Source organism: Miscanthus floridulus, chromosome 13 (assembly GCF_019320115.1).
Source record: "Miscanthus floridulus cultivar M001 chromosome 13, ASM1932011v1, whole genome shotgun sequence".
Lineage (NCBI taxonomy): Eukaryota > Viridiplantae > Streptophyta > Magnoliopsida > Poales > Poaceae > Miscanthus > Miscanthus floridulus.
In genome coordinates this window covers 25,838,209-25,910,297 of record NC_089592.1, presented here as the reverse complement: position 1 = coordinate 25,910,297, position 72,089 = coordinate 25,838,209, and the positions used below count along the sequence as shown (strand labels likewise).

At 44.8% G+C, this 72,089-nt stretch overlaps 3 protein-coding genes across 4 annotated transcripts; 2 read left to right on the top strand and 1 right to left on the bottom strand.

Annotated features, from left to right (window-relative positions):
• Positions 1–21,263: 21,263 nt before the first annotated feature.
• Positions 21,264–23,381, top strand: LOC136501370 (uncharacterized). The gene is made up of 4 exons (XM_066496882.1): positions 21,264–21,390; positions 21,544–21,661; positions 22,940–23,031; positions 23,184–23,381. The coding sequence occupies exons 1-4, from the start codon at positions 21,375–21,377 to the stop codon at positions 23,246–23,248; spliced, it is 291 nt and encodes a 96-aa protein (XP_066352979.1). The 5' UTR covers positions 21,264–21,374; the 3' UTR covers positions 23,249–23,381.
• Positions 23,382–23,606: 225 nt separating this feature from the next.
• Positions 23,607–27,191, bottom strand: LOC136501369 (uncharacterized). 2 transcript variants are annotated; one of them, XM_066496880.1, is made up of 3 exons: positions 26,732–27,191; positions 25,532–25,657; positions 23,607–25,444 (listed from the first exon to the last, which is right to left on the bottom strand). In XM_066496880.1, the coding sequence occupies exons 1-3, from the start codon at positions 27,065–27,067 to the stop codon at positions 23,909–23,911; spliced, it is 1,998 nt and encodes a 665-aa protein (XP_066352977.1). In that variant the 5' UTR covers positions 27,068–27,191; the 3' UTR covers positions 23,607–23,908. The 2 variants fall into 2 exon arrangements, with proteins under 2 accessions (XP_066352977.1, XP_066352978.1); XM_066496881.1 differs by lacking the exon at positions 26,732–27,191 and adding an exon at positions 25,996–26,213.
• A 21,484-nt stretch (positions 27,192–48,675) lies between these two features.
• Positions 48,676–57,770, top strand: LOC136501737 (RNA-binding protein L-like). The gene is made up of 7 exons (XM_066497263.1): positions 48,676–49,216; positions 51,251–51,710; positions 56,182–56,231; positions 56,315–56,445; positions 56,537–56,639; positions 56,721–56,906; positions 57,411–57,770. The coding sequence occupies exons 1-7, from the start codon at positions 48,782–48,784 to the stop codon at positions 57,411–57,413; spliced, it is 1,368 nt and encodes a 455-aa protein (XP_066353360.1). The 5' UTR covers positions 48,676–48,781; the 3' UTR covers positions 57,414–57,770.
• The last annotated feature ends 14,319 nt before the right edge of the window (positions 57,771–72,089 follow it).

The following is a 72,089-nucleotide window of genomic DNA, read 5'->3' as shown; positions in this document are numbered from 1 at the left end:
TGGGTGTGGGTGTGGTGTGTGGTGTGGGGGGGGGGGGGGGGGGGGGGGGGGGGGGGGGGGGGTTCTGTAAAGATGTTGGCATTTATGAGGAGCATGTGTCGTAGTACCTGGTATTTTCTGATTATGATCCTAATATTTTTTTATAACACGCATATAATTATATACTCACTTGTATGGATTGTAGGTTGTTTTAACTTTTTATATTCATTGCTTTTATTACTATGATATCAAGATAAAATATATATATATCTATATATAATATAGTAAAAACTATTTATTTAGAAAAATTAAAATAATTATAATTTGAAGCGGAGGAAGTAATAATCTCTCTCTATTATAAAGCTAAACCCTTACAAGTTCAATCTCTAAATGCAAGTTCTATCCCATAGCGACTCTTTTGTAAAGACGGAGGAAGTGTGTCCCACTGTGTTCACATATATCCTTGGCGATAGATTTAAAAAATGGTATTACAAGAAATAGAAAATATTGTATTATCTAAGGTGGCTTAGGGATGAATTTAGGGCTGTTTATCAGGGTCCATCGAACCTGATAAAATTTATATATTCTCTAATAAAACACTGTTGAAATAAAAAATCTATGTGATATAATAAAGTTGACTCTGACGATATTGACGGCCACCTAGTTTGCTTATGTTGCTCTAGGTGACACTCTCCTGCCTAGCTAGCAAAGTAGCAATCTAGCCATAACGGCCTGGTCAACAAATTAGTGATAGATGCACATTTACCATGAGGAGGTGGCTCACATGTCACAAGTAGGGGAGCATGAAAACATATTTGATGAGAGGCAATAAGGCAGCAAATCATTAATTATCTTTATGGAATCGGACAGCTAGGTAACATAGCAAGTAGCACGCACTCTTACCCTAACCCTTGAGGTGTCTGGGTTAAAACCTGGGTCATGAATATTTAAGTACTTGTACGCATGCATCTATCACCGTCTCCATGAAAGATTTTTTGACACTTTGGCATTTCACCCATCATCGAAAACTAGTTTCGCACTTTTAACATCCCGCAAAATAGTTTTGCTAGTTTGCCATTATAAAACATGTGCAATCCGCCGGAATGCCATTTGGTGACTTTAGATCTCAAAAAAAATGAAAAACGAAGTTTTCTTCCACATTTACCCCCTTGCCCTTTTCCTTCTTCTTTCATGTGAGAGCACACAGACTGGACAGAACCGAGGGAGGAGAAACGGATCGAGCGAGGCACAGGCCTGCCACCACGCCGCTAGCTAAGGCCTGCCACCTCTTCAGTTTCCTTCTGTCGAACCGCGTCGTCTCCTTTCTCCGTATGCGAGCCGCTCCTCTACTTTTCTGCCCGAACAGAGGAGGGCGCGCTGCTTCCGTCCGCCGGTGTGAAGGCCACCGGTGCACCTCGCCAGGAACCTTAGCCGCCGGCCTCGCCCTCTCGCCGTCTCCTTCGCCCGCCGCCACGAGCATGCTCCACTCTGCCTCCCCTGTTCCCTCGCCGCGACGTGTCCGAGCGCGGCCTCGGCGGACGCACCCCCACGGCAGTGCCGCGAGCCTCCAGCGACGCCCGCCCGCCCCCCATGGCAGCACTGCCCGCTCGCCTTCGCCATGCAGAGTCGTGTTCCCACCAGCGAGGCATGGTGGCTGCAGTAGAGACCTCGGGGCCGCCGGGCTCGTAGGCCGCTTCTTCGGCGCCGGCGAGCACATCAACAAGAGTCGCGAGGTGGACGACCTAGCCCCGGCGAGGCTATTCGTGGGCCTGCCCATCGACTCGGCCACGAACGGGCACGGTGAGACCGAGGGCCATCAGCGAGGGCCGGCCTCGGCGAGCCATGTGCCGACGACGCCACGGCACATCGGGAACGTGATGGCCACACCGTCGCGACTGGAGTTGGAGCAGTGCCCGCAGAGGCAGATGTGCTCCCACGGCACGAGTAGCACCGTCGTCGGCCTGACCCGGCAAGCCCCGCACCTGAGGTTCAGGTGTGCCGACGTCGCGGCTTCCCCCGCCGAAAGGCGAGCCGAGCGCGATGGCCACGGAGCACAGAGGGGGAGCAGGTCCATCTTCGTCACGCATCCGCGTCGGCCAGCATGGGAGCAGCCGGTGGTGCACGAGCTCGACGAGCGAGTTGGCCGTGAGCGCGTGGAACTCGGCCAAGTGGAACTCGAGGCTGGCCGCCTTGCGCTGCCTCCTCCACACCTTGGCGTCGGCGCCGAAGATGCCATCGCCGAGGAGGTACCGCACGGTGTCACCTGCTGCGTCGATCCGTTTTGACCACGAACGCGGAACGGTGACGTATAAGGAGAAACCAGGGCAGGGGTAGGAGTGGAAGAAAACTTCGTTTTTTTTTTAATCTAAAGTCACCAAATGGCATTCCGGCGGGTTGCACATGTTTCATAATGGCAAACTAGCGAAACCATTTTACGTGATGGTAAAATTACGAAACCAGTTTTCGATGATGGGTGAAATGCCAAAGTCTCAAGTTTTTTCAGTAAGAAAAGTTGGGAGACAACTTGTAACAATGACTGCGACGTTAGCTCAGGTTCAGCACATGGCCTTTGAGTTGGAAGCTAACCAACCCCCCTTTCTCTTTTGCGGCAAGTATTTCATCCAAACACTTGCTTGTGTTACTTGAATTCGTTGTTCACGTGCACAAAGTTAACATAGTACTTACCTGATATAAATTTGCGCCACACATAATTAATTGCTTTATTCCCCTTTGCTTGTTTGTTACTACACATGAAGAGAGAGATTGATATTGACAAACCTCTGTCAAATTTGAACTTGGAGAATCTGAGCTCGGCTGATCTGTTCGTATGCAATCACGCCTCTTGTTGCTAAACATGCCTTTTCCTTGCCATGCATGTGACTGGCTTTAACTGAGCAATTGGAACTGGAAACATCCAAGAATACTGAAAGAGGCCAGTGCCTCAGGTAGTTGTTCATACATCACTGGCACCTACAGTCTATCTAGTGAGGCAGAGGGACATCCCATGTTGCAAGAATGAACGCAATCTGAAATTGCAAATAAATATGAGGCTTAAGATAATGAGAAGGAGTTCAAGTCTTTATTCGAAAGGACTAATCGCCACAGGCGAACAAGATCAAGAACTGGGGCCCTGGTTCACAGCAAGCAGCCTTACGGCACAGTTGCAGCAAAACGATGTCTGTTTCACGAGAAAAAAGAACTAAATAGAACCCAAACCCTAAGGAGAGCGACGGCTGCTATTTATAGAGTCTTGGGCGTCACCCCCCTGGATGCGCCCCCTAATGGGCCCAAACACGATACACGGTCTAACGGACCAAAAGACGGTGTTGCAGCACCCTGGCAGATTCTGGATGCTGACTTGTTCGATGATTTTTGTTGATTACGAAGATTTTGATGTGAAACCAATTGGGTTGGATTCCTTATCCAATTAGCTTTCCATCCATATGTGGATCATCAAAACGGAGTCCGGATGCGTCCTGGGTGACCATTTTAAGACAGGACTGCTCCTGGAACCCGAGACAGACTCGAACTTGAGTTGCTTTGGGCCTCCACCTCAGGGACTCGAACTGAATTAGCCTCGGACCCTCCTTCTTGCTTAGGACACCCTCGCTGATCTCCTTGGTCTCCATATGGTTCTCCAAGCATGGTCATATATATAGAGATCATGTCCTCATCACCAAGGCTCATCATCTCCAAGTCGATGTTATCTGTGTAATGTGAATGAGCAATCGCAAAGGCTTGGGTGACCCCGGCACGAAGAGCGCCCCTCTTGAGCTAGCGCACCCGTGCCATGATATCGATAGCACAGGCTATGAGTGAACTGGTCCCCTTCAACCACACCACCTCTAGGTCGTCGCATACCACTCTGAGGGCGGCGCTCAGGATACCAAGCTCGTCGCTCTCCGCCTGAAGGTTCCTCCTCACCTCGGCGAGCTCCATGGCTAGCCTGGTAGAGATGCCCTCGGCCTTTAGCCTCTGGGTTGTAGCGGCTCTGAGCTTGGCCCGGAGGGAGCCGATCCTCTGTTGTGCCTCATCGTGCTCTCAAACAGCCTGGTCGTGCTCCTCATGGGTTGTGCCATGCTCCGAGCGGAGTCTCCCCATGGTTTGGAGCAGCTCGTCTTGCTCCTTGCACAGCCGGGCAACCACCTCGGCATCCTGACTCACCCTTCGCTCCAAGGCTATGAACTTCTCCTCGGCAACTAGCTTCAGGTCCCGCTCCTTCTCGGCCTTGGCCATGAGGTCAAGGATCCACTGGTGGGTCTCAGCGTCCCTCTAGAGCATCTGGTCCCACTCCCTCCTGACTCTAGCGGCCTCCTCCTCATCTTGCCGCACCCTCACTGATAGGGCCTCAAATGCCCTCTCGGTCTCCTCCTCATGCCGATGGGCCTCAGCCTCCTGTAGTCAGAGACTGTCTACCTCCTCGGCCAGGGGAGTCAGCTCAGTCACCCTCTGTTGGGCGGTATTAAGCTGGGCAGCCACATCCCCGTGCAACCAGGCCTTTTTGACGAGGCAGTCCTAGTTCTCCATCTGCTCGCGAAGGAACCAGGATTTCTCCCGGCTACGAGCGATAAGGGACTAAAAAAGATGATGGTCAGAACACAAAAATACATGAAGAAAAAGGAGGGCGAGAGGCAAGCTCAAGTGAATACCCTTCTAGTGGGAATGATGACTTCACGCAGGGCACCCCTAGCATGGTCCAAGGCTTTTAGCGTGGCCACAATCCCTGTGTCAAGACTCTCTGGCTCCATGCTCTCAGTAGCATCATTGAGGGCGAAGAATGTCAACATCGGGTCTTGCGGGTTCATGCACCTGAGCAGGGCCTCGCCCCGCTTAGGCGAATGGCTACCCCCGATGTCAAGGCTAGGGATGATTCCCCGCTGGCCCACTCTGCCACTGACATAATGTCTGGGGACCCCTCGGCCGTGCCCCCCTCCATCTAGCCCACATCGGGCACCGTCACTTGGGCTACCGGAGGCACGGATCGCACCGCTTCCTCTGGCTACATTAGGCTACGCCTGCCTTGTCACAATCGCTGCCACCTCTGCTTGTGTTGGTGGGGCCTCGACCAGTGGTGTCGCGCCCACCATGGACGATGCCACAATTGCAGTTAGCAGCTCTGCTCGCCCTGTCGTTGGCAGCAGAATCACCTCCATCGCCGGCTGCTCGATGACCTCTGAGGGCGTTCCTTCAGCCCTAGCACCCACTTGTCCTTCCCAGGGCATAGACGCCATCGTGAGCGGTGCCTCACCGGCCGGCGACGCAATAGCACCAGCGTCGCTCCCGCCCAAAATGGGTGCAACGCTAGCCAATGGTTGTCGCCTCGCTTGAAGGGCGACACTCTTCTTGGGTGCTAGCATCAAAAGGTTGCACCACCTCAAGATGCTGCAAGAAATAAAGGCAAAAGTCACACTGAAAACAGAGAAAAACAGAGAAAATAGGGGAGTTGGTGACCTACATTAACACTATTGGGTGGTGGATACGTTTGGGGGATGAACCCCTAGGTCCCTGCTCCACTTCATCGGGGTGGGGCTATTTCAAGCCTACCCCTGCTCCTAGGCAGAGGGGCTCACCTCCCTTACGTCTTGGGGCACGACATCAGAGCCACCCTCCTCCGTTGGCACCTCGGACATGGCGATAGGCCTGTGCGCCCCTGTTGGCTCTTGGGGCATGGCGGCGGATCCACCCCCCTCCATCGGCACCTCAGGCACAGTGGTGGATCCACCCGCCCCTGCTGGCTCTTGAGGTGCAGCGGTGGGGCCACCCCCTCCACTGGCACCTCGGGCGCGGTGGTAGATCCACCCACCCCTGCTAGTTCTTATGGCGGGCAGATGGTCTAGCCCGTCTCCGCTGGCCACACGGACGCGCTTTCCCCTCCATGAAATAGGAAAGGTCCCGACCCCTGCAACGATGAGCGGGTATCTATTAGCATGTCCTTGCACTCCAAGCCATCACGCTCGATGACATCAACTACCTCATCATCATCTTCCTCGTCGTTGTCGTCATCACTATTAGTTTCCTCCCCTCACTCCCACGCACGCAATTTCTGCTACCTCTTCCTTCTCTTGTCCTCCTTCGCCTTCCTCTGTCGCTCAGCCTCGGCGTGGTTCATCGCCCTCATAGATGGATCCCTCAGCAACAGAGCTGGGAGATCCATGAGGATGAGGTCCCTTGGCTAGTCCCCCAATCTCAATGTCAATATCAGGGGGTCAGAAGTTCAATTGAAGAAGAAGGCATGAGGAAAAGAAAACTTACAAGGACAATGTACCCTGGTTTTGGCCGCATCAGGGAGTGCCCTAAAATCGGGTCCATAAAATCAAGGGGGCACCCGTGATGTCCTGAGAAGGTTCCATTGCCTCCTTGATGTGTTGTGCGACTTTGGAAGGGGAGAGCACCTCCTCAGCATGCATTGTCCCATTGAATGATGCCCCGGGCGCCATCGCGTATAGGGGAAGCACGCGTCTCATCATTGGCGCCACCCTCCTCACATGGTAGGCTCTGATGATTCTCGACCCCTTCAGCCCCTTCTCCTTTAGGAAGTGGATGGTGGTGAGATGGTCCAGGATCCTCTTCTTATCCTTCTTCGGGACACCCCACTTCCTCCATGAATCTACGGCCTCTTTGATTAAGCACCCGGTAAACTCCGGCAAGGGGGCAAGGGCATCGTTCTTGAGAAAAAACCAATGCGAATGCCACCCCTTATTGGAGGTCGACAGCCGCATTGTGGGGTAGTCATCGACCCGATTATTCTAAAGCTAGATGCTGGCGCATCCCATCGGCGTACTCAGCTCCTACCTCTTCTCCCTCTTCTTCTGGAGGGTGACGGTGAAGAAGTGCCGCCACAGATCGAAGTGGGGGATGATCCCTAGGAATCCCTCACATAGGGCGATGAACATCGCCATGTGTTTGATCCCATTGGGGTTGAGGTGCTGTAGCTCTATCTTGTAATAGTGCAATAGTCCTCGAAGGAATCTGTGGGCAGGGGTGGGAAACCCATGCTCATGGAAGCATGTGAATGAGATGACATAGACATCGGGTAGCGACGGCACATCCTCCTCGCTGGGCAGCCACCACTCCTCAGCGGTGGTCCACGCATAGAGAAGACCATGGCAAACAAGGCCCTCCAGGCGCTAGAGGGTGATTTTAGAGTGCCACCACGGCTCCATTGGAAGAAGGGGGTGGGTGGATGCAAACTTGACGATAGCTAAGATGCGAAGATGGGGAGCTTAGGCGATTGGCGGCGGAGGTGGCAGATGCAAAGGCAAGGAGGCAAAGTATGAAACCCTGAGGGCAAACCTTTTGGTTTTATAGGGACGACGGATGTGAGGAACCCAACCGTCTGACTAGATCTCTGCACCTCCTATGATCTGCCACAATGTCATGCAATGGGATATACGCACGCAATCCTTATCCTTTCCTTTGGGAAACTCGCCGGACATTTTGCCTCCCCAGACGGACTAGGACTCGTTTCGAGTAAGAGGAAGACAGATAAAAACACATCTACAACCCGTCTAGGCCTAGGAGTCCAACGGTTAGCCCATCAATGGGTCCAACAGCCACTCCAAGCACCCCTACAATAAAGGGATGAAAAGAGCTAGGCCCCATAAGCAACCAGCGCCTAGGCGCATGAGTGCCACGGACATCTCAGCCCATGATTGAGTCTCAACCAGGCATACCACTGGTCAGATCCCCACGAATGAGATACCGGGACCCCAATCAAATATCCAGCTAAACAAACACCAAATCTCACGACCATACCCGTGAAAGGTCTAACCTCGGCAAAAAGGAATCATCATCTTCAAGACACGTCGTGGGCAACAAGAGAAAGACAGGGCCTACAGAATCGTCCCTTTTGAAAAAACCTCCGAAGGAGTATTCTACTCCTCCGTAGGCTCAGGGGCTACACCCACCGGGTGCGCTTGCGCGCACCCACTGGCAAGTTGAAAAAACCTTTGAAGGAGTATTATACTCCTCCGTAGGCTCGGGGGCTACACCCACCGGGTGCGCTTGCGCACACCCACTGGCAAGTCAAAAGATCCCCCAGACGATTCTACTTGAATCGCCCGGGGGCTCAGGGGCTACTGTCGGTGACCAATACTAGGGTGCTCGAAGAGGAGTTGATACCCATCAACGCTAATTCATCAGAGTGATCAAGAATGTGACTACATTTCTCAGTGGGCCTCACCTCATCGAAACCACCAAGGCCGCAAGCTCCGTCTCATCCAATCATTCGACCCCCGAGGGTTGGGAATGCCTCAGGCTGACTCCTAAGGGATGGCTTTGCCTCGCCCAATGTCTAAGAGCTAGCTCCGCCTCGCTCAACCCCTGAGGGTTGGCTCCACCTCGCTCGATGTCTAAAGGATGGCTCCGCCTTGCCCAACATCTGAAGGATGGCTCCGCCTCGCTCAACCCCTGAGGGTTGGCTCCACCTCGCCCGATGTCTGAAGGATGGCTCCACCTAACTTGATGTCTGAGGGCTAGCTCCACCTTGCCTGATCCCTATGGGTTAGCTCTACCTCGCCTGATGTCTGAGGGTTGTCTCCACCTCGCTCGACATCTGAGGGTTGTCTCCGCCTCATTCAACGTCTGCATGTGACTCCTTCATAACAACACACGTAGATAAGGCAGGGCACTCGAGTCAACCACAATACCAAGGACATACCCTACACGCTTGTAGGAAAGTACCATCAGGATGTGACAAGTATGTCAGAGCCCAAACAGTGTTGTAGGCATCAACATTTGTCTTACAGTGTTGTGGACGCTGCCATTTTCCCTCGAGCACAGATCCTGACGGAAGCTCATGACAACCACTATGGTCTAGGAGGAAACTCACATCACCTATAGTAATGGACGTGCAGTCATTGCATTGTCTGCTCCCTGTATGGCCATAGATCAGCACCCTGGTCCGCCGTGCCGCCCGATGGGTCAAGATGTGACTTGACAACTCGCTGACAATGGTAGGACATGGCATTGTCAATGGACAGACACTCAACATGGCCCTGCTAGGGTCGGCGGACATACGCCCGATGTAGGGCTATCCCTGCCACTGCCTACCATGTCAATGGGGCCCGCACAGAGGGAAAGGAAGACCCGGTAACCTTGAAGGACCTCCTTTGCCTCTGGTTTTCTTCTTTTTTCTCCCATTTTAATCCCTGCTCTCCCTTGTCCTATAAATGGGAAAGTAGGGCACCCCACTAAGGGGATGGATTTTGACCACATCACAACACATCATGCATCACATCACATATAACTGAGCAACAACCAATCTCTCAGTACCTATTCGACCTTTCCATCAGAGACTTGGGACCTCTCCCTCTCTCGCCCGTTTGTAACCCCAACTATGAACTTTTCAGTGCTAATAACATGAGCAGCAGCCATGAACTGGACGTAGGGATATTCTGCCCGAACTAGTATAAACCTTGTGTCTTTTTAGCGCACCATCCGGGTCAGATGCGCAATAACACAAATTTACTCATTGGTGTTTACTCAAAACACCGACAGGACTCAAGTCAACCTCAATACCGAGGACCGTATCCTGCCATGCCCTATGCACCTATAGGACGGTGCCATCAGGCTAGGTCAGACGGACACTGTACAGCTTGCCAGACATGTTAGAGCATAAATAGTATTGTGGGCACCATCATTTGCCGTACCAGGCGAACACAGTACAGCCTGCCAGACGCATCAGAGCATAAACAATATTGTGGACGTCATCGTTTGCTGTACCAGGCAAACACTGTGCAGCCTACAAGATACAATAGAGCAAGAATAGTATGGTGGGCGATGGCAGCCTAAACAGTATGGCGGGCTACGGCGGTGAAAGGTCCTAATGGCTAGAGGGGGTGAATAGCCTATTAAAAATTTCTACAACAACACTTAACAAACCGGTTAGACAATTATGAGGCGAAGCGAGTGTTGCGCTGCCTACTAAAAATACAAGCCACCTACCACAATTCTAGTTTATGTAGTTTCTATCCACACAATAACTATGTCACTACACTAAGTTAGTATGCTCTCAAAGGCTAACTAAAGAGCCACACTAACCAAACTAACAAGCTCTCACAACTAGCTACACTAAAGAGCTTGACAACTAGTTTGTGGTAATGTACAGAGTGAGCAAGATGGTTATACCACCATGTTGAGGAAGGAGCCAATCAATCACAAGAATGAAAACCAATAAAGACCAATCACCTCGGAATTAACTGATGACACAATAATTATTTATCGAGGTTCACTTGCTTGCCGGCAAGCTAATCCTCGTTGTGGCAATTCACTCACTTGGAGGTTCACACGCTAATTGACATCACACGCCAAACCCTCAATAGGGTGCCCCACAACCAACACAAGATAAGGATCACATAAGCCATGAGCAATTTACTAGAGTACCTTTTGGCTCTCCACCGAGGATAGGTCAAGAACCCATCACAATCACCACGATCAGAGCCAGAGACAATCACCAACCTCCGCTCGATGATCCTTGCTACTCCAAGCCATCTAGGTGCCGGCAACCACCAAGAGTAACAAGCGAATCCCACAGCTAAACATGAACACCAAGTGCCTCTAGATGCAAACACTCAAGCAATGCACTTGGATTCTCTCCCAATCTCACAAAGATGATGAATCAATGATGGAGATGAGTGGGAGGGCTTTGGCTAAGCTCACAAGGTTTCTATGTTAATGCAAATAGCCAAGAGAGTGAGCTTGAGATGGTCATAGGGCTTAAATAGAAGCCCCCACAAAATAGAGCCATTGTACCCCTTCACTGGGCACTGCTCGAGGTGACCGAATGCTCCGGTCAGATCGACCAGAAGCAGGACCTCAACGTCCGCTCGTGCGATGCATGCCATGTGTCATTGGCTTCAAATGCTATTCACCCAATCTCAATGGTCAAGTGATGACCGAACGCACTGCTGCAAAGTGACCGGATGCTAGACCTTAGCGTCCGGTCATTTCCAGTAAGCATCCTGAAATGAGAAATCACAACCAGATGCGTCCGGTCATGCTGTACCGGACTCACCTAGCGTCCGGCCACTCGGCGTCTCCTCTGTGCACTGCCACATCAATAGGACCAGATGTACCCCTCTAGCGTCAGGTCACTAAGTGACCCAGCATCCGGTCAGAGACCGACACCAGCGTCTTCGCTGCTTCTACTGACCGAACACATCGGTCCTTCCGAGACCAGCATCCGATCACTTATAGTGACCTCCATGTTTTCTATATAGGGCGTCAGTGGCACCATCGGACTGTCCGCACTCTATGGGCGGACACTTCGCCGGTGAAGTTCTGAACCCTTGCTCAAATGTGCCAACCACTAAGTGTATCACCTTTTGCACATGTGTTAGCATGTTTTCGTAAACATTTTCAAGGGTGTCAGCACTCCACTAGATCCTAAATGCATATGCAATGAGTTAGAGCATCTAGTGGCACTTTGATAACTGCATTTCGATACGAGTTTCACCCCTCTTAATAGTACGGATATTGATCCTAAATGTGATCACACTCACTAAGTGTCTCGATCACTAAAACAAAATGGCTCCTATAATTTATACCTTTGCCTTGAGCCTTTTGCTTTTCTCTTTCTTCTTTTCAAGTCCAGGCGCTTGATCATCACCATGGCATCACCATCATCATGTCATGATCTTCATTTGATTCACCACTTGGAATGTGCTACCTATCTCATAATCACTTTGATAAACTAGGTTAGCACTTAGGGTTTCATCAATTCACTAAAACCAAACTAGAGCTTTCAATCTCCCCCTTTTTGGTAATTGATGACAACCCTTTAACAAAGATATAAATTAAAATTCAATTGAATCCATGTTGCTTGTCCAAGCATATTTACTATGTGTAAAAGGATATGGACAAGTTTCATGAACCCCAAATGGTAGCAATTGCTCCCCCTACAAATGTGCTAAGAGTTTGGATAGTAGCTTGCACATATGCTTAGATAGGAAATATAGGAGACAATGTCTACCAAATGATGCTAAGGTATAAAAGATGGACCTTTGAAGCGTGATACCAATTAGAGTGCACCATTATACCATCCTTAGCACCATGGTTAGCTAGATACCACTTGAAAACACTTGGAAATGAAATCACTAGATAACCTTTGCATGCTAGATTTTCATTTCATCATTCAAACCTATAACAAGCATACACCACACAAGCATGGATATTGAAATTTAAAACTTATGCCATGCAAGCAAACATATGAAATTCACATTCAAATGCACCATACAAGTTCATGAGCTTGCTCCCCCTACTTGTGTGCTCAAAATTTTAATTGATCCCTTTCCTTTGTCATATCTCTCCCCCTATTTCAAATTCTTCCCCTTTGTTGTCTTTTCACCATCTTAGTACACTAATATATCTTTTGTTTTTCTCCCCATGTACTAATATTACTAATATCACTAATATCTTTGTTTTTCTCCCCCTTTGTCATCAATGACCACAAAGGTTCAAAATATAGATAGGTTGAGATTATCAATGTCAATCAATGGGGTGAGGATCATTTTCCCAAATTTGGTTTAATCTAGATCATTTGCCAAAGATATTTAACTTGGTTTGATCCAAAGACAAGCTTCTTCACACCTCCAAATAAGGGTTATCTTGTACCATGTTGAGTTAAACACTTAGAGCTCATTTTCTAGATCAAACACTAGGTTTGTAAGCCCACAAACATGTCATAAGCTATCACTAGATAAAAAAATAAGCATAGAAGCAATAGTGGTACCATATAATCATCAAATTCATTTGATTTTCATGAATGAGCCTATTAAATGTGAAAGATGTCTAGATGCACTAAACATGTCCTTAGCAAGGATGTATGCCATGCCAATTAACTTTTACCTTGGATTGCTCGAAGGAGAGGCATGTCATATAAGTGGAGGGGGGGTGCATCAACACATATTTGAGAAATCCAATATGTTCAACTCATTCCTTAGCTTGCAAAACCTTTTCTCATCCAATGGCTTGGTGAACATATCGGCAAGTTGATCTTCGGTGCCTACACTCTCAATGCAAATATCCCCTTTTTGTTGGTGATCTCTTATGAAATGATGGCGCACATCAATGTGCTTTGTTCTTGCATGTTGAACCGGATTGTTGGTCAACTTGATTGCGCTCTCATTGTCACATAGCAATGGCACTTTCTTGAACTTGATTCCAAAGTCACTCAAACTGGCCTTCATCCAAAGTATTTGACCACAACAACTACCGACGGATATGTATTCGGCTTCGACGGTTGATAATGCAACACTATTTTGCTTCTTCGATGACCATAAAACAAGTGATCTTACCAACAATTGACATGTGTCCGAGGTGCTCTTCCTTTCAACCTTGCATCCCGCATAATCCGAGTCGGAGTAACCAACTAGCTCAAACTTTGCTCCTTTGGGATACCACAAACCAATATTTTGTGTATGCTTCAAGTACCTCAATATTCTTTTGGTAGCCTTCAAATGACTTTCTCTTGGTGAGGCTTAAAATCTTACACACATGCATACACTAAACATGACATTCGGCCTTGATGCGGTTACATAGAGTAGGCTTCCAATCATAGACCGATACAACTTTTGATCCACCATATTTCCACTTGTATCACTATCCAAGTTGCTATTTGTTCCCATTGGTGTGCTAATGGTTTTGCTATCACTCATGTTGAACTTCTTGATCATGTCCTTGATATACTTGCCTTGACTCACAAATATACCATTCTTCAATTGCTTGATTTGAAGACCAAGGAAGTAACCCAACTCTCCAATCATGGACATCTCAAACTCACTAGCCATCATCTTTCCAAACTCATCATAAAAATCTTGATTGGTTGATCCAAATATGATATCATCAACATAGATTTGCAATACAAATAAATCTTTTCCAATCTTCTTGATGAAAAGAGTGGTGTCAACCTTGCCCATTATGAACCCTTTAGAGAGTAGGAAGTCCCTCAATCTCTCATACCATGCTCTAGGTGCTTGCTTCAAGCCATACAATGCCTTCCTCAACTTATATACATGGTCGGGCTTCTTGTCATCTTCAAATCCGGGGGGTTGCTCAACATGCACTTCTTCATTGATATAACCATTGAGAAAAGCACTCTTGACATCCATTTGATAGAGCTTGATGTTGTGGGCACAAGCATAGGCTATCAAGATTCTAATTGCTTCCAATCTAGCAACCGGGGCATATGTTTCTCCAAAGTCAAGACCTTCAATTTGTGTATAGCCTTGTGCTACCAATCTTGCTTTGTTCCTTACTACTATCCCATCTTGATCTTGCTTGTTTCTAAAGACCCATTTGGTTCCAATCACATTGTGTCCCTTTGGTCTCTCTACTAACTCCCATACTTGATTTCTTGTGAAGTTATTGAACTCTTCATGCATAGCATCTACCCAATCAACATCCTTCAATGCTTCATCTATCTTCTTTGGTTCAATGGATGACACAAATGAGAAGTGCTCACAAAATGAAGTTAATCTTGACCTAGTTTGCACACCTCTTAAATATCACCAATGATAGTGTTCAACAGATGATCCCTTGCAACATTGGTTGGTTGAAGGATTATAACTTGATTGCTTGCACTTGCTTGATCATTAGGTTGAGATGATGTACTAGCCACTTGATCTTGTTTATTATCATGAGAGACACTTGTACTAGCTTGATTTATATCATCTTGCACTTTTGAGTTGGAGAGCACTTGCACTTGATCATCTTCATCATCATTCACTTGCCTAGGCCTCAATTCACCAACATCCATGTTCTTCATGGCATTTGAAAGTTGAATGCCTCTAACATCTTTCAAGTTATCATTCTCTACTTGTGAACCCTTGGTTTCATCAAATTCAACATCATGAACTTCCACAAGAGTACCACTATTCAAATTCCAAACTCTATATGCTTTGCTTGTAGTGGAGTATCCAAGTAGAAATCATTCATCACATTTCTTGTCAAACTTGCCCAATCTAGTGCCTTTCTTCAAGATATAGCATTTGCAGCCAAAGACCCAAAAATATGCAATATTGGGATTTCTACCATTCAAAAGCTCATATGGTGTCTTCTCTTTTAATGGGTGCAATAGAGACGGTTGCTACAATAGCAAGCCATGTTGATAGCTTTGGCCCAAAAGGATTGACTCACATTGTATTCACTAATCATAGGCCTTGCCATATCAATGACTGTTCTATTCTTCCTCCCAACAAGGCCATTTGATTGTGGAGTGTATTTGGCCGAGAATTGATGTCTAATTCCAAATTCATCACACAACTCATCAATTCTAATATTCTTGAACTCACTCCCATTGTCACTTCTCACTCTTTTGATGGTTGTTTCAAACTCATTGTGAATGCTCTTGACAAATGATTTAAATGTTGCAAACACATCACTTTTATCCTCTAGAAAGAATACCTTATGTGTATCTAGTGTAATCATCCACTATCACAAAGCCATATTTGTTACCACCAATGCTAGTGTATTGTGTTGGCCCAAACAAATCCATGTGCAATAACTCAAATGCTTTACTAGTGCTCATCATGCTTTTCTTAGGATGGGTGTTTCCAACTTGTTTGCTGGCTTGACAAGAGCTACAAAGCTTATCCTTTTCAAACACAACATCTTTCAAGCCTCTAACTAAGTCATGCTTAACCAATCTATTCAATTGTTTCATTCCAACATGACCAAGCCTTCTATGCCATAACCAACCCATGCTAGACTTAGTGAACAAGTATATAGACAATTTAGCTTCACTAGCATTGAAATCAACCAAGTATAGATTCTCATATCTAAAGCCTTTGAAGATCGAATTAGAGCCATCTACACTTATGATCTCTACATCATCTACCCCAAATATGCATTTGAATCCAAGATCATACAATTGAGCCACGGATAACAAATTAAAGTTTAAGCTCTCTACTAGCAATACATTGGAAATGCTCATGTCATTGGATATTACAATTTTACCAAGCCCCTTGACCTTGCCTTTGCCATTGTCACCAAATGTGATACTATCATAACTATCATTGCCATTGGTGTTGATTGAGTTGAACATTCTTGCATCACCGGTCATGTGTTGAGTGCACCCACTATCAAGAACCCAATGCCTTCTTCCGGCTTTGTAATTGACCTACAAAAGAAGATCAATTCTTTTTAGGTACCCAAACTTGCTTGGGTCCTTGAAGGTTAGTGACCAAGCTCTTTGGCACCCAAATGCTTTCTTCTTTGAGCCCATCCATGGTTTACCAATGAACTTAGCATTTACACCATTTACACCCTTGGTAAAAATATAGAAAGACTCATGCTTAATGAATGATACATTAGCATTTTTGCTCTTGTTGATGCATTCATGCTCTTTATGACCAACTTGCTTGCAACTAGTGCAAAATCAACCATTATTCTTCATAAAACTAGTCTTGTGAGGAGCAAAGGCCGCCTTGCCTTTCTTAGGGGTATAGCCCAATCCCTTTTTGTAGAGAGAAGCTCTTTGGCTACCCAAGCATATAAGCAAGCGGTCCTCACCACCATAGGCCTTAGCCAAGGTGTGAGTGAGCTTATTGACCTTCTTCTTGAGGTTCTCATTCTCAACCATTAGTGAGGCATCACAAGTGAAACCATCACTACTAGATGAGGTGGAAGTAGAAGTACTACAAGAAGGGTTAGTGGGAGCGACAATGATAGGCATAGATAATGATTCATCAATTATATCACAAGTTAAGCCTACATCACAAGTCTCAACAAGCTTCTTTTTATTTTGCTCATCAAGCAAAGAGGAATGAGCCTTTTCAAGATTCTTTTAAGACTTGCCAAGCTTCTCATGGGCTTTCTCTAGCCTCTCATGAGATGCATTGAGCTCATCAAAGGCTTGCTTAAGGGTTTTTAGTTCCTTACGCAAGCTTTTGCATTCCCTTCTCTTAATGCCAAAGTGTTCTTTAGCATCTTCTAGCATGTCAAATAGTTCATCCTTAGTAGGTTCATCATCATCACTATCACTATCATTTTTATTTTCATTTTTATTAACATGTTCCTCATCACTTCCATCATCACAAGTTTGTACCTTAGTGGCCTTAGCCATGAAGCAGGATGGAGTGTCGAAGAGAGAAGGCTTCTCATTGATAGCAATGCTTGCAAGTGCCTTCTTCTTGATGGTCTTGTCATCATCACTATCATCATCATCACTTGAGAAAGCATCACTATCCCAAGTGACCACATATGAACCACCCTTCTTCTTCTTGAAGGTCATCTTATCCTTCTTCTCTTTCTTTTCCTTCTTGTCCTTCTTCTTGTTCTTCTTGTCATCATCTTTGTCGCTATTGTATGGGCATTGAGCAACAAGATAATCTTTGCTTCCACAATTGAAGCACCTTATTGACTCTTCTTTGTTCTTGGATGAAGACTTATTTCTTCTAGCATGGTAGCCCTTCTTCATCATGAACTTGCTAAATCTCTTGACAAAGAGAGCCATCTTCTCATCATCATCATCCCATGAGCCATCATCTTCACTTGATGTTTCTTGCTTTGCCTTGCCCTTGGATGATGTGACCTTGAATGCCACGCTCTTCTTCTTCTCATTCTTCTTCTCATCTTTCTTCTCCTTATTTTCTTTCTTCTCATCATCATCTCTATATGTATCATCGGTCATTATATCTCCAAACACTTGGTTTGGTGTCATGGTGTCCAAACCACTCCTCACTAGAATAGTGACCAATGTGCCAAATCTTAAAGGCAAACATCTCAAGAACTTGTGGGAGAAGTCCTTGTCCTTTACCTCTTCTCTAAGTGCTTTGAGATTATTGACAAGCACTTGAAGCCTATGGAACATCTCCGGCACACTCTCATCCTCCTTTATTTTAAAGATTGCAAACTTCTCTTTGAGAATGTATGCCTTTGTGCCCTTCACGGCTTGAGTGCCCTCAAATGATTCTTCCAACTTCTTCCATGCCTCATGAGTTCTCTCAATATTCTTGATTTGCTCAAAAGTTCTCTCATCTAAAGCATCATGGATGGCACTAAGAGCAATGTCATTATTTTGGAGTAGCATTTCTTCGGCGGCGGTGGGAGTATCTTCATCTTCAATCTCAATCTTTGTCTCTACCACCCTCCAAACTTTCCTATTGATTGACTTGATATAAGTTGTCATCTTAGCTTTCCAATAAGGATAATTTGAGCCATCAAATTGGGGTAGCTTCTTGGTGTTATTGATTTGAGCTATTTTTACACCGAAGGTTGTTAAGCCTTAAATCACGGTGACCTCGGCTCTGATACCACTTGAAAGGTCCTAATGGCTAGAGGGGGTGAATAGCCTATTAAAAATTTCTACAACAACACTTAACAAACCGGTTAGACAATTATGAGGCGAAGCGAGTGTTGCGCTGGCCTACTAAAAATGCAAGCCATCTACCACAATTCTAGTTTATGTAGTTTCTATCCACACAATAACTATGTCACTACACTAAGTTAGTGTGCTCTCAAAGGCAAACTAAAGAGCCAAACTAACCAAACTAACAAGCTCTCACAACTAGCTACACTAAAGAGCTTGACAACTAGTTTGCGGTAATGTAGAGAGTGAGCAAGATGGTTATACCACCGTATCGAGTAAGGAGCCAAACAATCACAAGAATGAATACCAATGAAGACCAATCACCTCGGAATCAAATGATGACAAAATGATTTTTTACCAAGGTTCACTTGCTTGTCGACAAGCTAGTCCTCGTTGTGGCGATTCATTCACTTGGAGGTTCACGCGCTAATTGGCATCACACGCCAAACCATCAATAGGGTGCCGCACAACCAATACAAGATGAGGATCACACAAGCCACGAGCAATTTACTAGAGTACCTTTTGGCTCTCCATCGGGGATAGGTCAAGAACCCATCACAATCACCATGATCGGAGCCAGAGACAATCACCAACCTCCGCTTGACGATCCTCGCTGCTCCAAGCCATCTAGGTGACGGCAACCACTAAGAGTAACAAGCGAATCCCGCAGCGAAACACGAACACCAAGTGCCTCTAGATGCAATCACTTAAGCAATACACTTGGATTCTCTCCCAATCTCACAAAGATGATGAATCAATGATGGAGATGAGTGGGAGGGCTTTGGCTAAGTTCATAAGGTTGCTATGTCAATGCAAATGGCCAAGAGAGTGATCTTGAGCGGGTCATGGGGCTTAAATAGAAGCCCCTACAAAATAGAGTCGTTGTACCCCTTCACTGGGCACTACTCGGGGTGACCGGACGCTCCAGTCAGATTGACCGGACGTAGGACCCCAGCGTTTGCTCGTGCGATGCATGCCACGTGTCATCGGCTTCAAATGCTATTCACCCAATCTCAATGGTCAAGTGATGACCGGACGCACTGCTGCAAAGTGACCGGATGTTGGACCTCAGCGATCGGTCGTTTCCAGTAAGCATCCAGAAAGGAGAAATCACAACCGGACGCGTCCGGTCATGCTATATCGGACTCACCCAGCATCCGGCCACTCGGTGTCTCCTCTGTGTACTGCCACGTCAGCGAGACTGGACGTAGCCCTCTAGCATCCAGTCACTAAGTGACCCAGCATCCGATCAGAGACCGACACCAGCGTCTTTGCTGCTTCTACTGACCGGACGCGCCGGTCCTTCCAAGACCAGCGTCCGGTCACTTACAGTGACCTCTGTCTTTTCTGTATAGGGCGTCGGTGTTACCATCGGACTATCCGCACTCTACGGGTGGACACTTCACCGGTGAAGTTCTGAACCCTTGCTCAAATGTGCCAACCACCAAGTGTATCACCTTGTGCACATGTGTTAGCATATTTTCGTAAACATTTTCATGGGTGTCAGCACTCCACTAGATCCTAAATACATATGCAATGAGTTAGAGCATCTAGTGGCACTTTGATAACTGCATTTTGATACGAGTTTCACCCCTCTTAATAGTACGGCTATCGATCCTAAATATGATCACACTCACTAAGTGTCTCGATCACCAAAACAAAATGGCTCATATAATTTATACCTTTGTCTTGAGCCTTTTGCTTTTCTCTTTCTTCTTTTCAAGTCCAGGCGCTTGATCATCACCATGGCATCACCATCATCATGTCATGATCTTCATTTGCTTCACCACTTGGAATGTGCTACCTATCTCATAATCACTTTGATAAACTAGGTTAGCACTTAGGATTTCATCAATTCACCAAAACCAAACTAGAGCTTTCAGGCGGCCATCCCGTACTCGATGGCGTGGGCAACAAGACTAGGCAGCGCCCGTACACACACACACACTCTCTCTCTCTCTTTCTCTCTGACTTGTAAGGCCATCCCCTTCAACTATAAAAGGGGATGCGCTCTCTCCTAAACGACCCGATGACTCGAGGACTCGACGGATACACAGGCTACCGAACATGGTCTCAACAGCTTGCAAGCTTGGGCACACAGAGACGCACACAGAGCACACGCTCCGACACTTAGCATACGTTTGAACCCCCATCACTCTCTTCCACTCGGACTAGAGTCTGACCGGCCTTTTACACCCCCACTTCATTCCTCACTTGTTTGTAACCCCACAACAAACTTCGAGCACCTGAGCTCAGGAATAAAGTCACCAACCGACCTCAACTGGACATAGGACCCGTTGCCTGAACCAGTATAAATCATGTGTCATTGAGTCCTAGGCCACATCCGATTACAACATACGACAAAACTATAAATATTTACTTGTTGGCCACATTTCGCACCGACAGGAAGAGATGCTACTCACTTTGTCGCTTGTGCCACATTTGTACCAACCGTTTTAACTTTTAGCAAGTCATATAATAGCCCTGTTCGCTTGTCTTATAATCTGTACTTTTCAGCTTGTTTTTTCAGCCAGAACATTATTTTTCTCTCACAACAAATTAGCCAGAATAGTGTTTTGGCTTATTTTTTCAGCGAAGCGAACGGGACCAATGACTTTTATAATACATGTTGCGATTTGTGTTTGTATTTCATCCGTTGGATGTACATACATGTACATGAGTATCAAAGTATGTACTATAAGTTTATTTTTTTAAAATCGATGTATGAGAGTAAAACAAGCTGTACGGCATATACTAATATAAGTTTATACTATTACTATCACGAAATTATTCTCCACTCTAACTGCAGAACTCCAACCCAATTTAAACAAATTTTGCCCAAAACCACATTCGCCCAATTTTCAAGTTGAGCCCGGATTCGGTCTAAATTGGGCCTAGAGCTATCCGGGCTTTGAGCCTGGCCCATCAAACAGGCTTGGTTCGGGTAAACAGATCTGGTGCGCTTAACCGACCCGAACCCCGGCGCATCTCTCAGCCAGCCACCGCTTCCTTCTCTGTTTCCCCTTCCTCTCGGCTCCATCCAGCCTCGGATCCCCAACCGCAAGAACAGCAAGAATCGGCGGCGGCGATGGTGTGCGCTAAGTGTAAGATTATCCCTCCCTTCCTCCCGGTAGTTGATGGTGTGCATCCCCGATTCCTTTTTGCCCTAGAGGACTCGTGCTGGGATCTGTACCCTTTTTTCTTCTTCTTCCTGTTTTTCCTTATATCAGAAAGTGCTGGTGGAATTTGGGATGCAGGCGAGAAGAAGCTCGGGAAGGTGATCGTGCCTGACAAGTGGAAGGAGGGCGCCAGCAACACCAACGAGAGCGGCGGCCGCAAGATCAACGAAAACAAGCTCCTCTCCAAGAAGAACAGGTCAGCTCTCCCTTCATCCTCCCTTCCCCTGCCCCTGTCGAGCCTTCTCCCCTACTACTAGTAGTTCTTTGCGGTCAGGGTTGGGCTGACATCACGCGCGAATAGCTGATGCCTGTTGCTTGGGCTCCCAATTTCGTTTTCTGGGATACCTTCAACAGATCAGGGTAGAAGCTTTGGTTTTCATTAATAAAGAGGCAAATCACCAGAGTTAATGGCTCTACTAGTCATGAAGATAGTATACAGTAAGTCAGTAACCAATCAATCAAACAAATTGTTTGCTGGTCCAACTCAATGGACAGGCTGGTAGACTTGATTTCTTGAATTTTGAGCCACCTAAATCATTTAATTTTAGAATATTGTGTTAGCCCTCATTTTTCCCCCTTAAAGCCTTCAACTGAATCAGACTGATAGTATGTCGGTTGTACAAGAGTACAAGCTCTTGTTCTTGACAGTTTGGTACCACGATGGTGGTAGCATGGTAACCTAATGCCCCCTCAAAGTTTCCCCCCAAAAAAAAGTTCCAAAAAAAGCCCCCTCAAAGTTTCTCTCTTCAATGCAGGGCCGTAGTAAGGATGGCCTCCTTAGTTCTTAACTGAATAGATAGTGAATTATTTGTTGCAAGTGTCACAGATCTGGAAGACAACAAGGCACATGTTCCACAAGGATTTCTTTCTATAAATGATAAACTTTGGTCTTATCGGAGAAACTGTCATGCTAACTGTTGTCTCGGTTAACATAGGAATATGAAGAAACCACCTTCCAAATTAATGAATGTTTCATTACTAGTTGTGGGAATACACAGGGGAGATAGAAAAGGTGAGAAGGAATATGAGTTCTGATGTTGTAAGGTACGGAAACAGGTGCTAGCTAGGGTTTCATATGGATATGGGGTGGTAGGGGATAAGGATTTCCAGTTTTTATTTAGGAATCTTTAATCAAAATTCATATTTATTTGATCCTTATGTTCAAGCAAGGTGCTCTTGAATTTCCATGGAAATATCATGTGTCACCAGTGTGTGGCTGATATCCTGTTTGTTTGGCCAGGAGTCAAGATCTGTTCCTTCTAAATATGTTGCTTAAAATTTTAACTGAGTTTTCTGTATCTACGGATTCTTTAGCCTCATTGGATATTTTCCAGAACAAGCTATATGTTTTTGTTCTCTATTGAAATCACAGTATGTTCTTTTTTGTAACTTAATATTCAAATCACATCTGTTGTCCATTGAAGGTAATATTTGTGATTGTGGTCTAATTCTACACACTTCTGCTTAATCACAGGTGGACTCCATATGGAAACACCAAATGTATAATCTGCAAGCAACAGGTGCACCAGGACGCAAAATATTGCCACACCTGTGCTTACTCGAAAGGTAAGAAACACACTAGAAAGGGAACATGGTAAATGAATTTATAAGTGCATTGACACATTCGAAGTATCACTATCATATAGTTCATGACTTAACAAAATGCTTCTGAAATTAGTTAATTCCTTATTCTGATCATAATATTGATTTTTTTCCAGGAGTGTGCGCAATGTGTGGGAAGCAAGTGTTGGACACGAAGCTCTACAAGCAAAGCAACGTGTGATCATATAGCTGTACTATATTGCTAATACAATCGAGCTGTCAACAATTGTTGTGTGTTAACAAAGTATGTACTTGACTAACAATTCTGGAACATTAAATGTCTCCAAAATCAAAGCTCCAGTGACTTTATGCGAGTTTGTGTGTTGCATCACAGAGAATCTGTTGTGGCTATTGCAACTAAAAGTGGCACATTTTGTGTTTTGACAACTGTATCTAGCATAAATTTCATTTTAGAATCAGAATTCCTATGGCCTCCATGACAGCAGTTTCTGAAGAGGTTTCCATTTCTGAGTATTCTGTTCGCTTCAAATGAAGACACATTCTCAGAGGTTTTACAATTCTTCACTGCCAATGGTTCATTTTGTCTGAACAATGCTTCTTGTTTGCTGCTACATTACTGGTACAGTTAGTCTGAACGATGCTTCTTGTTTACTGCTACATTACACATAAAGACGGACACTATAACCTGTCAAATGGACTGCCACAATTGTGAGATGCATCAACCATGGCCGGGTCAGCCTACAAGGCTACAGCTAGCTATATAGTTCTATGATATGAAGCAGAAGCACATGAGACTAAGCTACATACTACAATGGACAAGGGAAATGAAATATATCCAATGCTTGGAATTTTATTTCTTGACGCAGAGTGAGGTTCTAACTTAGGTTTTCTGGTTGAGCACATGACGGAGCTGAATCTTCTGGCTCTCCATCCGAGCTTCTAGGAGCTTTGCCTTCAGGCTCTGCCTCTGAACCATCTCCATGCAGCCTCTGAAACCCCGGTTGAACTGGCTGTTCATTGAGTCTGGTGAGCTCCATTGCGCTGTGCTAGGGGTGCTGTCTCCCATATCTAGATTTGAGCCTTTGGCAGTAGAGTACACACCATTTGGAAGACTTGCACTTGATAATCTCCCATTTATCATCTCTGGAACATCTTTTGTACGGAGTTCACAGTTTTTCAGTGGAGATGACTTCCACAGCTTTGATATGGCAGACTCTTTCTTCTTGGACTGTTTCATGTCTGTCAGGTACACATTGCTCAAGTCATCACACAGTTTGTTGATCTGCTCACCCTCAGAATCGTTTCCACTGGTCCATGAAATTCTGTCAAAGATCTTGTTGACTGAAGGTTCGCTTCCATATGGTGAGTGGCTTGAACCTTGCATCTCTTCATGGCTCATGGTCTCCCAGCTGCTTCCATCTTCCGTGTCGCTCTCATCAGAATGGATTCCATCTGGGAACAATTTGTCTCGATTTTCCAGAAATATATCAGTTGTTGGGCTAGCTTCTTGGATTTCTTTCTTTGGGCATGGTTCAGTTTCCTTTGTCTCTGTCTCTTTGCTTGGGCGTAGCTCTTCAAAGATGGACAGTATATCTTCTGATGCTCTTGGTAGCTCATACGTGAATTCAACCTCTTGGTCTCTGGCTGACCCAATGGCCTGTACAATGTTGTGTGCCGCCTCAACAATTGTGCTGTCTCCTTTGGAAGAGATGAAAGTTGAAATGAAAGCCTCCACATCCTCCTGCAGTTTGCTCAACTGTTCATATTTGGCCTCAAGAGTGAGCTTGGCATCCACAAGTTTCATCTGCACTCGCTCCTCACGCCACACCTCAGCCATCTGTAGCAATTTCCTATCCTCATCCAGCTCACCCCGCAGTTTGACAGAATCCTGTTTCAAGGCTTCGATCTCTGAATTGTGTTCCTCTATCTCCCTCACTAGCTTGTTGCACACCTCCTCCGTGAGTTCCCGTGTCTTCTGCTCGCTGTCATACTCCTGCAATAGCTGCTTCGCGGCCATTTTGACCTCTTTCAACTCATCAACAAGCTTGAAGTTAATAGTCTCCAACTGCCTCCGGTTCTTTTTCTCATGCTCCAGATCAGCCTTCATATCTTCAAGAATTGCTCGAACTTTCTTGTGCTCTCTGTTCCGCCAAGCTGCTTTCTCCTCTGCGAGTTTCTTGAACAAGTGATCAAGTTGCTTCTTGGCCGAAAGCCGCTCAGCTTCTAGCTTGCTCACCCTATCCTGCGCCTGCTGAAGCTCCAACTCAAGGCTAGCAACATAGCTGCCCCCTTTCTGTTCCTCAACAAGATTTAGTTGGCTAGCAATCACATAGGCACCATCTGGTTCTATGCTCTTTATGTTTATATGCTCCCATTTTGTTGCATCCTCCACACCAGAGGAAAGACGAAGGTGTACCTGCATGGTTAAATCCACTGAATTAGCTTGCAGTATGGAACCAAAAAAGATAGAAGCAATTTAGGTGCGAGTGATTTCTGGTTATACCTTGTGGAGCTCTCCACTATGTGGCCCCAGGACAGAGTTGGGGCTTGAAATGTCTTTTTTCAGACTATGGTGGTAACTAAGAGGATTCTTGCTCAGAAGGTGAGTTTGTAGATGTCTCGGTATATGCTGTCATATAAGTGAAATCAACAAGTTAATATGAATGATCAATCAACTGCCACAAAGCAGAAAAAAAAACTTGTTCCATCTCTAACCAGCAACAAGACATCAATACATGGATAACGATTTGATAGCGCCCTCAGATTTACCCATCCTCAAAGTTACAGCCTAAAGTAATTTCTTTAAAATGACAAAGCAAAGATCTGAATTCTGACGAAAAAGGAGACATAAGAACAAGATGAACTGATCTCGTTATTGCACGTATAAATCTTGGGGAGTGGATCATTCAGATCCTATCAGCAAATAGGATGAATGACAAACGAAAGAGTTGTATGAAACCGCCATACCATCTTCTGAAACCAGGATCTATTGCTCATGCCATGAATGGCAGTGGCATACTGGCATTGCAACCAAGATGGGTAACTCACTCAAGTGGAAACTGAACACATGACCGAGTTTACACCGAATATCACTTGGCAAGGTAGCAGTAGTGACTCCAGTAAATAGGCAAGGCACCCACGCACCACAAGCACGGGTAGCTGGAGGAGACAGGCTGGTTACTCTCACATCAAGAACCCTAGAGAGGTAATGTACATCCGTGCGTGCTTAATTGCACGGCACACCGATGATTCAATGAGCCAGGAGCAGATCACAGGCTGTGTGTATCACAAGGAACGCGCCCATGGCCTGAGCAATAAATGTCACCCGCCGACACTGAGACGGGAGCGATTATTATATTATAAAAGATGAAAGAGAGCAATGAGAAGGAACGCCGCCATAAATGGGGATCTGGACTTCGATTCCGCCGCCGTGCGACGCCGTCGGCAACGGCTAGTAACTGCTTGCCGCCACGAGCTAGAACGGAGGGAGGCTAGAGAGCGGAGTGGTACGGTGGGCAGGCGAGTACGGCGGCTTGATGAGGGAGGGCGTCGCCTCCCGCCGTCCTGGATTCGCCTCCCCGTACGCCGAATCCGAGCGAGGATCCAGCAACATTCGAGCGGGAGCAGCTTAATTCGACCTAAAAATTCGAACTTCCTTTTTTTTTCTTCTAACGGGCGAGCACGGAGTGGGAGATGCGCGTACCTCGAGGCCGACACGGGAGGCGGCGTCATGCTGGCCAGCGGCGGGTGCCTCCTCGGGTGGCCGCAGCCGCCACACCGCCGCGGCCAGGCGCCTGACGGAGGAGGAGGGCGGGTCTCCACGCGGCCTCTCCGCGCCGGCATTGCCCTGGCCGCTAGGCGCGGCCCAACGGAGATGCGGGGTCTCGGGGCCGCCGCGGCGGGCAGCGCCAGCGCCGGCGCCTGCGGCGGCAGCGGGGGAGGTAGGTAGTGTGGCTTTGAGCGGGCGGCGGCGTCGGAGGCGGCGGGGCGGCGCGGGTGGAGCGGAGGAGGCGGCGGCGGGGCGGGAAGCGGGCGGCATTGGCTGTGGGACCTGGGGTAGGGTTGCGGCGGTGTGAAGGGGCGGGGCTGCAGACTGAGGCCGGAGGAGAGGCAGAGAGTGAGAGATGTTGGAGGCGAGAGAGCAAGAGGGGGGTGGAAGCGACAACGGCAGAGAATTAAGTGTGTGTGTGTGTGTGTGTGTGTGTGGGTGGGGTGGGGGGGGGGGGGGGGGGGGGGGGGGGGTTCTGTAAAGATGTTGGCATTTATGAGGAGCATGTGTCGTAGTACCTGGTATTTTCTGATTATGATCCTAATATTTTTTTATAACACGCATATAATTATATACTCACTTATGGATTGTAGGTTGTTTTAACTTTTTATATTCATTGCTTTATTACTATGATATCAAGATAAAATATATATATATCTATATATAATATAGTAAAAACTATTTATTTAGAAAAATTAAAATAACTTATAATTTGAAGCGGAGGAAGTAATAATCTCTCTCTATTATAAAGCTAAACCCTTACAAGTTCAATCTCTAAATGCAAGTTCTATCTCATAGCGACTCTTTTGTAAAGACGGAGGAAGTGTGTCCCACTGTGTTCACATATATCCTTCGCGATAGATTTAAAAAATGGTATTACAAGAAATAGAAAATATTGTATTATCTAAGGTGGCTTAGGGATGAATTTAGGGCTGTTTATCAGGGTCCATCGAACCTGATAAAATTTATATATTCTCTAATAAAACACTGTTGAAATAAAAAATCTATGTGATATAATAAAGTTGACTCTGACGATATTGACGGCCACCTAGTTTGCTTATGTTGCTCTAGGTGACACTCTCCTGCCTAGCTAGCAAAGTAGCAATCTAGCCATAACGGCCTGGTCAACAAATTAGTGATAGATGCACATTTACCATGAGGAGGTGGCTCACATGTCACAAGTAGGGGAGCATGAAAACATATTTGATGAGAGGCAATAAGGCAGCAAATCATTAATTATCTTTATGGAATCGGACAACTAGGTAACATAGCAAGTAGCACGCACTCTTACCCTAACCCTTGAGGTGTCTGGGTTAAAACCTGGGTCATGAATATTTAAGTACTTGTACGCATGCATCTATCACCGTCTCCATGAAAGATTTTTTGACACTTTGGCATTTCACCCATCATCGAAAACTAGTTTCGCACTTTTTACTATCCCGCAAAATAGTTTTGCTAGTTTGCCATTATAAAACATGTGCAACCCACCGGAATGCCATTTGGTGACTTTAGATCTCAAAAAAAATGAAAAACGAAGTTTTCTTCCACATTTACCCCTTGCCCTTTTCCTTCTTCTTTCATGTGAGAGCACACAGATGGACAGAACCGAGGGAGGAGAAACGGATCGAGCGAGGCACAGGCCTGCCACCACGCCGCTAGCTAAGGCCTGCCACCTCTTCATTTCCTTCTGTCGAACCGCGTCGTCTCCTTTCTCCGTATGCGAGCCGCTCCTCTACTTTTCTGCCCGAACAGAGGAGGGCGCGCTGCTTCCGTCCGCCGGTGTGAAGGCCACCGGTGCACCTCGCCAGGAACCTTAGCCGCCGGCCTCGCCCTCTCGCCGTCTCCTTCGACCCGCCGCCACGAGCATGCTCCACTCTGCCTCCCCTGTTCCCTCGCCGCGACGTGTCCGAGCGCGGCCTCGGCGGACGCACCCCCACGGCAGTGCCGCGAGCCTCCAGCGACGCCCGCCCGCCCCCCATGGCAGCACCTGCCCGCTCGCCTTCGCCATGCAGAGTCGTGTTCCCACCAGCGAGGCATGGTGGCTGCAGTAGAGACCTCGGGGCCGCCGGGCTCGTAGGCCGCTTCTTCGGCGTCGGCGAGCACATCAACAAGAGTCGCGAGGTGGACGACCTAGCCCCGGCGAGGCTATTCGTGGGCCTGCCCATCGACTCGGCCACGAACGGGCACGGTGAGACCGAGGGCCATCAGCGAGGGCCGGCCTCGGCGAGCCATGTGCCGACGACGCCACGGCACATCGGGAACGTGATGGCCACACCTGTCGCGACTGGAGTTGGAGCAGTGCCCGCAGAGGCAGATAGTGCTCCCACGGCACGAGTAGCACCGTCGTCGGCCTGACCCGGCAAGCCCCGCACCTGAGGTTCAGGTGTGCCGACGTCGCGGCTTCCCCCGCCGAAAGGCAAGCCGAGCGCGATGGCCACGGAGCACAGAGGGGGAGCAGGTCCATCTTCGTCACGCATCCGCGTCGGCCAGCATGGGAGCAGCCGGTGGTGCACGAGCTCGACGAGCGAGTTGGCCGTGAGCGCGTGGAACTCGGCCAAGTGGAACTCGAGGCTGGCCGCCTTGCGCTGCCTCCTCCACACCTTGGCGTCGGCGCCGAAGATGCCATCGCCGAGGAGGTACCGCACGGTGTCACCTGCTGCGTCGATCCTATTTTGACCACGAACGCGGAACGGTGACGTATAAGGAGAAACCAGGGCAGGGGTAGGAGTGGAAGAAAACTTCATTTTTTTTTAGATCTAAAGTCACCAAATGGCATTCCGGCAGGGTTGCACATGTTTCATAATGGCAAACTAGCGAAACCATTTTACGTGATGGTAAAAGTACGAAACCAGTTTTCGATGATGGGTGAAATGCCAAAGTCTCAAGTTTTTTCAGTAAGAAAAGTTGGGAGACAACTTGTAACAATGACTGCGACGTTAGCTCAGGTTCAGCACATGGCCTTTGAGTTGGAAGCTAACCAACCCCCCTTTCTCTTTTGCGGCAAGTATTTCATCCAAACACTTGCTTGTGTTACTTGAATTCGTTGTTCACGTGCACAAAGTTAACATAGTACTTACCTGATATAAATTTGCGCCACACATAATTAATTGCTTTATTCCCCTTTGCTTGTTTGTTACTACACATGAAGAGAGAGATTGATATTGACAAACCTCTGTCAAATTTGAACTTGGAGAATCTGAGCTCGGCTGATCTGTTCGTATGCAATCACGCCTCTTGTTGCTAAACATGCCTTTTCCTTGCCATGCATGTGACTGGCTTTAACTGAGCAATTGGAACTGGAAACATCCAAGAATACTGAAAGAGGCCAGTGCCTCAGGTAGTTGTTCATACATCACTGGCACCTACAGTCTATCTAGTGAGGCAGAGGGACATCCCATGTTGCAAGAGGGAACATTTGGCCCTGTTCGCTTGTCTTATAATCCGTACTTTTCAGCTTGTTTTTTCAGCTAGAACTGTTGTTTTTCTTTCACAACAAATCAGTTGAAATAGTATTTCGGCTTGTTTTTTCAGCGAAGCGAAAGGGGCATTGTCTGAGATCTAACTGTATTTTTATAGGAGTATTTTTTTAGGGCTCAAATGTAATCTTGGAAGTTTTTTTGCAGCCCATGCATCAAGTGCTGTGGATGTAATCCTATTCCAAGGATAGCAGGGAGTAGGCCCCTTCTAGGGGCATACCTTGAGAGTTGAGACAAAAGGCAGTTGTTGAGAACAACTTGTCACTAGAATGCTGCTTCCTTCCAAGAAGATAAGATTCATTTCAGAATTATGTAACTGGATGGAATCTTGTGAAGATTACACAAAGTGCTATACACCCTCCATCCCTCCCAAAAAATACAATTCTAAGCTTTGGGATAAGCCAAACTTCTTTTTTAAAATTTGATCGAGTTTATAGGAAAAATACCATATTTTATATCTACAACTAGATTTACTATAAAAACATATTTCATAATTAATATAGTAATACTTATTCAATATTATAAATGTTAGTAATTGTCGATACGGGACCCACCGGATACCCAATAAAGCAGGGAGAAGATCTAGTCTAACTAGGATTTCTTTCCCTGTAAACTTAGTAGTAGTATTATTCTGTAATCCTACTAGGAACCTCGTTGTAAATCGACTAGGACTCTGGCCTCCTGACTATATAAAGGAGGGCGGAGTTCCTAGAGCAGAAGAGACTTAGATAACGCAATACTTGACAATCAATCCAACGCAAAGGCTAACGCCGACTGGACGTAGGGCTATTACTCGATCATGATCGAGGGCTCGAACCAGGATAAATCGACTGTCTCTTGCATTAACCGTCGAGTTCTGCATACGCTGAAGCCCGAACAAACTGCCCCGGGTACCCCCATGGCAGGCTATCGGTGGTGAAACATCGACAACTGGCGCAGCTAGGTATGGGCTTTTCGGCAAAACTGCATCCGAGAGCTCGATGGACCTAGACAACATGATCTTCTCGATGGGATCAACCTTCATCTTCAGTTCATGGATCTACGAGACAGGCAACGATGGCAAGCTCCAAGGCCGTCTCCTCGAAGATTCAGATCACCATGAAAACCTTTCTATTTTGGCGACTACGACGGATCAAATCGCCGGAAGATTCGCTCAACTCGTGATATCTGATCCAACTCAGATTTCGTGGATTTCCGCATCCGACTCAAACTCGGGCTCCGCATCCGAGATGGAATCTCTACCGAATTCTTTCGAGAAACCGAGTTCTTTTCCGACAGGGCTCCGGTACGCGGCCTCGGCCTATCAAGAAAACAACTCGGAATACACTCAGAGTCTTTCCAAGAAGTCGGGTTCTTTTCCGTTCGGACTCCACAACATGGCAAAATCTTATCAGGCATGGCCCGAAGGCCCCCTCGATCCTGGTGCTTAGAATGCCACTAAAAGGAGCTCAAGAAGGTCTCGTACTGACTATAACATCTCAAGACTGCATCGTCCACTGGCCAGGTTCTATTCCTAAAGACCACGGTACCCATCTAGTCGGCACTGACGACGACAACAATTCTACCCTACCAAGAAGGAGACTCGATCTGCGACCTTGAAGCCTCTACTAAAATCATCAACAACTCCGACAGTGTGGAAACCAACACCAATAACAGAACTGATTCACACACGAGAAGTATTCATGGTTCGCCGTCCTCGATCACCTCTGGTCCCCCCAGAAGCACCCGACATTAGGTCATCGGACGAATCCGAGTCCAACATATCACCCTTTATTCAGGGGCACGATGGTGAGACCGAGAGTCAGAGGCAAGCCAGAGAAAGAAGAAACAAATTGAAACAAGGATGCCAATGCCATGCTAGGCAGCACAAGGAAGCTTGGATCAAATATGAGTCAGATCTGGCTGAGTACGACTGGAAAAAATCAGAACAAGAAGTCGAAGAAAGACGTGCGGCGAATGCACCCTACAATAAGATCCGAGAAGCACTAGAAGAACTCAGAGCGACATCACTTCCCAGTGAAAAATAGGAACAACTCCGAGACCTCCTCCAATCAGCAGCCCTAAGAACGCACGACGGAAGAGCCCGCTTAAGACTACCCAGCCAGATCAACATCTCATAGGAAGGAAGATCAAAATCAAAAGAAGTCCGCTTTCGAGAGACTTGGACCAAGCAGGAAGTCACAACAGAGAAAGTAGAAGGGACCACAGTCAAAATTACCGAATCGAACAACCAAGGAAGATCATAAGAGAAATACCTATTTAGACATCCCCGCAAAACTACTCTCACCAAAACGACAGTTGGCAGGAAGGAGGTGCCGAATCAGAATACAAGGAAGCCGGAACGCACGATAGATTCCCCTGTTTTGCAAATAGACTCGCTTCAATATGACTGCCTCACAAGTTCAAGCCGTCCAACCACTCTAAATATGATGGCAAGACCAAACCAAGGCAGTGGCTCAGAATTTACTCGCAGTCGATTGAACTAGTCGGAGGAGACGACGATATCAAGACCTTATTTTTTCCCATGGCACTGGAAACCATGCCCCTCCAATGGTTCGACAAATTAAAACCAGGGTCAATCAGAAATTGGGAAAGACTTACAAAGAGTTTTCTGTGGAAATTTCACGGGTATCATTACGCACCCCATCACCCATGCAGAATTAAAAAGGACTCAAGCAGAGAGGAGGCGAAACTCTTAGAAATTACTATCGACGATTTGGCAAACTACGTGCTCAAGTACATGACATCATAGAATAGGAAGTAATCGAAGCTTTCTCTCACGAAATTATGGCTAGGTGGCAATTTCAAGACTTCTGCAAAGAAAACCCGAGAAGCAATGAAGAATTTAGACGCACAGTAGAAAAGATGATTATTGCAGAGGAGAAGACACGAGAAAGGTTCCCAGACAAAAACAACCAAGACAACCCGAACAAGCGAAATCATCGAAACATCAGACATCAAGAAAGAAAATGTGGACCAAACAACATCGTGGCGATGGCTAATAAATCAAGAAAGTTTTCCAAACCCAGAGGGTATGACGACATTGAAAACATGCGTTGCATTTTGCATCCTAAAGGAAATCACACCACTGGAAATTGCTACACATTCAATGAGCGATACACGAGAAAAGATAATAAGGTAAACACTAAAGAAGATGATCAGAAAAAAGATGAAGACAACCACGAAGACAAGGGATTCCAAAAATCCAGGGGGACGGTAGCAGTGATCTTCACTAGGACCTCAGATTCTAGAAGCAAACATCAAGAAAAGCTAGCTCTATGAACCATCATGGCAGCAGAACCGGCTACTCCAAGATATCTCAATTGGTCACAGTATCCAATCCAATTTTCAAGAGAAGACTAATGGACTAGCGTAGGAAATGCATGCCATTACCCACTGGTTCTAGATCCAACTATCGCTGGCATGACTGTCACTAAAGTACTAATCGATGGGGGAGCTGGACTCAACATCATCTTTTCAGAGACGCTAAGGAAGATGGGACTACAACTCGCTAGGATGATTACACCAACGAGCACCCCTTTTATGGAATAGTACCCGGCAAGGCAGCTATGCCACTTGGACAAATCACTCTACCGGTTACTTTTGGCACTCCCTCAAACTACTGAACAGAGTTCATCAAGTTTGAAGTTGCAGACTTCGATTCATCATATCACGCAATCCTCGGGCTCCCAGCACTAGCAAAATTCATGGCAATACCGCATTACCCGTACCTATTGCTTAAGATGCCAGGGCCTAATGGTGTCCTTTCCCTTTGAAGTGATTTGAAGCACGCTTTTGACTGCGACGTTTAGGCAATTCAAATTGCAGCCAAGGCACAAGCCACCGATGGTAAAAAAGAAATAGCCACTATTGCCGTAGAAATGAGCTCAAAAGAACTAGAGATACCGGCTAAAAAGCCCAACATCCTCGCACCACCAAAAGAAGCCGACGTCAAGCAAATTGACCTGGGCACCGGTGATCCCTCCAAAATGGCAACCATCAGCACCTACCTCTCGGCAAAATAGGAACTCGCGCTCACCAACTTTCTTCGAGACAACAAAGATATCTTCACTTAGAAGCCGGCCGACATGCCAGGTGTCCCAAGAGAGTTGGCTGAGCACATAATTGATGTCAATGAAGGCTCAAAGCCTATGAAGCAACGGCTACGACGATTCTCGCCCGACAAAAAGACAGCAATTAAAAAGGAAATCACAAAGCTAATGGCAGTCGGATTCATCAGAGAAATCCTTCATCTAGATTGGCTAGCAAACCTAGTTCTAGTACAAAAAAAGAATACGGACGAGTGGCGCATGTGCGTCAACTGCACAGATCTCAACAAGAACTGCCCGAAAGATCCATTTGGGCTACCACGCATTGATTAGATAGTTGATTCGATAGCAAGATCTGCCCTACTATCCTTTCTTGATTGCTATTCAGGATATCACCAGATTGCATTAAAAGAACAAGACCAGAGCAAGACATCTTTCATCACTCCGTTCGGCGCCTACTGCTACAAGACCATATCGTTTGGACTCAAGAATGCTGGTGCCACATACCAAAGAGCTATCCAAACGTGCCTTGATGATCAGATTGGCGAAAACGTAGAAGCATATGTGGATGACGTAGTAGTAAAAACAAAGAACCCAGACACACTAATTGAAGACTTAAAGCAAACCTTCGAAAACCTAAAGAGGTGGAGGTGGAAATTGAACCCAAGCAAGTGTGGATTCGGAGTTCCTTCAGGACAACTACTAGGATTCTTAGTCAATCATCGTGGAATCGAAGCCAGCGCCAAGCAAATTCGAGCCATAACAGAGATGGGCCCTCCTTGGAGTATCAAGGATGTGCAGAAACTAATAGGCTGCATGGCGGCCCTCAACCGTTTCATATCAAGACTCGGTGAAAAAGGGTTTCCTTTCTTTAAACTACTAAAGAAGACAGACAAGTTCGAGTGGACAGAAGAAGCCAACGAAGCTTTCAAAAGACTCAAGATGTACCTCACAACCTCACCCATTCTCACACCTCCAAAGAAATATGAGGACATGATGCTGTACATTGTGGCAACTTCTACTGTGATCAGCACAGCAATAGCCGTAGAAAGAGAAGAAGAAGGGCGCGTATATAAAGTACAACGACCCATATACTATATCAGCGAAGTACTGTCAGAATCAAAAATCCGGTACCCGCATGTGCAAAAACTACTCTACGCCCTCCTGATCACTTCATGCAAGCTTCGCCACTATTTTGAAAGCCACAAGATTACCGTGGTGACAGATTTCCCACTCGGAGACATCCTACACAATAAAGATGCAACAGGGCGCATATCTAAGTGGGCAGTTGAACTTGGTGCTCTCAATATCGATTTCACCCCACGAAAGGCAATCAAATCTCAAGCCTTGGCTGATTTTGTTGCTGAGTGGACAGAGATTCAACAACCTATGTTAAATACCATCCTCGACCATTGGAAGATGTACTTTGATGGATCACTCAAGCTAGGCGGAGCCGGTGCAGGTGTTCTCTTCATTTCTCCAGACGAAAAACAACTCAAGTATGTCCATCAGATATTATGGCAAGCTACAAACAATAAAGCAGAATATGAAGCCCTCATCCACGGACTCCGAATAGCAATTACCCGTGGAATCAAGCGATTACTCATATACGGCGATTCGGTAGTAGTCATCAACCAAGTCAACAAAGATTGGGACTGCACCAAAGAAAATATGGGCGCTTACTGCGTTGAAATACAAAAACTCGAAAAACATTTTCAAGGATTGGAAATTCTACATGTCCTACGCGATTCTAATATTGCAGCAGATGTCCTCGCCAAGCTCGGATCAGACAGGGCAAAGGTCCCACCCGGCGTATTCATAGAGGAGTTATCAGCTCCCTCTATCAAACAACCTGGTGAGATAACCCCTGAACTCTCAGCAAAAGGCACCCAGATTTTGGTAATCACCACCTCGTGGACCCAGGTTTTTATCGATTATATCAAAGAGAATAAATTACCAGCAAATAAAGCAGAAGCTACCCAAATTGTTTGTAGAAGCAAGAACTACGTCCTAGTTGGGGACAAGCTGTATAGAAGAGCCGCATCATCAGGAGTACTCCTAAAATGTGTCTCATTTGAAGAAGGCAAAGAGATCTTAGTCAAAATACACTCAGGGTGCTGTGGGAATCATGCCACTTCAAGAACGCTAGTTGGCAAAGCGTTCCACACCAGATTCTACTGGCCAACCGCTTTGAAAGACGCAGAAGAACTCATCAGAAAATGCAAAGGTTGTCAAATGTTCGCAAGACAAGCTCATGTACCAGCTCACAATCTCATCTGCATCCCTCCCGCTTGGCCTTTCTCCTGCTGGGGGCTGGATCAAGTAGGACCTCTCAAGAAAGCAAAGGGTGGTTTCGAGTACATCTTTGTGGCAATCGACAAGTTCACCAAGTGGATTGAATACAAACCACTCACAAAATACAGCGCAGCCAAAGTAGTCGAGTTCATCCAAGACATTATGCACTGCTTCGGCATGCCCAATCGAATCATCATAGATTTGGGTTCTCCCTTTACAGCTATAGAGTTCCAAAGTTGGACACAGGATCGCGGTTTCGGCATAGATTACGCATCGGTCGCACATCCAAAAGCCAACGGACAGGTAGAAAGGGCTAATGGACTCATACTAGCCGGACTAAAACCAAGATTGTATGAAGAACTAGTGGACTATGGATCCAAGTGGATCGAAGAATTACCCAAAGTAGTATGGGGGCTACGAACTCAAATAAGCAGAGCCACCGGATACTCACCTTTTTTCCTAGTTTATAGATCAGAAGCCGTACTACCTGCCGACCTGATTTGGACGTCGCTAAGAATAGAACAGTATGACGAAGGAGAAGCAGAACACACCCGAAGATTAGAACTCGACAGTACAGAAGAAGTCAGAGTAAATGCTACCCTTCAATCAGCAAGATACCTCCAAGGTTTAAGACACCACTACAACAAGAATACGCAGCCACGATCACTCCAAATCAGAGATCTGGTACTAAGAAGAATACAAAAAACTGACGGGCACCATAAACTACTCAGTCCATGGGAAGGTCCTTTCATTGTAACAAAAGTCACCAGTCTAGGCACGTACAAGTTGATAAATGAAGATGGAAAAGAAGTCAACAATACATGGCACATCAACCAACTAAGAAGATTCTACGCGTAAAAAACAAATCAAGGAAGGATACACGTACAAGCCATAAGAGATCAACGTTCATGATCAATAAAGATGGTGTTCCACGACAATACGTGTATTACTATGGATTTCCCCCAGTTGTTTTCAATAACCATGTAAACGATCATGATCAATAAAGAAGGTTCTCCTCGACAACAGATGTCTTATTATGAATCTTCCCGAGTTGTTTTCACTGAGCATACCGGCTGAGAGCAAAAGAGCTGAAAAGATGCTTGAGCCCATCGATGAGGGTAGCTAATAAGCTAACACCCGATCCAAAAAGCAAAATCACTAAAATCACGCCTGAGCATACCGGCTGAGAGCAAAAGAGCTAAAAAGATGCTTGAGCCCGCCGATGAGGGTAGCTAATAAGCTAACACCCGATCCGAAAAGCAAAATGGCTGAAATCATGCCTAAGCATACCGACTGAGAGCAAAAGAGCTGAAAAGATACTTGAGCCCGCCGATGAGGGTAGCTGATAAGCTAACACCCGATCCAAAAAGCAAAATGGCCGAAATCATGTCTGAGCATACCGGCTAAGAGCAAAAGAGCTAAAAAGATGCTTTAGTCTACCGATGAGGGTAGCTAATAAGCTAACACCCGATCCAAAAAAGCAAAATGGCTAAAATTACGCCTGAGCATACCGGCTAAGAGCAAAAGAGCTAAAAAGATGCTTGAGCCCGCCAATGAGGATAGCTAATAAGCTAACACCCGAACCAATCCTAAGATGTTTCTACAACCAGAAGAAAGCCAGACAAGCACTCGACAAATCAAGAAAGTTTGTTAAGACAACGATCTACAAAAACCGAGTTGTTTACACGACGCATATGAAAGCCAGACAAGCACTCGACAAATCAAGAAAGTTTGTTAAGACAACAATCTACAAAAACCGAATTGTTTACTTGGCGCATATGGAAGCCAGACAAGCACTCGACAAATTAAGAAAGTTTGTCAAGACAATGATATACAAACACCGAGTTGTTCACACAGCACAGACAAAAGCATGACAAACACTTGACAAAGTCAAAGACATCCAGGCAAAGAAGACATCAACAAAAAATAAAGGATCTTCATTCAAAAAGAAGTATAATATCCTTATTACAGAGGCTGGAGTACTAAAGTTAAGATACATCAAGCATCGCCATCAGGAGAAGAAATATCAATATCAAGATTATCTACAATCCTCCTAGCCAAATCTTTAACCTTAGGCTCCATCTTTTCAACAGCATCAAGATATTCTTGACTCTCGGCTTCCTCTGCAATCTTGGACAGGGGCATCTCCGGAGCAAGTACCCGAACCTGGGCAAGAACATTTCTGATACATAGTTGGGCGCATCTCTTCACGAACTCCTGAAAATGGGTCAGAACTTTGAGAATAAACTGAGCCCAAGATTGACCATCATCCGATGGAGTTCAGAGAAGATCGGCTACTGACCAAAATGATTTCCACAAAGCATTCTAGTTCTTAGTAGCCGTCGCCAACTTACTAGTCAAGACTTCAACAGTTTTTTGGGCCTACACAAGATCCCTATCAGCCCCACGCCTAATCAACTTGGCAAGCGTGAGTTCTTCTTCAGCACGAGTAATTACCTCTTCAGCCTTGTTGTGACTATTGCAAGCAAGTGTCTTCATTTCCTCAATACCCTCTGAAAGCTTCTGCTTTTCAACTCGGATAGCTTAACCAGGCACCAAAAACAAGTCATCAGAAAGGAAAATTCGAATACAAGAGGAAACAAAAAGAACCCGCAATACCATTGCACTCATTCTTCATGGCCTCCACAGCTACATCCCTCTGCTTTCCTGCCTCAACCACCTGGGCGCGGAGAGCTTTCTCCTCCTTTTGATGCGTTTGACGCTCGGTCTCCATCTCGGCCCGACAGAGATCAAGCTCTATTTTTAGAGCAGTAACCTCAGAAGACAACTTTTTCTCGGTTTCAGACGAGAAAAAGAAGCCGGTATGATCCCGAGAAAAAGACTGAGCAAAAAGAGAAAGAGAAAAACAAGACATAAGAACAGAAGAAAGACGAACATCCAAAGAAAGAATTTTAGAAAAAACTTACCTAGAGCTTTTCACCAAAAGAAGTCGTGAAGGTCCCCCAGGCAGCGGTCAGCTCTGACAACCGATGAGCGGCATCGAATTATTGCACCACATCATCATCCAGACGCTGAATGCCACTAGGAAGAGGAGCAGAGGGAGAAGCCGGCTGAGGCAAAGAAGACAAGACCAGGGCCGTACCCTAGGAAGCCTCGGCTACATCCCCAGATGGCTCCACCACTGTGGCAACGGTCACCTCTGGAGTCAGCAAATCAGTAGCTACGGAATCACCAGAGAACCCTATCCCCCTCTCAGCCACCTCGCTGACCGCACATTCCGAGCCTCGAGACTCAGAACACAGGGCCGCACCAGAGGTCTGACAAGAAGTCAACTGAAGGTTAGGGGAAGGCGAAGGCCTGCAAGATGATAAGGAAAATCGACGATAAGAATATGAATCAGAGAAAAGGAAAACAGAAGCAAAGAAACTTAAGCAGGATTCACTCACTTAGCTATCTTCTTCTTCATAAAACCCCCAAGACCAATAGAAGACCTTAGAGGGGGAACTATAGAAGCAAAAATATCACCGCCACCTTGCAACGGGAGTGGCGTGGTCGGAACCAGAGCTCCAGAAGAACTCAAGGTCAACGACTGCTTACTACAAGAGAACAAGGTCAAAGTCAGAACAAAAAGAAGTGTTCAACAACAAAAAAATAGGAAAACAACTCACCGACGCGTAACAAGGGCCGCATCATCATCCTCCTCTTCCTCACTCTCAAGCATGGCAACCACAGCGCCATCTGAAAAAGAAAAAAAGTACTCAGTTAAAGGCAAAAGCAAACAACAAAAATACAAAACATATTAATATGCTCACCTAAGAGCACGCTACCTATAACTTGAGTACCTGGACGAGTACTTGATTGACGAGACTTCTTGGTGACAGACAAACCAGAAGAAGAACAATCTGCTCGCCCCCTTTTTCTGAAACTACGGGGAGCTCGAGGAACTGGACGAGGAACATACTCTACATATGTGTCAAGAATTGCGGAAGAAACACCAGGAAACATCGTAGTGGTTTGAAACTTACTGGTTAAAGATGCCCCAGCAAGATTCTCCCCAAGCTCCACAATGGCGGGGCAGTCGTCAAGGGGGATCGGGTCAACAAAGTTATGCCCCAATTCCTATAAAAGAGTAAAACAACCAGACGAAAACTATTAAGCGAAAAGTGGAGACAGCAAAGAAAATATGAAAAGTACCAGCATAGGAAAAAACAACTCACAACAGGAGGCGGGTTGTTAGCATAGTACTCAGGGACAGTATGTGGGACAACGCTCACTCCCTTCAACATCTTCTGAAGGCGCTCGAGCACCTCCTCACTAGTTAACTCAAGGGCAGGGACCATACGAGAAGGGTCCTCTACTCCAGAGTATTCAAAACCATAGTTTTCTCACTCCTTCAGAGGTTGAACACGGCAGCGAAGAAAACTGGAGACGATACCAAAGCCGGTCAAGCCTTGCTGTTTCAGAGCACATATCCTCTCCAAAAATGGCTTGATCGTCTAGAGCTCATCCACCGTCATGGGATTCTTCTCCCATCGGTCGTTAACCACGGGACCAGAAGAAGAATGGACAAAAAGAGGAGGGATCATATTGGCGGCATAGAACCAGTCGGCACGCTAATCCCTCACAGAATCAACCAAATCATAATCAAAGAATCTACCCTTACGACCCTAACGAAACTGAATCCCGCAGCCACCAAGAACATGGGTGTCATCGCTGCGGGGTTGGGGCTTCAGACGGAAGAAGTAACGAAAGAGAGAAAGAGAAGGAGGAATTCCAAGAAAAGTTTCACAAAGATGAACAAAGACAGAAAGATGAAGGACAGCATTGGGAGTAAGATGGTTCAAGCTAATCCCAAAATAATTGAGAAAGCGATGAAGAAAAGCAGAGGCAGGAAGGCAAAGACCAGCATGGATAAAGGAGACAAAAAGAACAATCTCACCAGAGCCTAGGGTTGGAACCCGATGCTGGCCTAGAGCTCTCCACTAAGCAATCTCCTTGTCCTGGATCAGGCAATCACTGACCAGCTCATGCAACTGATCCTCAGTCGTAGTCGGAGCCGGCCAGACCTTCTGAGCAGCCCTCATGGCCATGAATTCTTGATTTTCAATCACAGAAAGTGATGCCTCCTCATCTACAAAGGTTGCCTGGGACTTGCTCGTGGATTTCTTCCTACCCATATACTAGCGAAAGCAATAAGGTACTGAGAAACGATGATGGTCAGGTGGCGGCGCTCAGATGATGGCGACGACAGAGTAAGAACTAGGGTTTCAAGGCAAAGGCAGGGCAGTAAAGAAAAAGAAGAAAGAAGGCCTTTAAATAGATTTTTACAGCAATAAAAATGCGGCCCATTAGGCCCGTTTTAACACGTCATGTGAACACAATGGTTCATTTCCCAACACAACTGACAAAGCTGAAATGATGGACGGCACACTTCTACACAATGGTACAGTTCAATGGGCAGATTTCAGACTTATCCATCCAGCACCAAGTCAGAGTTAACATATTGCTACAAAAAGAACTCATCAACAATAAAGCAACGAAGGGTCACCACACAAGGAGCACAAGAACTTGGTTCTTATAGAAAGAACTCACTAGGACATCAACAGAAAAAAGAATGACAACCCAGAAAACAAGATTCTTTCCATTATAAATGGCTTCAAAAATTACAAGATTACACATCTTACAAGACCCAACGAACTTAGTACTATGACGAGCAAGGTAGCAAAAAGGAACCCGAACACAACTAGGCTCTGGAACGACTACGTGTTCCAAATCGCTACTCGGTAGAACAAACCGCACTCGGCTACACTGTTTTCTTCAAAGGACGGACACAGAACATCCGAGGTGGAAGTCAGCAGCACGGTGGGACAACATAGAACAGGGAAGCCCAGCAGGTATCTGTCTACCCAAGTCCGACGTGACACCAGATCAGGCATTGATCTGCACCGGACAGTCGTAGGACAGGCAAGGGGGATTTACTAGAACTGCTGGATGAAGGAACGTATCCCGCATCACAAGACTTCCTCCAACTACCACAACGTACCTCCTGGTACAATGCCGCTACGAGATTAGTCTACCTCTAATCTCTATCACAAGACTCCCTCCAGCTACGACAACATATACAAGAACTACGAGATACGCCCAGGGGCTGCTCTACTTCAGAAACTATCATATTCATGGCTACGAAGATTTCAGACCACGCAACAAAATGCTCGATGAATCAAAACAGCACACCAGGAGGGTATTTATAGACCAAAGAAGTGGTGCACATGGACCAGGAGCACCAACAGAACAAACCTAACAAAGGGCACAGTGAAAAGACAAAATTCAATGAAAGATGACTCGGGCGTGAAGGAACAGTACTCAAGGACAAGCATATTCGAAAGGATATACCAACACTGTACAACTCGTGAGCAAATGACATTTACACTCAACCACTACCATACAACCACATCTGACAACAGCAGACTACTAGAGAATATGCCAAGACCCTGCACCCGAGTTCTTTTTGGGTAAAAGAACCCGAATATACGCTCGGGGGCTGCAACAGAAGAGGTTTTTCAGCTCTTTTGAACAACATAAGATTCGAGACCCTACAGCTCCTTGTTCCAAATAGCAAGAGGCTCGGGGGCTACACTCAGTGAGTGCACTTTTTTTCTTGAAAAAAGCGAACGTCACCAAGAAGATTTCTTCAAGACAAACAACTTCAAGGATTCATGTCAAAAAGAACCCGGACCAAGCAATATCCGAGTTCTTTTTGATAAAAAACTTGGACGAGGAATCAGAACAATTTCAAGACAAGACCCTCCAGCTTCTTGTTCCAAATAGCAAGAGGCTCGGGGGCTACACCCAGACGGATGTATTTTTTCTTCAAAAAAGCACACACCAATCGAAGATCCCAAGAAGCGCTACACGGTTTCACTCAGGAAAGCACTCGGACAACGCTTGTTCCTGCTCAGCAAGACCTGAAGGAACAAGATGAGGATTCCAGAGCTCAACCATGAAGTGCTCGGGGGCTTGTCGATACGGGATCCACCGGATACCCCATAAAGCAGAGAGAAGATCTAGTCTAACTAGGATTTCTTTCCCTGTAAACTTAGTAGTAGTATTATTCTGTAATCCTACTAGGAATCTCGTTGTAAATCGACTAGGACTCTAGCCTCCTGACTATATAAAGGAGGGCGGAGTTCCTAGAGCAGAAGAGACTTAGATAACGCAACACTTGACAATCAATCAAACGCAAAGAGTAACGCCGACTGGACGTAGGGCTATTACTCGATCACGATCGAGGGCCCGAACCAGGATAAATCGACTGTCTCTTGCGTTAACCGTCGAGTTCTGCATACGTTGAAGCCCGAACAAACTGCCCCGGGTATCTCCGTTGCAGGCTATCGGTGGTGAAACATCGACAGTAATCTTTTATATATATTTAGCCAATTTAAATTTAGAATTGTTTGACTCCTTAGGGAGTGAAATTACAGTAGTGTTTTTTTAGATAGAGGAGTAGGGTCCTGATGTATCTGCACTATTGACCCATCAGGGTTTTGCGCATGCAGCTCTGACTCGGGCACATCCGGCTCTATATAGAAAGATCAGCGTCAGGGGCTCAGCGCTCAGGATCAGAACCTGCACCAATGCACCTGAAGATGCTACAACCCCTGGATTGCCGAGCACATGGAGCAAGCAACCAATTGCATTTCTGGAGCCTGAACAGTGGCAAGTTCATCCAACCAAACACATATGTTACAACCGTATGTTTCAAATGTTTCACCTATTTTAGATGTACGTTGCAGCAAATGCTTTATGTTGCAAGTGTTTTCATTAGTAGGCACAATATATTTCAAGCATTTCAGACATATGTTTCATCCGAATGTTGCATTTATTTCATCTGGATGTTACAAAAGTAGATATGGTGTTGCAAATGTAGATCTGGTCCTGACCTACATACACGTCCACAGGCGCGTAGCACAGAAGCGAAGAGAGGGGCGCAGCAGCATCCAGGGCACGGGTGTGGGTGGTCCCCACCTGCATGGGCGCGTAGCACAGAACAAAATGAAACATGCAGCAACAGGCACGGGCTTCCGTGCGTACGTGCAGCACCATGTGGGGGGGGGGGGCGGATAGGCGGACAGGCACACAGTTGCAGCCACATGCGGGACAAGCTAGGCAGGCGGTGGCAGGTGCAGCATACGGGTAGACTCATCAGGCATGCAGGGTGAGCGCATCAGGCAGGACATGCGCGGGCATCCGGACGTTTGGCGCGCGAGCCACGCTCACATGAAAATAGACAGATTCATCACAAAATATTACAAACATAATTAAGTTGTGTTTAAAATAAAGAGCCTTTCAGCCTGTTCGCTGGGTCGTAAACGATCGTGGATTATAAGCTAGAACAATATTTTTCTCTCACACCAAACCAGCCAACAGTAATAATTCATGATCGTTTCAGCCGAAACGACTGTTTAACAGTATTGGCCAATATGAAACCTAAAATGTCAGCTATGGACGCTAATTAGGGATGAAAACGGTCGGAAACGGTCGAAAAACCTCTCAACCGTTTTCTACTTCTACATTTTGAATACGAAAACAAAAACAAAAGCGGTAAAGCCAGACACGAAAATGAACACGAACTTACGGAATATCAAAAATTTCGAAAACGAACTAATTCGAGCGGAATTATGTCGAACACGGTCGGTATACGAAAAATCAATACGGAATATTGACCCAACGGTCAATACGGCACGACGGTCAATACAACACGGTCAATACGGCATAACAATTAACAAGTACATAATAATTAACAAGTCCTACAACTTTCTTAAAAAGTATCTCCATTCGACACGACGTAAGGAAGATATGATTTTTTAAGGCAACAAGCGCTTGTACGCGATTAATATATCACTGACTTTGTTTAATTTTTTTGAACATTTTCAAGACATCAAATGAAAAAACTAAGAACTAGAAAGTTGTAGATCTCGTTGAGAGCTACAATTTTCATATAAAAATCATCTTCATCTGAGATTGTATGAAAAAGATATAATTTTTCTAAGGTTGGACTCGTAGTGGGCCAAATTTGATTTAAACCGAATTTCGAAACCGAATTTCGAATTCGGGATATTCCGAATTAAAAATAGAAAAGTAGAAATCGGTCGAACAAAGCCTAAACCGAATTCGATCCGATTTTTGAATTTGGTGTTCCGAATTTCGAATTCGAATTTAGTATTCCGTATTTTGTACGAAAATACGAATTCGCTCGGGTCAAATATAGAAAACGATGCGGTTCGGTTCGAAATATTTCCTTTCCGTTTTCATTCTTAACGCTAATAACGTTATAGCTCTTAATTAACTCTAGTAGCTAGCACGGCTTAACCAACCCTTCCTTTCTTCGATGTGCTACAATGGTGCCCATAACTAAAGCCATAGTATCCCTTGAATAGCGCCTTCAAATTTTTTTTTTGTTTGACCATACTTTATAGTATGGCGTGTCAAATTGGAACTATAATTGCAGAGTAGAAACGTATCATGGAGACGTATGGAATCAATTTTTATCTCTTATCCCATAAATCTAAGGAATGCTTATATCTAAACTTTGGAAAGTTGTATTATGTCAAATTCCAAGCCAAATAGTCTAGTCCGTAAAAGTAGATTCCAATTCCTTCAAAATGAAAGGATCTTGTACAAATGAAAACCTAGCTTTTCGAGGAGTTGAAAAGATTTCATGCGAAACTTAGCTTTTCAAGGAGGAAGTGGAGATTATCATTGCCTTGGAGCTTAGTCCCTCATCCTACCGCTAGGAGAGTTGGGAAGGTTGCGTTTGAAAGTGCATCTAGGCCCTATAAGTGGGTTTTGGTGGATTCAATAACAACATGGTTAAAGGGCTAGCGAAATTGATGAGATGAATATGCAGGTGTTTAGCCCTAAGTTATTAAGTTAGGCTCAAATGAGGCAAATGATATGTGAGTATGAATTGAGTCTAAGATTAATTTCATGAAATGAAGAATTAACAAGCATATTGTGGAAATGCCAAAGGATCAGAGATAAAGTTCGATGAATATTTATTAGTCTCTCATGTGAAACTTGTCCGAAGGAACCAAGATGCGCAAAGAGGGGCGGGGGTGCACGATGCCATAATACACAATCACTGCTGAAGCATCACTGCTTGATAAGGCGAGAATCCAGAAAATTGGCGAGAAGTTAATTAATCACCCAACAGTTATGGCGTCTATCACTGCCGGCTAAAACCACAACCCAATAAATGATATATCACTGTCGGTGAAGCTATGATCCAGAAGTGTTAGGTCCCTCATTGTTGATATTTGTTATGTCTATTGGATATTTCCACAAGCGTACAGAAGATATAGATGTAGCACTTTGCTAGGTAGTATGCCGAGGTTGTATTTATATTTTCGCAGAGAAAGCGTATGGCTAAGATGATTGATGAATATAATTTTCTATGACTAAGTTCTCAAGCAAATCACACAATCTTAGTTGGGGTTAAACGACTATGGCGCGCATGCATATTAATTCATCATAGAGGAAGGGTCTAAGATTACTTAGCTTATACTAGTCTTTGGCCTTGTTCGCTTCGCTGAAAAGTCAGGCTAAAAAGTATTGTTCGCTGATTTATTGTGAGAGAAAAACACCGTACTATGGCTGATAAGTTCAAGCGGACAGGGCCTTTACCTCAGATGTAGATGTCGCAGAACAAGGTTGAAGTTGACTTCCTTGACTTGCAAGATGACCAACGCCGCTTTACGGAGAAGCATGTAAGAGAATACTCTAGATCAACAAGAGCTTGAGCCTTGGTCCTTTCCTCCAACATCTTGCGAATCTCCAGGCGGCCAAAGGCTTGGCAATGTTCTTTGGATTTGTGCATCTGTTAGGTTGCCCTTCTTCTCGACCATTGTAGTAGATTTTTTTAGTTTCTTCCTAAGCAGAGTCACCAAAAAGTGCGTTGACACTGTAACGATCACACACTACGAGCGCTAGATTGCACGGCCTGCAAATGACCTAACAAAATCGGGCAAGCAAATTTCGAGCCCTAGATTGCATGGCCTGCAAATGACCTAACAAGACAACAAAATCGGCTTGGGCTGGTTCTGAAAATTGCTGAGATGGTTTTTCTTGATTTCAAGAACGAAAAACCCTCAAACACATCTCGAGAGGACTTATCGGGGAGACACACGTCGTTTGACAAGGCCACCTAGGACGTCCATGCATCTCACCGAGAGAAGCGTAGAACAAATGAACAACAAAGTATGGGGTCATAAGAAATTAGGGTTTGGAGGTGCAAAAGTTAGGTAGATTTATTTTTTGATCAATAATTGGATACCTAAATCGGTTGTGATCCCTTGTACTTACAAGGAGGAGGTGGTCTTATATGGGGTTACAAATTGAGTCAAAACAAGTGGCGTAGCTAGTTCTGCGTGGTGACTCATCTCAATAATTTTTTCATCCATACTCTAAATTGGATTTAAATGTTCTATATATGCTTTTCAATCATCTTGCTACAAAAATTCGTCCTTCAATTTAGGGAAGTTTACAAAAACCGGCTTAGATTTTCTTGAAGCTGTATTTTTTTTGTTTGAACTCCAAATTAATGTTTCATACATGTTTTTTTATCGTCTCGTTGAGAGAAACACAATGGTGAAATCTATTACGCATTTTTTTTACAGAGTTCCAAAACCTGGTTAGCTGGTTTAATATGAAAAATCTAGATTCAAAATCTATTTTGATATTTTTTGTTGTCATCAAGGGCTCATTTAGTTTGTATTTTTTTTGGCGAAATGGTACTGTAGCACTTTCGTTGTTATTTGGTAATTAGTGTTCAATCATAGTCTAATTAGGCTTAAAAGATTCGTCTCGTGAATTTTATCTAAACTGTATAATTAGTTTTATTTTTTATTTATATTTAATGCTTAATATATGCGTTCAAAAATTCGATACGATGGAGAATCTTAAAAAATTTTACAAAATAAAGTGGAACTACGGTACCCGAGATGTGCTTCCCAAATGCTTCCTGGCTCTTCCCATCGCGTCCCGCGGTCCCACCACCAGTGGAGGCAAAAATATCTACCCTAGCCCCACACGCACAGAGACGTCTCAATCCAAGAGAGCACACCACCTCCACCGTCTCCTTCCTCGTCCACACCTCCATCGTCTCGTCTCACCTAGGCTTCGCTTCCCGTCCGCCCGCCGCCGCCATGATGCCGCAGCAGCAGCCCGGCGTGGCCCCGCCTCCTCCCCAGGCCGCCCCCGGCGCGCCGCCGCACTGGGGCGGCATCCCGCCGCCCATGGCTCCTCAGCATCAGTACGCGCCACCACCGACCCAGCAGGCCCCGCCCCCGCCGCAGATGTGGGGCCAAGCGCCTCCGCCCCCGCCCCAGGCCGCGTACGGCCAGGCGCCCCCGCCGCCCCAGGCCGCGTACGGCCAGGCGCCCCCACCGCCCCAGGCCGCGTACGGCCAGGCGCCTCCCCCGCCACAGGCCGCCTACTACGGGGCGCCACCAGCGCCGGCGCCCGCGCCGATGGCCGCGGCGCCTGCCGGTCCCAGCGAGGTCAGGACGCTCTGGATCGGGGATCTGCAGTACTGGATGGACGAGAACTACATCTACGGGTGCTTCGCATCCACCGGGGAGGTACGTGCTTTCGGTTCCTATATGCCATGCCCTACGCTGTACGAATCTGTTGCCCTGTGGGTCGCTGCGATCCGCCCCTATCGATGTGGGGTTCAACGCGCTTGTTTATGGACTTCTTATGTTACTTGCTGTAGATTTCAATTTGTTGGTCTTATCGATGGAGTATGATTATAGTATAAGGGCAGTCCCAATGGTGCATTGATGATGGTTTCTATCCTCATTAAATGACTTGCCACGTAGGCAAAATGCTGACATGGCAACGTAATTAATGAAGAAAGAGAGCAAAAATCATAGACCTGGTTTCTTCATGAAGAAACCAGGTCTACTCTTGATCCAATGCACCAAGAAACCATGAAATCGCCATTGGGGAGAAACCACCAGTTTCTAGGGAGCTCGTGTCGCACTCCCATTGGAGGAAAAGATAGAGTTGGGAGAGAGAAAGAGAAAATAGTTATTACTCATAGAAACCATGGGTTGAAAAGCAGTACTTTTTTGGTGCGATATCCTATGTTATAGAAACTACTAGTTTCTTTCATTGGGACTGCCCTAATAAAGTACTACATGAATAGTGGATTCAGATGCATTAATAGTGAGTTCAGATTCATTAGAGCTTGATGCTATATGCGATTTATTTACGAATTCGAATTATGATGTCAAAGTTACTCTCTCTGGCCGGTGGCCGTTTTGTTAGGCATCTCATCATTTTATAAAAGAGACTTTTTCCTGTGTGCCATTATAAAAGATCGCAATCCCCTGTGTGCCCCTGAAAAAATTCAGCGGTCTTCAGCGCCACTACTCCAACTTTTTCGTGTCCTCCATGCCACTTCCGTCAGTTTGGCAGGTGTGAAAAGACAAAAATACCCTTCAGTCTAAATATGTTATTAAATTTTTTTGAGCATCTTAATGACTTCAAATGAAAAAACTCAAAACTAGAAAGCTGTAGGTCTCGTCGAGATCTATAATTTTCATATAAAATTTATTTTCATTTAATTCCGCAAAAAAATATGATTTGATATGATTAATATATCTTAGAAAAATCATTATTTTTTTGCGGAATTAAATGAAAATAAATTTTATATGAAAATTATAGATCTCGACGAGATCTACAACTTTCTAGTTTTGAGTTTTTTTATTTGAAGTCGTTAAGATGCTAAAAAAAATTAATAACATATTTAAACTTAAGGGTATTTTCGTCTTTTCACACCTGCAGTTTGACGGCATTAGAGCCCAAACTGACGGAAGTGGCATGGAGGACACGAAAAAGTTGGAGTAGTGGCGCTGAAGACCGCTGAATTTTTCCAAGGGCACACAGGGGATTGCGATCTTTTATAATGGCACACAGGGAAAAGTCTCTTTATAAAATGGTCTGATATATTAGGCGGTAGAATATACCGAGGCATAGTAAGTTGCATGTAACCAAATTCTAAGCTGCATATTAACTCACGTTTTGCATGTGTTGGCAACGACACAAAGTTTACTAGCCTGATTGATGACATTACAGCAATTGATTGGCAATATTGGCAATCAATAGGCACTGCATGCAAATTTGTTGCCAATGTTTGTGGGTCAGCACGGGTTGCAGCACTCCACACATGAACACATAAATTCGCTGAGTTACTCCTAGTCTTGGTATCTACGAGCACACCCACGTATTGGTATCCGTATTTCTAATTGTGGCGCCTAACAGAACAGCGTGGTGGGAGTATTGGTAGTTTTATAATGGTCTGCCCATCTATGTGTATGGTGGGCAGTGTCCTGGCAGCTTGTCTGGAGTAGCTGGATACCGTTTTGGTATTTTTCTGAGATTCCGCTGCAGATGCATTTATGATCGTGTTCAGGTTTATTTAAAACAAAATTGCCCTAGTTTCTGTCTGCTGGTTGGCGTTTTATATTAACTAATGGGTTTGTTGATTAAATCCTAGAAAGTTTGTGTTGTAAACCTACCTGATGGTTACCTTGCATATTTCACACCATGTATTTCTGGCTTCTGTGTACAGGATCGTGTTGATCTTCTCTTTGCTCATGAATTTGTAGGTGCAAAATGTGAAGCTAATACGTGACAAGCATACTGGACAACTTCAGGGCTATGGTTTTATTGAATTCATAAGCCGTGCTGCTGCTGAAAGAGTTCTTCAGACTTACAATGGGACAATGATGCCAAATGTTGAGTTGCCATTCCGGTTGAATTGGGCCAGTGCTGGTGAAAAACGTGATGACACCCCTGACTATACAATATTTGTTGGTGACTTGGCTGCTGATGTTACAGACTACGTATTACAAGAGACATTTAGGGTACATTACCCTTCTGTGAAGGGTGCAAAAGTTGTAACAGACAAGCTGACAATGCGCTCAAAGGGTTATGGTTTTGTGAAGTTTGGTGATCCTAATGAGCAAGCTCGTGCAATGACTGAGATGAATGGCATGCTATGTTCTTCTAGGCCTATGCGTATTGGGCCCGCTGCAAACAAGAAAGCTACTGGTGTTCAAGAGAAAGGTAAGGAATAGCTGAAAGGAAGTTGAATTTATTTTGTTGTGACTGCATTTATTGCATTTGCATAATTGCATTTGATTTCTAGTTTATTTCATGTCTGTTCTGTTATGTAAATCGTTGTGTTTGATGTCACTTGCAACTTCAGTTAGTTTTTTTTGTTGTTGGTTTGTTATCTCTACCTGTTCCAAATTCCAAATGTATGGAAGCTTGGTTGCAGTCCTTGAAGAAGTCAGTAGCTCCACAGCATTTTGTTCGTTAATTTGGATCATTTGATACAGGAGGGTTCTGAAATACTCGTAAAACTGCTGTTGTCTTGAAGCAGAATACCAACAGGCTCTTCATATAGGACTTGAGCTGCGATGCGTGTCTTGTAATGCATGACCTCTGTTAGGTCAGTGTTAATTGTTTATGTCCTATAATATGATCTTGGTTCTTTCAGTACCTACTTTATTTCGTAGTTTTCCCCTTCCTGCCACAATTCAATTATTTCCTTCTGCATCATTATGAAATCTATTACCCGAGGTCAAGAACCTTTGCCTCTTATTTCCTTCCTGCCACATTCCATTTATTTCTTCTGTTCTATTAAAGCTATTGCTCGGGTGAAGAATCTTTACCGTTATCATTCAAAAGCCGCTAGTGGAATGTGTGTATATACTGTTTATAACCTTCCTAACTAGTAACTGAGAGCCTGCACTTCTTTTAATATAAGTTCTCATTTTCCATTTTGTATCCTTCCAGTTTCCACATTTTCCATTTTGTAACCTTTTTTTGGAAGAATAGCTTAAACCTTCGAGGACAGGGTATAGCTTATGGGATATCCTTGGTAGTTTTGGACTTCAATATAATGAGGTTTAGGCCATTTCTTCTGTGTTTTCTAAGAAAGCAGCTTAAGGGGGAAGCTAGAGTTCAGTGTGGAGCACTACATGGTTAGGGGCAATACACGAAACGTGGCAACAATTTGTTTGCAGATCTTCCTTGCCTTGTTTATTTTCTTTAGTTGTTACTTGCTCATTGACACTGGTTATTTTTGTTTCGCTTAGTAAACCTGAGGTTGGTGTCATGTTCAAGATGTTGGATTTCAGTTACCATCTGAAAAATGAAAACTTGATTATCTGCTTATGTCACGGCGTGAACCCTTTTGTATGCCTTTATGTTTTGCTGGCTTTGAGCTTGTAGATCTATTTTAGATCTCCCAATATATGATGACTTACGAAAATAGTTGGTTTGCTGACTTGCTGTTCTAGTGCCAACTAACTATCTTTGTGAGATCAGTATGGTTAAGTCTTCTTGGCTCCTGATATTTAGATTCAATTGGAATTCCACGAATAAGTGGCATGGAGGACACGAAAAAGTTGGAGTAGTGGCGCTGAAGACCGCTGAATTTTTCCAAGGGCACACAGGGGATTGCGATCTTTTATAATGGCACACAGGGAAAAGTCTCTTTATAAAATGGTCTGATATATTAGGCGGTAGAATATACCGAGGCATAGTAAGTTGCATGTAACCAAATTCTAAGCTGCATATTAACTCACGTTTTGCATGTGTTGGCAACGACACAAAGTTTACTAGCCTGATTGATGACATTACAGCAATTGATTGGCAATATTGGCAATCAATAGGCACTGCATGCAAATTTGTTGCCAATGTTTGTGGGTCAGCACGGGTTGCAGCACTCCACACATGAACACATAAATTCGCTGAGTTACTCCTAGTCTTGGTATCTACGAGCACACCCACGTATTGGTATCCGTATTTCTAATTGTGGCGCCTAACAGAACAGCGTGGTGGGAGTATTGGTAGTTTTATAATGGTCTGCCCATCTATGTGTATGGTGGGCAGTGTCCTGGCAGCTTGTCTGGAGTAGCTGGATACCGTTTTGGTATTTTTCTGAGATTCCGCTGCAGATGCATTTATGATCGTGTTCAGGTTTATTTAAAACAAAATTGCCCTAGTTTCTGTCTGCTGGTTGGCGTTTTATATTAACTAATGGGTTTGTTGATTAAATCCTAGAAAGTTTGTGTTGTAAACCTACCTGATGGTTACCTTGCATATTTCACACCATGTATTTCTGGCTTCTGTGTACAGGATCGTGTTGATCTTCTCTTTGCTCATGAATTTGTAGGTGCAAAATGTGAAGCTAATACGTGACAAGCATACTGGACAACTTCAGGGCTATGGTTTTATTGAATTCATAAGCCGTGCTGCTGCTGAAAGAGTTCTTCAGACTTACAATGGGACAATGATGCCAAATGTTGAGTTGCCATTCCGGTTGAATTGGGCCAGTGCTGGTGAAAAACGTGATGACACCCCTGACTATACAATATTTGTTGGTGACTTGGCTGCTGATGTTACAGACTACGTATTACAAGAGACATTTAGGGTACATTACCCTTCTGTGAAGGGTGCAAAAGTTGTAACAGACAAGCTGACAATGCGCTCAAAGGGTTATGGTTTTGTGAAGTTTGGTGATCCTAATGAGCAAGCTCGTGCAATGACTGAGATGAATGGCATGCTATGTTCTTCTAGGCCTATGCGTATTGGGCCCGCTGCAAACAAGAAAGCTACTGGTGTTCAAGAGAAAGGTAAGGAATAGCTGAAAGGAAGTTGAATTTATTTTGTTGTGACTGCATTTATTGCATTTGCATAATTGCATTTGATTTCTAGTTTATTTCATGTCTGTTCTGTTATGTAAATCGTTGTGTTTGATGTCACTTGCAACTTCAGTTAGTTTTTTTTGTTGTTGGTTTGTTATCTCTACCTGTTCCAAATTCCAAATGTATGGAAGCTTGGTTGCAGTCCTTGAAGAAGTCAGTAGCTCCACAGCATTTTGTTCGTTAATTTGGATCATTTGATACAGGAGGGTTCTGAAATACTCGTAAAACTGCTGTTGTCTTGAAGCAGAATACCAACAGGCTCTTCATATAGGACTTGAGCTGCGATGCGTGTCTTGTAATGCATGACCTCTGTTAGGTCAGTGTTAATTGTTTATGTCCTATAATATGATCTTGGTTCTTTCAGTACCTACTTTATTTCGTAGTTTTCCCCTTCCTGCCACAATTCAATTATTTCCTTCTGCATCATTATGAAATCTATTACCCGAGGTCAAGAACCTTTGCCTCTTATTTCCTTCCTGCCACATTCCATTTATTTCTTCTGTTCTATTAAAGCTATTGCTCGGGTGAAGAATCTTTACCGTTATCATTCAAAAGCCGCTAGTGGAATGTGTGTATATACTGTTTATAACCTTCCTAACTAGTAACTGAGAGCCTGCACTTCTTTTAATATAAGTTCTCATTTTCCATTTTGTATCCTTCCAGTTTCCACATTTTCCATTTTGTAACCTTTTTTTGGAAGAATAGCTTAAACCTTCGAGGACAGGGTATAGCTTATGGGATATCCTTGGTAGTTTTGGACTTCAATATAATGAGGTTTAGGCCATTTCTTCTGTGTTTTCTAAGAAAGCAGCTTAAGGGGGAAGCTAGAGTTCAGTGTGGAGCACTACATGGTTAGGGGCAATACACGAAACGTGGCAACAATTTGTTTGCAGATCTTCCTTGCCTTGTTTATTTTCTTTAGTTGTTACTTGCTCATTGACACTGGTTATTTTTGTTTCGCTTAGTAAACCTGAGGTTGGTGTCATGTTCAAGATGTTGGATTTCAGTTACCATCTGAAAAATGAAAACTTGATTATCTGCTTATGTCACGGCGTGAACCCTTTTGTATGCCTTTATGTTTTGCTGGCTTTGAGCTTGTAGATCTATTTTAGATCTCCCAATATATGATGACTTACGAAAATAGTTGGTTTGCTGACTTGCTGTTCTAGTGCCAACTAACTATCTTTGTGAGATCAGTATGGTTAAGTCTTCTTGGCTCCTGATATTTAGATTCAATTGGAATTCCACGAATAAAGCTATGTGTACAACCCCATGCTTACAACCTGTGTGTAAATAAACACACTTGTTGAAAAATGAACTGATGGATACATGGATTGCCTGGTGGCCATTGTTTTTCATGCAGCACGACTTGAATTTATTGAAGCTTTAATTCCATTCAAAGCATAGTTGAATGGAGGCACGTAGGAACAAAGTTATTCGTTAGCTTGTAGAATTAAAATATTTGCTTTTGAGGCCCCATAATGCATGTGTTCCTTTGATGTTCCTAGAATTTGAGACTAGCTTTGCTTCCATTCTTTAGGCCATTTTTGAGTGTTTCACATCTTGCTTCTTCTACTTGTGATTCTTTGTGCATAATATTCTGTGAGCTAGTTATTGTGGATCAGATTGCCCAAAGTATGCCCTTCTGCCACAGTATTGGTGGTATTGCATAGAATATCTGCATATACATTATTGCTTTTCTTTTCTGAATGGCATTTTTTATGTTCATGTTGTTCGTGATAAGCAGCATTCATGCACATTATTTTCATCAATGTTCATTGTCTTACATTATGCCTTCTATATTTGTGTTTTATTTACAGTACCAAGTGCTCTGGGAGTTCAGTCTGACAATGATCCTAACAATACAACCGTGCGTTCTTTTTGCTACTTCCTAGTGTTCAAGCAATTGTTCTTATCTAGCTGTTGATAACCTGTCTTTGTTGCTGAGCACAGATTTTTGTTGGTGGTCTTGACCCCAATGTCACTGAAGATATGTTGAAACAAGTTTTCACCCCTTGTGGGGAAGTGGTCCATGTTAAGATCCCTGTTGGCAAAAGATGTGGTTTTGTTCAATATGCTAACAGGTTGGTTGATGATCCCTTGTTGCTTGGGTGAATTGTAAATATCCATTCCACACGTTCCCTCATGTAATCACTTCTGTTACTATGCATTCAGATCTTCTGCAGAGGAGGCGTTGGTAATTCTGCAAGGCACCTTGGTTGGAGGGCAGAATGTGAGGCTTTCATGGGGTCGCAGCCCTTCAAACAAACAAGTTCAGGTAATCTCTCGCTGTGGCACATATGGACTTTCCTTTTCCGAACCTGTTGATTGAAGCTTATGTGTTTATTTATAATTCCAGCCGCAACAGGACTCCAACCAGTGGGCTGGGGCTAATGCTGGATATTATGGCTATGGTCAAGGCTATGAGGCCTATGGGTATTCCCAGTCTCAGGACCCTAATATGTATAGTTATGGAGCTGGAGCTTATACTGGCTATCCAAATTACCAACAGCAACCAGTAGCGCAGCAACCACAGCAGCAACAGGTGAGTTTTTTGGTGCTTGATTGTCTTGTCATTATATGCTATTCCAATTTGTGACTAGATATTTCATGTAACTTTTGGCTAATCTGTATTGGACGTCATGTAAGTAATGTCATAAAAGGCCATATTATAGTTTCAGGTCCTATGTTTAGATATTGTTCTTTCTACAGTTTGAGAATTGCTAAAATAATCTTGAATAAACAGATAAACATCGATCTGGTTGGATTATTCTAGTTCTAATTTTCTGAAATACACAGGAACGGGCAAATTTAAACTGTTATTGCTCTAAACCTTCTTCACTATAACTGAAGATAAGAAGATTTTGCACTAGCCATGTTGAATTTTGTATATTGTTAATTTAGTTTTTGGAGACCATGGTAAAGTGGAACATCCACCTTGTTTCTGCTGGATATTCGCTATCTTTGACTTTTTTTGTTATCCACATGTCTTCATATTCTGCATGTATATTACCATGAGAACCTGACAAATTGTTGCCGTCCTGTGCAGTGAGATCCAGTGATGCTACTGTCATTTGGGTGCGGCGATTGATGTGGGCATATTTATGAGTTGTAAGATGAGCTTCGGATGCAAGCCTGGATTAGGTATACAGACATGATTCGTAGTACTCCGATTCTGAGCGCCTCGTATCACTGAACTTATGGTTCTATATCGGTCACCCAATGTTTTATTTGTCTTTGCTTATTTTGTACCGTGTCTACCGTTACTGCAAAATCTTGACACTTGCTATGTTGGATTTTTTTTTCGAGTGTTATCGCATGGATGTTGGGTCCTGTGTGCCGCCGACTTATGTCTTTTGCCTTGGTGCCAATTTGGTGTTAAGCAAACGAGCGTGCAGATCGAGCTGTACCAGAGCACCATTTTAACCTTAGTTTAACATTTTTAGATGGCTCTTCGTTTCGACTTCCTTCGTCTAAAAAAAGAATGCAATTTGCTCAAGTAGACAATTTTCATGTTTTGATCAAACCTATCCATCTCTCTCCCTGTGTGTGTATATATATATATTAGTCAGCTATAAAATAAGTTATTCTGTAGTTATCTCTATTTACGATAATTTTTATATATTAATTTACAATAATATCAATGCATATTTACCATAACGTTACAGTAAATCATTTGATAAAGAGTTATTATAATCTTGAATATTAATATAGTAATTATCGTAACTAAAAGGGGAATCGTAGGCCAGCGGATCAACTTTTTTGCGTACGGTCACTTGACGGGCTGCTCGCTCGTCGTCCATCCTACCCGATGCTGCCGTGGGTGGACAAGAAGGGCGTGTGACCTTTGACCCACCTCTAGCTGACCTTCTTGCTCGTCGCAGTCCACCCCGCTGTCCGTCCGAATCTGCTCCACTGCAGCCAGGCTCGGCGCTCGGCTGCTGGATTCATGTGCCCGCTGTTTGACCCATCGTTATTGGGAAAGAAGGTAACGAGGAGATGCGACCGTACCTCGCATCTAGGTGTGGCCGCATATGCTGACGGCGTGATGGGCTAGGGTGGGGGTGGGAATGTGTGATGTGGTGGCCTGACCGCGGTTGTGCTGGGAGCTGCTGGCTGGCTGGGGCGGCACGGCGAGGCGCCGCAGTGGCCTGGCGCCGGTGTCGGCCTTCTGCGGTTCTTCCTCTCCGCCACTTCCATAGGTACAAGTCGCAGGTACCGGTGTCGGCCTTCTGCGCCTCTGCCACTTCCATAGGTAGAAATCGCAGGTACGTACGGAGCAGAGAAGTGGCATTTTCGTTCCACACAGACTCCTTTTCTACTTCAGGACCTACACGACGGCTGACGCCGAATCGCGCGGTGGTGCGTGTCAGGGGCTCACGGTCAGCAACGTTGTGGTGGTGGTGGCCGGGACGGACGTGCTGTTCAGCAACGTGCTGAAAGAGCAGCTTGAGCCTTGAGCCTTGAGGCCACCGTGCGCTGTGCGCATCGGGACCAGGCAGAGCTTCTCTCCCAAGAACATCACACATGTTATTGCGGGCGTCGCGTATCGGCGTTTGAGAAGTCGCAGCAGCCGATCTCCAACTCTCCATGTGGCTGTGCAGAGGAAAGCCGAGCGAAATCATGGTTTGCTTCCGGTCTGCCTTGGTGATGACGGACCAGAATCAATCGGATAGCAGCCAGCAGTAGCCGGCCAGCAGGCAACTTGCCATTCAGCATTTTTATTTTTTTTTTCCAAATATAGACGATAGTCTCGAGTAAGACGAAACCAAATAGGCCTCAGCGTCGCTCTCTCCCCAAGGAGCGACTCGGGCGGCGCTTTTTCTCCGCCGCCGGCCGGCTCCCTCCCTCGCGCTCCACAGCCTGGCCGCCGCCGGAGCTCGACGTCGGGTGTCCGGCGGAGGGCAAGGATGGTGGCGGCTGGGCGTTCTTCCCCGCTCCCTCTCTCCCGTAGGGCACCTGTGCGGGCGGCGGAGGCGGCTACCGGCGGCGCGAATCTAGACCAGATGCGGGCGGATCTGGTGTCTCCCCGCCCCGATCTGTCGTCCCCGTGCATGGATCTGGTGGTCGGAGGCCTCTTGGTGGTGGCACGCGAGCGAGATGATGGCGAGGACACCTCACATGTGCTGCGCGTGACGGCGGCGGCATGGAGGCAGCGAGTGGGCTGCACGGCGACGGCGTTGAGGAGGCTGCAGCTGGGCTGCGTGGAGTGGAGGCAGGCCTCGGTGCGGCGCGGGCGGGCGTGCTGGCTATGGAGCGGCGCGTGAGCCTCGCGAGCGGGCGAGCCGGCGAGCCGGCGGCAGGGCGGCACGCGTGCGACACCATGGCGTTGGTGCTACCCATACATGCTGCTTGCTGGTGTGGACGATGGTCACAGGCATTGGAGGAGTGGCGACCGGCTTCTCAGTTCGGCCATCCCCTGACACGTTGGTACCACGAAGTGGAGGATTTCTGGTGGCGGTGCTCCGGCCGTGGCGTGGCAGCTGCCTGCAGTTGGTGTCGTGGTGGTGGAGACCAAGTCGATTACTCAAGAGGCAGGTGTCCTCGGCGGACGAAGATGGTCAGGTAGAGGTGCTGATGCAGTGTTTGCAGGGCACAGCGGTTGGTTGTTGGAGGGCGACGGTATGGTGGGCCGTGCGCCAGTAGTGACCGCGAAAATTTGACTTTGTCCTGGTGGGTCCGACCACCTGGATTAAATCTTTAGTCTCAGGTGTCGGCCCTAAAGGGTGCCAATCTTACATATACTTGCGTCTTCTCTTCTTCTTTCTCCTTTCAAGCGCTGGATCTGCCACTCCGCCGCGCTGCCACCCTCACCGTGCGCCTGTCCGACCTTGCCCTCTTCTCCGGCTCGCGTGGCGGGCCCTCGTCTTCGTCTCTCCGGCGCCCGCGGCAGCGCCCTCGTCCTCGTCCTCCGACGGCCGGCTAGCTTTGCCCTCGTCCTCGGCTTCGACGCTCGTGGCTCACCCACTTCTCCGGCTTGCGCGGCGGGGGTAGGGTCTAGATGGCAGACTAGAGGGGTGTGTGTGAATAGTCCTTTCTAAAACTTAAACGCGTCGGCTAACTGAAATAAGTGCGGAATTAAAACAATCGGTCTAGCCAAGACTACACCCCACTATCTATTGTCTCTAGCACCTTGCAAAGATCCTAATTAAGCAACAAAGGTGCCAGGCTAGCTAGAGCTCACCTATCCAATCCTAGAAGCAAGGTCACACAAACCTATGCCACTAGTATTTTGCACACCGGGGAGCTCCTACACAATTCTAGTAAGCAAAAGCACAAAGCTCCTAAGCTCACTAGCAATGCTCAATAACAAAGCAACCAATGCCAAATTAGAGAGCGCAAATACTTAGCTACACAAACTAAGCAATGTGACTAACAAGATTACTCAAACCGAATTAGTCACGCAAGGGAGCTACATCTGTGCTACACAAGCAAGAAGGTAACTAATGAGCTACATAAGCTAACTAATTACAAGAGCAACTACACAAGCATAATGCATATGAAAGTAATTACAAGCTTGTGTAAGGGGATTGCAAACCAACGGAAAGAACAATGTTGACACGATAATTTTCTCCTGAGGTTCACGTGCTTGCCAACACGCTACGCCCCCGTTGTGTCGACCGCTCACTTGGTAGTTCGGTGGCTAATTGGCATCACCCGTCAAGCCCGCACGTCGGGCACCGCAAGAACCTATCCCGAAAGTGAGGGTAGCTCAATGACATGCTCAACTAGAGTTGCTCTTCGCGGCTCCCGCGGGGCGAGCACAATGCCCCTTACAAAGCTCTTCTCCAGACCACCGCACAAACTTCTTGCGGGCTTCGACGGAGACCACCACCAAGCCATCTAGAAGGCGGCAACCTCCAAAGTAACAAGCACCACTGGCTTGCAAGACGACCACCTAGTGCCACTCGATGCAACCTCACGGTGCAATTGTACTAGAATCGCTCTCTTGCACAATTGGATGATCATTATCAAGCATATGTGAGATGGAGGGCTCTCAAGCACTACCACATAAGCCACCAAGGCTCTAGTGTGCTCAACTACTGGCCAAAGGCCGACCACCACTTCTATTTATAGCCCCGCGGGCTAAAATAGCCGTTACCCCTTCACTGGGCATTTTTCGGGATGACCGGACGTGCAGGTTGTGTGCACCGGACGTGTCCGATCGCAGCGTCCGGTCACAGCGTTCGGTCGCTGCCTGACCGCCACATGTCCCTTTGAAATTATTTAGCCATTCACGCCCAACAACTATCACTGCGAACATTAATATCACGTGATCGGACGCGCCGTTAGAAAACGACCAGATGCGTCCGGTCACACCTGACCAGATGCTCCCAGCATCCGATCAATTATAGCGCTGACAACCCGAGTTTTGCAGGTTCACACCGAACGCGTCCGGTGTGGCTACCAGACATGTCCGGTCGCTGCGTCTGGTCGAGTCCAGAGAGCTCCTAGAGCCGCTCAATTGCGACTGGACGTGTCCGGTGTGGTCGACCGGACGCACTCCTGCGTTTGGTCCTCTCTAGACCAACACATGCACCCCACGTCACCTCGACCGGATGCTAAACCGTGATTGCTCAGCGTCCAGTCACTGCTATGACCCAGTGTCCGACCACTTTGTCAACTTTGCCACGCCTGGCCAGAATACCGGATGCGTCCGATATGGATATCGGACGCGTCCGGTCACGTCGGGAAGATACCGGATGCGTCTGGTCACCCCATGATAGCGCATTCAACTCCTTTTCTTCACCAACTTCTCCTCCTTTGCAAATGTGCCAACACCACCAAGTGTACAACACCTTGTGCACGTGTGTTAGCTTTTCATAAACATTTTTCAAGGAGTTAATCACTCAATTTACCACGCCACTTGATCCTAGCAACGAAGCAAAGTTAGATCACTCGAGTGGTACTAGATGACCAATATGCAAACAAGTTTGCCCCTCTTGATAGTATGTCTATCTATCCTAAACCCGGTCATAAACTTCTCTAGACACCTATGACCGGTGAAATGAAATATCCTAGGTTATACCTTTGCCTTACGCATTCCATTCCATCTCCTCCATTGTTGATGCAACACATGCACCAACCAATCACCAAATGATATGATCCAATTCATATCATCACGTGACCGTATTGGTTCATCGATCTTGACTTCACTTGCTTTTCACCGTTGCCTTCGTCCATCGGTGCCAAGTTTTGCTCAAGCTTCACCGCCACACGGTCCATCACTCCAAAGCCTCTGACTTGCCCTTCATGCTTGCAACCAGTCCATCAACCCAAGTCATGTCTTGATCTTCTCCACCTTGATCACATGACTCTATGTCATGTCTCATGTGCAATAAGCTCCTTCATCATCACATGTGTGAGCTTTGCAACATCTTTGAGCCATCATCACCGTCATGGCATATGTTGCTCACACATATGTACCTGTGGACTAATCACCTATGTATCTCACTTAAACACATTAGTCCACCTAAGATTGTCACTCAATTACCAAAACCAAACAAGAACCTTTCAATCTCATCCTTTTTGGTAATTGATGACAACTCTACAAAGATATAGAATTTAAGCTCATTTCAAGCTAGCACTTCACACAAGTGTAAATTGCCAACTTGATTTGAATTTTATGCTACTTATCCAACATTTAAGCTCTATGTTAAGATTTGGATAAGCATCATAAAACCTGACTTGGTAGTGATAGCTCCCCCTACATGTGTGCTCAAATGATTTGGTTTCAAGTTTGCACACATGCATAAATATGAAATTTGCGAGTGTGTTATCACTACTAAGTGATGCTAAGATGTATAGAATAACCTTTGAAGCATGATACCAATCAGAGTTGCACTTTTAACACCATCCTTAGCATCATGAGTAGCTAGACAACAAAAAACACTAGAAACCTCATGAGATCAACATTATAAGCAAGGTTCTAGTACCACGTGTAAACATATGAGTCTAGCTACCATTCTATGTATGCTAGTTATCAAATCATCATTCAAATTCTACAACTAGCATATACCACACAAGCATGCATATTGAATTTAAAAGCTTATGCAATGCAAGCAAGCACATGAATATGCACATATCAAATGCAATCAATCAAAGTTCATGAGCTTGCTCCCCCTACTTGTGTGCTTCTCTTGTCCAAGAACTTTGATCCTTTCACATCCTTCAATGTTACTCCCCCTCTTTGTCCATGTCCAAACTCTACTTCTTTGTCTCAATCTTTCCCAAAGCTTTCATATCTTTGTGCAATCTCTCCCCCTTTGTCATCAATTTCCATAAAAGGTGTGCTTCGCATTGATGCAAAGGTTTGCATTTGGGGTAGATGGTTGAGGCTTGAATCTTGTATTTTTTATGGACATCACTTGATTGTTGGAATGACACCACTTGTATAGCTTTTTGAGATACCACACATAGGATATATGACCATGATACCAATTTGTGGGACACCTCCCCCTATGTCATAGCATGGGTCATCCATTTGATAAACTTGAGCTCTTATAGGTGAGGGATGCATTCTTCATTTTATGATCACTTAAAGTTGAGGATCACTTGTGGAACCATCGTCTTGCATGATTGATACCACGTGTAGATGTGACACCACTTGAAAGAATTTTCTAGTATGGAACCACTTGTTGGATTTATCAATAAAACCATTTTTAAACCTTTGTTATCTTCATGAGTACCACTTATAGGATATCACTTGTGAGTTGATCTAGACATTACTTGTGAATTCTTGATGAAAAACTTGAGTCTAGATACCACTTGAAACAAACAAACTAGATATCCATTTGCATTGTTGTCTTATGCTTGTACTCATATCACTATCATGAGCTTCTATGATTGACTTGAACTAAGTTGATTTGTCTAAGCTTCCAAGTCCGGTTTGAACTAATAACAAGCTTCCTCACACCTCTTACAAGGGTTATCTTGCCAATGTTGTACTTGTCACTTGTTAGCAATCCAAATTAAATCAAGTACTTGGGTTTACTAGCTCATGAACAAATTCATATGCTAACCACTAGATCAACTAATCATTCAAGCAATAGTGGTAGGATATGAATTTAAACATTTCATTTGTTATGCATGATCCTATGAAGCATGTACTATATGCACTAACCGCATACTAGTAAGGGATGAAATGATCATGCACATTTCAATGATACCTTTGCTATGTTGAAGTAGAGGATAGTCACATAGATTCAAATTCATTACTCCAATAGCAATGTGAAATCAAATTATAAGCTTGATGAAGACTAATAGATACCATTTTGAATTCCATTCTTCACCCATATAAATTGAATACCACTTATGATCAAGTGCTCTATCTTGTTGTGGTTAGCTTGCTTCATCTTTTGATCAATGCTTGTATGAGAGAACTATTTGGAATACCACTTGAATTACCATGACTAGCTCTCTTTTGGGTGTTGCTTGCTTTCCTTGATCAACCCTTTTGATTGCTTCAACTAAGCATCTCAAATGTCCCTCGGATCACCACTTTCATGTTAGCCTTTTAAGTACCACACTTGGTTTGCCTACACATAGGCGGCAAGCCCCTACACTAGGGAAAAATGACCTCTCTTCAAAGAACCATTCTTGACACTCACTTGAAATAACTTGATTGATTGATCCAAGTAATGGACTTAACTTGATGAGTAACCTTGATTCCTTCTTTAAGTCCTTTTCTTTCTATTTGTTTAAGTCATTTTCTTTCTACCAAATGATTTCCAATAGTCACTAGAACTTAAACTTCGTCTTTATCTTGAGTTTGATCTTGATCTTCCAATTTGAGTACCAAATATGTGCAAAGTATACTCCACAATCAAATGACCTTGTACTCTTTGCTTGTTATGCTTTTAGATCATATTAAAACCAAACTTAGGTGCCTCAATCACTTATAAACATGATTCTAACTTGAGGACCTTTCAATCAAAGTGACTCCAAATAAATCCAACATTTATCACTTTTCTGACAGATTTTGCACCCTTTAATGAGAAATGCATATCTTCCAAAGTACAAATCCAAATACCACGAGATTTGGTGCAGATGTGCTTAACTAAGTTATCTAGCAGCTGTAAAAATTTGAGCTTCATTTGACTTCTAGATTGCTACCTGATTTTAATTCTTCCACCACTGCTATATGCTGAAAACTGCTGCACTATGGCCGACAAGATCTACTCCAAAACTGAAGCATCTCTTATCCAATTCTTATGAAATTTGTATAGCATCTTATACCATAAGTCTAGAGTATGTAAACAAATTTTTATGGCAATCCAATAGGTTTTGATCACTCAAACATGGCTAAGATCACAGCTCACTCAGATTTTCAATATAGGATATATTTTAATTACTTGAGCTATACTTCATCAAATGTGAATCATACTTAAAATTAACTTGTTTGAATACTTTTACAAGACATAAATCCATTCGATCTACTCACTAAATGCCATCTTATGAAATTAACCAACACAAATCAATCCAAACTTGATTACTAAGCTATTTATCCATTCAAACATCTCATAGCAAGCAACATTGCATATTTATCTTATTCAATCAACTCATATACACCCAAATGAAATGATCAACAAGAGATATACCTTGGTTAGCTCATGATCATTCAACTAGCAAGCTTTAACTCAAGTATTTTTGTAAGCCATCAAATAATTCAATAAATCACCACAACTTGATCATGACACTTGTATGTTGAAGCATATTTGGACTTCACTAAATCTTGGCTTGGCATTGGGATAGAATTGCATTAAGCTTCAATGCTTGATTCAACATATGGTGATCAATATGAAAACAATTGAATCAAGCTTCCAATGCCATGGTACCTACACACAATCATCCACTTTTTGATGGTACCCAAACTAATTTGGGTCCTCTCAAGTTAGGTGCAACATACTTAGGCATAGCCTTAGTATGAGTAGCGGGATGTTTTGCAATTGCAACCAATGAGGTACCATTGCCATCCTTTCTAAGCACATTATTATCAACAATTGAAATAGGCTTAGAATTGTTACCTAGGGGGCATGAATTTGCCATGTGTCCCCTTTCCTAGCATGAGAAGCACTTTCTTTTTGATTGAGCCTTCTCTCCCTTGCTCATGTGGTGCTTCTCATTGCCTTGCCTCTCATGAATTGCTTGAGCCTTCTTCTCAAACTTGGTAGGACACCTCGAGGCAAAGTGTCCCATATCTTTACACTTGAAGCACTTGATGTGAGCATATATCTTCTTCTCATCATGTGTCTTGCTCATAATCTTGGCATCTTGAGTTTGCATTGGATGCCTTGTCTTTCCACCCGTTCTTGTTTTCTTTTTCTTCATCACCAAGTCACCACCATCTTCATGATAGATCTTGACTTTCTCTTGGGGTGTCTTCTCTTGCTCAACTTGTGGCTTTGGTTGAGGCTCTTCTAGTTGCTTCACCAATTGCTTGGTTGGGCACATTGAGGTAAGATGACCCCAAGTGCGGCACTTGAAGCACTTCACATGCTTAAGCCTCTCTTCTTCTTTTATCTTTTTGAGCTTCTCAATGTTAGGGCAACCATTTGCAACGTGTCCCGCTTCATGACACCGATAGCATATGGTATGAGAGAGCGTTCTTTGTTGTAGTTTATTCATCTTTCTTTCTCTCTTTCTTTCGCCCTTTGTCATCTTCTTGAAGCCAAGGCCACACTTGTCACCATGGTTTCTTTGAGTCTTCAACATATGCTCAAAGGTGACTTTTGAGTTGTAGCACCTCTCTAACTTGTTGCTCAAATTCTTCACTTTATTTTTGAGCTCATTGTTCTCCTTCAAAAGGTTAGTCTCACAAGACATAGAAGTAGAACAAGCATCTATATGTGAAGAACATGGCATTTCTAATACATCATCACAAGAGGTGGATACATGCTTCTTGCCTACATCACAAGGGTTAGCAACATTTTGTAATTTATCATTTGATCCATGTGATGAGCTCTCATTATTTTTAAGTTTCTTTGTAAACACTTTAATGAGAGAAGCATGTTGTTCTAATAATTCTTCATGAGATGCAAGTAGTGTCTCATGATTCAATTTTAGCTCACAATGTGAGGATTTTAGACTATCAAGTAATTTCTTATATTCTTCACAAGAGTTCCTTAGAAATGAGTTTTCATTTCCCAATTTCAATGTTTTAGCTTTCTCATTTTCTAAAGACATGGTTATGCTAGCAAGTCTACTCACAAGCTCATAATATGAATTAACATGATCAACCACATTATCATTTGATACCTTGGTGTCACCTTGTGACATAAAGCAATGTGGTGTAAACATCATTCTCATAGCCCGAGCATGATCCATCATTATCATCATCAAGTGTGCAAGGAGTAGCATCATCATTGGCATCACTTGTGGCATCACCATCAATCTTGTCAAGTGATTTTGTGGTAGCATCATCATTATTATCACTTGACCATGAGGTGGAGCAATCTTTGACAATCACCAAATTATGGTCATGCTCAACACACTCATGTGCCTCCACCTAGTGATCATCCTTCTTGAATTTGCCATCATCCCACGTGGAGGAATCACCGTATGTGTGCTTGATTGATTCCCATATCTCACGAGCGGTTCCCACATAGTTTATCCTTTTCATTAAATCAAAGCTCAAAGCATCCGTTAGATAACAACAAGCATGTGCATCAAGTTCATAGAGAACTCTTTGAGCTTTGGTGAGATTTCTATGGTCCAAGACATGGGTGGGACCACTAGTGACAATCCACCAAAACTTAGGTCCCTTTGCACAAAAATGATCAAACATGTGATTTTCCAAAGTGCAAAGTTTGTGCCATAAAAAATGTGTATCTCATAAACATCTATCCCACTAGACGCCATCCTCTTGGGTTGGTGAAGACCACAAATGAGAGACCTAGCTCTGATACCACTTGTAGGGTCTAGATGGTGGACTAGAGGGGGGGGGGTGAATAGTCCTTTCTAAAACTTAATCACGTTGGCTAACCAAAATAAGTGTGGAATTAAAACAATCGGTCTAGCTAAGACTACACCCCACTATCTATTGTCTCTAGCACCTTGCAAAGATCCTAATTAAGCAACAAAGGTGCCGGGCTAGCTAGAGCTCACCTATCCAATCCTAGAAGCAAGGTCACACAAACCTATGCCACTAGTATTTTGCACACCGGGGAGCTCCTACACAATTCTAGTAAGCAAAAGCACAAAGCTCCTAAGCTCACTAGCAATGCTCACTAACAAGGCAACCAATGCCAAATTAGAGAGCGCAAATACTTAACTACACAAACTAAGCAATGTGACTAATAAGGTTACTTAAACCGAATTAGTCACGCAAGGGAGCTACTTCTATGCTACACAAGTAAGAAGGTAACTAGTGAGCTACACAACCTAACTAATTACAAGAGCAACTACACAAGCACAATGTATATGAAAGTAATTACAAGCTTGTGTAAGGGGATTGCAAACCGACGGGAAGAACAATGTTGACACGGTGATTTTCTGCCGAGGTTCATGTGCTTGCCAACACGCTACGTCCCCGTTGTGTCGACCGCTCACTTGGTGGTTCGATGGCTAATTGGCATCACCCGTGAAACTCGTATGTGGGGACTGCAAGAACCTACCCCAAAAGTGAGGGTAGCTCAATGACACGCTCAACTAGAGTTGCTCTTCATGGCTCCAACGGGGCGAGCACAATGCCCCTCACAAAGCTCTTCTCCGGAGCACCGCACAAGCTTCTTGCGGGCTTTGACGGAGACCACCACCAAGCCGTCTAGGAGGTGGCAACCTCCAAGAGTAACAAGCACCCCATGATCATCCCGTGATCAGCGCATTCAACTCCTTTTCTTCACCAACTTCTTCTACTTTGCAAATGTGCCAACACCACCAAGTGTACAACACCTTGTGCACGTGTGTTAGCTTTTCATAAACATTTTCCAAGGAGTTAATCACTCAATTTACCACGCCACTCGATCCTAGCAATGAAGCTAAGCTAGATCACTCGAGTGGCACTAGATGACCGATATGCAAACAAGTTTGTCCCTCTTGATAGTATGACTATCTATCCTAAACCTGGTCATAAACTTCTCTACACACCTATGACCAGTGAAATGAAATGCCCTAGGTTATACCTTTGCCTTGCGCATTCCATTCCATCTCCTCCATTGTTGATGCAACACATGCACCAACCAATCACCAAATGATATGATCCACTTCATATCATCACGTGACCGTATTGGTTCATCGATCTTGACTTCACTTGTTTTCACCATTGCCTTCGTCCATCGGTGTCAAGTCTTGCTCAAGCTTCACCGCCACATGGTCCATCACTCCAAAGCCTCTGACTTGCTCTTCACGCTTGCAACCGGTCCATCAAGCCAAGTCATGTCTTGATCTTCTCCACCTTAATCACATGACTCCATGTCATGTCGCATGTGCAATAAGCTCCTTTATCATCACATGTGTGAGCTTTGCAACATCTTTGGGCCATCATCACCGTCATGGCATATGTTGCTCACACACATGTACCTGTGGACTAATCACCTATGTATCTCAAACACATTAGTCCACCTAAGGTTGTCACTCAATTACCAAAACCAAACAAGGACCTTTCAGGCGTGCCCTCGTCCTTGTCTCCTCGGCATGCGCGGCGGTGCCCTCATCCTTGTCCTTCGGTGGCCAGCTAGCCTCGCCCTCGTCCTCAACTCTGGTGCGTGCGGCGGTTCCCTCGCCCTCCACCTCATCCTCGCGGCACGCACACGTGGCAGTGCCCTCGTCCTCCTCTCTGGTGCGCGCGGTGTCTCCATCGCTCTTCTTGTCTTCGGCCAGCGCCTTCGCGTCTCCGGCCTCGCCCTCATCTCCGCCAGCGCCTTCGTCTCCATCCTCGACATCATCTCTGCTGGCGCCTTCGTCTCCGGCCTTGGCCTCAACCTCGATCATCTGCCGCTAGGTGGCAATACTCGTTGCCAACCCCTTCTCATCCCTTCGTGCTATGTGAAACCGAGCACTCACCCCTAACTTAAGCTGATTGGCTAACTATTTCTATTCGATTTGACTTGTATTTGCTTTATGATTTATTTTGATATATAGACTTTGGTGTGTTATATTGTATATATATGATATGCATTTGGTATATATATAGGGTCCAGTTAAATGAATTTTGATATATAGAATTTAGTGATATGCATTTTGGTATATAAAAAATTGACTTAAGTGATATATATGAATTTTGATATATTGACATTAGTGTTATATATTGTATATATATGATATGCATGCATTGTGTATATACATAGGGTCTAGTTATATGAATTTTGATATATAGGGTTTACATATGTGAATTTTGATATATAGACTTTAGTGCCTAATATTTTGGTATGTGAAAATTTTTGACATAAGTGATATATATGAATTTTGGTGTATGAATTCATATATTGACTCTAGTGATATAAATTTTGATATATTAATTTTAGTGAAAAGAGATGGCTAGATGTCTCCCTGAACTGATTGTCCTAGGTTGGGGCTATACAATTACTTGTGGATTTGATCCAGTGTTGCCGAATGTACCGTTCAATCATCCTAGCATAATAAGCAACGATATATGTTTTCAATAAATCAATATGTTTTAATTACTCTTGTACACAATATATTATTCTAATATGTATATATGTGTTTCTTAAATGTACCGTAGGTAATTGACCTAATCATTTGGCTTAAAGTGTCTTTCTCGAGTTTTGGGGCTGAGGTTGTGGATGTTGAGAGCTTTGAGGTAGACAATGGTCGATTCATCCAATGTCGAGTTGGCTTTTTCATCGCCGCTAGGAGGGGTAGAGGTATTGTACAAATCTCGGAGGTGAGAGTAAAGGCACCTAATAAGGCTGTTGCACAAAAATATGCTGTCCTAGCATGTGTAAATAAGCTTGCGAATATTGGGTACTCCCTGCCTACTTATTCCTCCGTGTCGATACAAGCTATGGATGCGGGCTCTTATCATGATGTTGCGGGCTTTTGTGCAAGGATGGCTCAAAACAGCCGGAATGATGTGGTAAGTCAAAGTCGAACTCATAGCTTGTATCTAGATTTATTGTTATTGGAAAGCTTGGTTCTCATATCTATTTTTTCTGCCAATACTTAATTATAGGTTGAGGACTATGACTTAACCTACGCAGGTTGCAGCTTTGAAGCCATTGTAAACCAAACAATATATGCATTGGGTTATGATTGGAAATATGCCGATGAATGACCAACACGCACTAAGGTAGGATTTCCGCAAAAGCTGCTTGCGACTAAGAGGGGATCATCTGACCCATCGATTTCTCAGCCACCACTAATCGTCGTGAGGAGCCCCTGTGCTCGTACTTTTGAAGCAAGGGAGAGTGCACTATTTAATGCCTTGAATTACGTCAATGACATTTGTGGATACCACATCGGTGATCTACACTTCACCTAGTTGAGAATACGAGAAAGTCAAAGGCATTTCTAGCTACTTATGTTTGCATGAACTTTGGGGTGTACTTGGACATCCGGTATGGAATATTTTAAGTTGGACATCTAGTTTATAATGACTTGTTTTAAATTATTGTAATATATAAGCTCTAACTTGATTAGTTTTGTTCTTATTTATGTAGGACGTACAATAGTATAGCATATAATACGTGTATGAAAACTATTTGAAATGAAAACAAATTGAATGGAAAGAAACTGCAAAAGAAAAGGAAAGAAAAAGAAAAAAGAGAGT

What these genes read in the sequence shown, in the direction of transcription:
- LOC136501370 (XM_066496882.1), top strand. An exon ending in CTCCTCTCCAAGAAGAACAG is followed by an intron (nt 21,662 to 22,939) that starts GTCAGCTCTCCC and finishes GCTTAATCACAG; the next exon opens with GTGGACTCCATATGGAAACA. An exon ending in CACCTGTGCTTACTCGAAAG is followed by an intron (nt 23,032 to 23,183) that starts GTAAGAAACACA and finishes ATTTTTTTCCAG; the next exon opens with GAGTGTGCGCAATGTGTGGG.
- LOC136501369 (XM_066496880.1), bottom strand. Translation starts at nt 27,067, where the DNA reads ATGCCGCCCGCTTCCCGCCCCGCCGCCGCCTCCTCCGCTCCACCCGCG. An exon ending in CCTCCCGTGTCGGCCTCGAG is followed by an intron (nt 25,658 to 26,731) that starts GTACGCGCATCT and finishes CTTATATGACAG; the next exon opens with CATATACCGAGACATCTACA. An exon ending in ATAGTGGAGAGCTCCACAAG is followed by an intron (nt 25,445 to 25,531) that starts GTATAACCAGAA and finishes TTAACCATGCAG; the next exon opens with GTACACCTTCGTCTTTCCTC.
- LOC136501737 (XM_066497263.1), top strand. Translation starts at nt 48,782, where the DNA reads ATGATGCCGCAGCAGCAGCCCGGCGTGGCCCCGCCTCCTCCCCAGGCC. An exon ending in GCTTCGCATCCACCGGGGAG is followed by an intron (nt 49,217 to 51,250) that starts GTACGTGCTTTC and finishes ATGAATTTGTAG; the next exon opens with GTGCAAAATGTGAAGCTAAT. An exon ending in TTTGTTCAATATGCTAACAG is followed by an intron (nt 56,446 to 56,536) that starts GTTGGTTGATGA and finishes CTATGCATTCAG; the next exon opens with ATCTTCTGCAGAGGAGGCGT.